The sequence below is a fragment of the Danio rerio genome, chromosome 14 (genome assembly GCF_049306965.1).
Source record: "Danio rerio strain Tuebingen ecotype United States chromosome 14, GRCz12tu, whole genome shotgun sequence".
In the NCBI taxonomy this organism is placed as follows: Eukaryota; Metazoa; Chordata; class Actinopteri; order Cypriniformes; family Danionidae; genus Danio; species Danio rerio.
In genome coordinates, this window is record NC_133189.1 from 21,528,844 (window position 1) to 21,600,932 (window position 72,089).

The 72,089-nt window shown below is 34.3% G+C and overlaps 1 long non-coding RNA gene across 3 annotated transcripts; it reads left to right on the forward strand.

The window, feature by feature from the left end:
* Positions 1–19,973: 19,973 nt before the first annotated feature.
* LOC141377633 (uncharacterized) lies at positions 19,974–49,566 on the forward strand. 3 transcript variants are annotated; one of them, XR_012390072.1, is made up of 14 exons: positions 19,974–19,987; positions 24,329–24,385; positions 24,527–24,578; positions 25,377–25,431; positions 25,944–25,998; positions 27,405–27,459; positions 28,889–28,943; positions 30,088–30,138; positions 30,650–30,704; positions 31,371–31,424; positions 32,628–32,682; positions 33,434–33,491; positions 48,854–48,915; positions 49,024–49,566. It is a non-coding gene; the product is annotated as an uncharacterized lncRNA (long non-coding RNA). The 3 variants fall into 3 exon arrangements; XR_012390074.1 differs by lacking the exons at positions 19,974–19,987; positions 24,329–24,385; positions 24,527–24,578; positions 25,377–25,431 and adding an exon at positions 28,023–28,075 and having other exon boundaries at positions 25,942–25,998; XR_012390073.1 differs by lacking the exons at positions 19,974–19,987; positions 24,329–24,385; positions 24,527–24,578; ... (3 more) ...; positions 31,371–31,424; positions 49,024–49,566 and having other exon boundaries at positions 27,406–27,459; positions 48,854–48,942.
* The last annotated feature ends 22,523 nt before the right edge of the window (positions 49,567–72,089 follow it).

The following is a 72,089-nucleotide window of genomic DNA, read 5'->3' on the forward strand; positions in this document are numbered from 1 at the left end:
TAATCACACAAACTAAAAAAGGGGAAAAATAGTTCACAAACATCATGTAGAGCTTTCAGTCTGTTCTTCTGTATAGAAGCATGATAGAAACAAGTAGCACCACTGAAGGGGTCTCAATTACAGTACATTACAAATCTGTTGGAAAGACAAGTGGAGACACAGACCTAGGCCTTGTTTATATCCAGTCACTCCATGCTTTTTTCCTGATCAGATAGTTGATCTCATTTGTGAAATGTTCCATTTACACTTGATCATATAAAATGCATTTATTTTAAATTATGTTATGTTCTTATTTATTTTTTTAAATATTTTTTTATACAGAACCATGAGCTATATATCTCATTAATTTATCTGATTAATTAATCTTATTCCTACATATCTTCATTGATTCATTTATTCATTCATTCATTTTCTTCTTGGCTTAGGTTCTTTATTAATCTGGGGTCACCACAGCGGAATGAACCGCCAACTTATCCAGATAATGTTTTAAACAGCGGATGCCCTTCCAACCACAACCCATTACTGAGAAGCATCCATACACATGCATTCACACACATGCACTCTACGGTCAATTTTAGCTTACCAAATTCACCTATACTGCATGTCTTTAGACTTGTGTGAGTGACCATAGCATCTGGAGGAGACCGATAGAATACGCAGACTCCACACAGAAAGGCCAAATAACCCAGCCAAAGCTCTATCCAGCGACCTTCTTGCTGTGAGGCAAATGTGTTACCCTCTGCACCCTCGCGTCGACAACTACATATCCTATTAATTATTTTCTTTATATGTATTATACATAAGGCTTTGTACTTTGTTGCAGTCCCAAACATCAACACAAGCACACACACACACACACACACACACACACACTCACACACGACAGGCTCCATTATATCTATTACTTTCATATTAACTCTAAAGGGTATACATAAATTATTAATTTAATGACTGGTCAAAATTAGAATTAAATGAAAAAAAAAAAAAAAAAAAAAAGATAAAAACATCCCTAATGGTCTATGGTGTTGCTTTGAGTGCATTGGCACTGGTTAAATCTGATTTGTAGTCCACAACACAATCTCACACCTTTAATGTTTTACAATTTTGAAAGAGTAGAAGTCAGAATTATTAGCCCCCCTGAATTATTAGCCCCTCTCCCCCATTTTCTGTTTAACGGAGATAACTATTACACTAAACATAATAGTTTAATAATTTGTTTCTAATACCTAATTTATTTTATCTTTGCAATGCTGACAGTAAATAATATTTTACTAAATATTTATCAGAAGAGTATGCAAAACCACTCTTTGACGTTAGATGATGCTACATAACTTTAAGCTTCTGACACCCGCTTGCAACACAGAAGAAGACAGAGGTTTGACACCTCTGCTTGTTGTAAAAGATACTGGTGATTTGAACATGGATGGATAGTTCAAGTTTGCGTGACACGCTGCGAGTTACAAGCCCAACAGTGTAAACCCGACATGATTTCGGCTACTCACTACTCAACCTCCCGGGCGACTGGCCCAGCCCAGTCCAATAAAAGCCCTGGCTTGCACTGGCCCGACAGTGGAAATGTGGCTATTGTTCACCAGAGCAGTAAGCAGCTACATGTTTATATCGCCTCTGGGCATCTTCTTTAATGTGTGCTCGCATTGTCAGTTTTGCGCTTGAGCGCCTCCAAATGCTGTTCACTGTAGTTTTAGCAGCTCCATGCATGTAAACAGAAGTGGCAATCTGATAGGTGGAGAAGGTTTTGGCTTGGCATGTCAAAAACAAAAAAATAATAATAAAAAAAATCAAAAAACAGGAGCATGAAGCATTTCTTTAAAAATGATGATTTTATGCCCGCCTTTTTGCGTATTGGTGTGCACTAACACATTGCCGCTCTTTATTTAGTCACTAAGCAATAAACGTCGATGGAAAATGCCAGCAAAAAGCATTCCCATGTGAGCAGGTCTTTAAAGTGACATGTAAAGGCTTAACTGGGATAATTAAGTTAACTAGGAAGGTTAGGGTAAGTAGGCAAGTTATTATAAAAGGATTGCTTGTTCTGTAGTTTTTTTTTTTTTTTCAAAAAAAAACAAAATAGTAATAAATAAATGAATAAATAAATATATATATATATATATATATATATATATATATATATATATATATATATATATATATATATATATATATAATTTTTTTTCTTTTTTTTATTCATTTATAGATTAAAGCTACAAAGCAAATAAGACTTTCGCCAATTGTATGTATATATATATATATATATATATATATATATATATATATATATATATATATATATATATATATATATATATATATATATATATATATATATATAATTATTATTATTATTATTTATTTATTTATTTATTTATTTTATTATTTTTTTTTAAGCAAACTATGTGGCAAAATATGACAAAAATATGTTTGAAGGGAAAAAATAATAAAATAACCCAAGAGCTTTTCGAGTCTGGACATGGTAAAATCCAGATTTGCCACTCATCTCCTTTTAAAAATGACCCTTGAAAAAAAATATAGGCATATCGGCCTGTCCAATTTTGCCTAAAATGTGTCCCAGACCACCTCCTGAAGTAGTTTCAGTGATAGGATTTATATCCGTCTGGAATGGGTTTTAGGGGGTATTTACACTTTTTTTTTTTTTTTTTTTCATGAACAGATCCAAAAATTGCATGAAGTAACCAGGTATAAACAGCCCCATAGAAACCAGGGAATAAAATAGATATACATACAAGTGATAATCTGGTGAATAAAGAGGGGATGAGGTAAAACAAATTAATTAACAAAAGGAAGAAAAATCTGGGTCACAGAGCACAAAGGGAAGAAAAACACAACAAAATCACACAGAACACAGAGACAATGACAATCCTGTCTAATCAAATAATTACTTCTTTATTTAGAATGGTTGTGTTTTTTAGTAACGTGTTGCATTGTGAAAAAATAAAAAAAAAATAAAATAAATAAATATTTGCCCAGAATAATTCCTAAAAAAAGTGGTCCTGTGTAAAATCTGTAAAACCTTTTTTTTTTTTTTTTTTTTTTCCACAGTCTACCCATTTCTCTGTATCTACCTCTATGAACTGTTGAATAAAATAACATGAGTGAGATATTGCAGCCACTTCAGGTGCCTGACTGAATGTAATATGCTGTGCTTGTGGGTTTGCCTGTTTCAATAGCACAACTAAGCCACACAAATACTCTAGAGACAGAGTTTCCGCATGGAGTTCAACAAGATGAATGGCTCTTTTCAAACAAAACAACTTACACTTTTCAGCCCCCTGCTTTGCCGTAAACATCTATGATATGACTATTCATCCACCCCCTTTTCTTCCCAAATGCCACAGAATTTGAGTTTAATTCATTCTATAGAAAGAAGACATCCCTGATTTTAAAATGGCACTTTCAAGTGGATTTCCTCTTTCAAGGCCTGAGTCTTTTATAGAGGGACGATCTTTCTCACAGCAGTGTGGGAAACAGAGATGGTCCATTGATTCCAGAAACTCATTACACACTGCATGGCCCAGGTCTTTTGAATAAGAGGCCACCTCGACTCTAATAAACTTGCCTTCCCTTTAAAACACCATGGCTTTTCATAATAATGAAGTCTTTGGCCCAAATGAAACACCCCTAGTCGTACTCTGTAACTGTCCTTCAACGCCCGAAGGCTAGAGACCAATATTCCTCCAGTAATGCCTTATTTGAAACTGTGATGAAGTGTGCATATAGTATCTCAACATTCCTGCCAGAGGTTAATGGAAGTTGCGGTTTTTGTAATGAGCTCATGAGGTATCAGCTCAATTTAACCATAAAAAGGGTGAAAGGCTAACACGCTTTTTAGGTAGTTTAATGTAGCACTAGGTTTCTGCAGTGTAAAGAACAAGTAGACAGGGTCTCTGAATTAGTTCTTTTGGCAACAATTCAAAAACTTCCAAAGTCAATAACTCCACAAGTCAAGGGTAAAAACAAGTCAATATTAACCAAGTTGCAAATGGAGGCCAGCAGTCATAATATATCAAGTGAAGTTTCAAGAGTGTTGATGGTTACATGGTGAGGCTATTGCTTTCAATTCGTATTTCACCACAGACGTGAGCTGAAAGAAGACATTTTTTTTCAAGGAATAAGCACCTTGCACTTTTGCACCCATTTTGAGATTGAGTTATAGAATGTGTGGTGTACTGAATGTTTTTGTTTACAGTCATTTAAAGGGGCACATGAAGAAAAATAGTCTGCTTTCCAATGAATATGCTAAGAAATATGCTGATTATCATCCTAAAGTGTCCCTATTGTGCTATTTATATGTTATTAATTTGATGTTCAAGGACTTTTACAATAGGTTCTCATCAATCTAAGAGCAAATCCTTTGAATTTATTTTCTAAATATTCATTGTAGACTTAACTATTTTGGCCTCTTTTGAAAAATATTTCTTAGAAACCTTAATTTTGAAGATGGACTTAGTGTTGAAGTGTTATTTAATGCAGAGAAGTTTATTTTGTGTCAACACATTTTGAAAAAAAAAATAGTTTTAATAACTAATTTATAATTATTAATACATGTTATCTTTGACATATTGTCTTTTACGGGTGTACTATAGCAGTAAAGTTTGTGAAACAAGGGTTGTATTTATTTACATATCACACTTTCAACAGGAATATGAACCACAGGCAGGATGAGGAGTGCCAACAACACAATACTGAACAAAGAACTAAACAAACTCAGGCGTATAAATAATTTGATAACATAATTGAACTAACAAACAGGGGAGAGACACAGGTGGAATTAACAAATGGCAAGACAACTGAAGAAAGTAATCACATGACAATAGCAGAAAGTACATGGAGCACAACATATGACACAACAAACACATAAAACAACACAATGAAGACACCAGGGGTCCATTCTTCATACCTCGCGTAAATGATCTAAGAAGATTTGGCAGATCCTGGATCTTTTAATCTTGATAACTACTACTACTACTAATAATAATAATAATAATAACATGCAATTTTGTTATCGCATTATTATGGAGAACAGACAGGCAATGTTTTTCTCAGGATCAGCCTGTCATAAGCGGAAGAGTAGGACATTAAATGACAGCAAAATTGGTGTCCATCAGCATTTTTTATGTGGTGGTGTTCTGTGTGTGAGTTTGTGTGTGTGTGTGTGTGTGTGTGTGGTGGGGGATCATCTCAGAATCACTCAGAGTCCATGTCAAATGAATTTCCAATAGACCATGAGACATCACTTTCAGAACCTACTTCTCCATCAGACTCAGCATCATCAAGGCTCTGAAGCAAGGCTAAAAATGTTCGTAAATCAATTTATTTATTTTTTCCTTACATGTCTGAAGTAAAGTTGTGCTTTTGCCATCAGAAAGTTTCTAGGCAACAGAGGCATGCATATTCAAAGGCATGGGAAAAGCACACGCTAAAATGCATGCTGTCAGTTTGTCCGCTATGGACATTCAAGGCAGACATACTCAGATTTAATTTCAATTCAATAACAATGTTTGAACTAAATAAACAGACACCTGGAAAAAGTCAGAGTAATTTATCAATATATAGGGTTTTTTATATAGGGTATATTTGAACAAAGTTATTCAATTACAATAATGTAAAACACTTAAATAGCCATCTCTGTATTGTTCTGGAATTATGCAATACAACAAATCAATAAGCAAATCATTCAAAAGAACAATAGACACATTTTCATACTGTATTTGTATAAAGCTATAAAAATGTTAATGAAGTTCTGGTAGTCCCTTATTCAAAGCATTTTAAATGTGTTTGAAATATAAATTATTACATTTACAGCCATGAAAAGCACAGTCATATCACCCAATAGTGTATGTCCACTGAAGCTAAGGAGGGCTGAGTTTGGTTAGTACTTGGGTTGCTCTTGGCAGTGCTCATTCTGCCATCTGTGTGGGTCCATTGCTCCTCCATAGTGAAGGGGACACTATACGGTAAGTGAGCACCATCTTTAGGATGAGATGTTAAAGATTCAGACTATTTGTGGTTATTAAACATGCCCATAAAGAGTAGGTGTGTATCTGATCAAGTGTCCCCTGGTCAAATTCCCTCTCTTGTTATGATCACCAGTAAATTTGTCACTTATCAAACTACAAATCTCATCATGCACTTTGTACACACACCTGTTCCGGTGTTCTGTTGATTACACACACACAGTTAAATAGAAGCTGATCAAGGACTATTTATACAGCACAGGCACACACATCAGTGCCAAGTCTTGTTAACTGTTTTGTGATGTTATAACATGTTTTCCATTGTATAGCCTAGCCGTGTTTTGACCCTTTGCCTTATGTTACTTTGATTCATTGCTGCCTGTACCGACCATTTGCCTGTTCTATGACCATGACTTTAGATTGCATGTAGATGTTTGACCCTGTTGACCATTGCCTATCTGACAATTATTGTAGTAAGCTGTAGTGAATCCGTATTTAGCCCGTATCCATCATATCTTTCTAATCATCTCTGAATCTACTGAATTGACTCTGTCACTGTCTCTTCTCTTTGTTTGCAGCTGGTATGGCAACTGTTGCCTCATCCAGGTGGATGCTGCACACTGGTTTTATTGTGGAGAGGCTCCACTCATGATTGTGAAGTACTTTGGATGTACAGTGCAATCGGAAAGTATTCATAGCGCTTCACTCTTTTATGTTACAGCCTTATTCCAAAATGGATTTAATTTATTTATTTCCTCAAACATTCCACACAATAGCCCATTAGGACAATGCAAAGAAATTTCATATTATTTTTTTTTTTTTTTTTACATTTTTGCAAATTTATTAAAAATAATTAAAAAAAAAAAAGCTGAAAGATCACATATACATCAGTATTCACAGCCTCAATACTTTGTTGATGCACCTTTGACACCAATTACAGCCTTAAGTCTTTTTGAATATGATGCCACCAGCTTGGCACACCTGTCTTTGGGAATTTTTGCCCATTCCTCTTTGCAGTACCTCTCAAGCTCTATCAGGTTGAATGGGAAGCGACAGTGCACAGCCATTTTCAGATCTCTCCAGAGATGTTTAATAGGAGTTAGGTCCGAGCTCTGACTGGGCCGCTTAAGGACAATCACTTATATTTCATTGATATTTTGTCAGTGTGCTTTGGGTCATTGTCCTGCTGGAAGATAAACCGTTGCCCCAGTCTGAGGTCAAAAGCACTCTGAAGCACTCTGATACTGCCATCACCATGCTTTACTGAAGGGATGGTATTAGCCTGGAGATGAGTGGTGCCTGGTTTTCTTCAAAATAATGCCTGACATTCACTCCAAAGAGTTCAGTTTTAGTCTCATCAGACAAGAGAATTTTTTTTTTTTTTCATATGGCCTGAGAGTCCTTCAGATGCCTTTTGGCAAATTCCAAGCAGGGAGTGGCTTACATATGGCCACTCTACCATGCAGGCCTGACTGGTGGATTTCTGCACAGATGGTTGTCTTTCTGTAAGGTTCTTTTTTCCACAGAAGAACACTGAAGCTGAGACAGAGTGGCCATCGTGTTATAAATCACTTCCCTGACTAAGGCTCTTTTCCCCCGATCACCTAGCTTAGATTGCCAGCCAGCTCTAGCAAGAGTCCTGGTGGTTCCAAACATCTTTCACTTACGGATAATGGAGGCCTCTGTGCTCAGTGGTACGTTCAGAGCAGCATTTTTTTTTTCTGTAACCTTCCCCAGTCTTGTGCCTCGAGACAATCCTGTCAAAGGTCTACAGACATGCTTGGTTTGTGGTTTAACATGCACTGTCAACCCTGGAACCTTATATAGACAGGTGTATGCCTTTTCAAATAATGTCCAATCAACTGAATTTGCCACAGGTGAACTCCAATTAAGCTGCTGAAACATCTCAAGAATGATCAGTGGAACCAGAATGTACCCGAGTCAATTTGCTTCATGTCAAAGGCTGTAAATACTTGTACATGTACATGTGAGTTTTAAGGTTTCTATTTTTTTTTTTTTTTTTTAATTGGCAACAATAAAAAAATATATATATATCTTTTTCACTTTTCCAGTATGGGGTATTGTGTGTGGAATTTTGAAGACATAATTAAATCGATTTTGGAAAAAGGCTGTAACATAAAAAAACAAGTAAAACGCTATGAATACTTTCAGGATGCACTGTTTGGCAATGCACAATAAACATGCTCTATAAAGTGCATCCCTTTAACAGTCTTACCTGAAATAAAGTTCCAAAACCTGAAAATTGTGACTTGAAAATTGTAAATAAATAAAACTGCATGAAGTCCACGCTGTCATGCCAACAAAGGTCACAAACATCAATGCATGTTGTTCAGTAGCATAGGGCAGTGAGATTAAAAGTTGTGAATCAAATTAGATTTTTTTCTTTCTACTTAATTTTTGGCAACATTCCCCAAAGGTTGAAAAAAAAAAAAAAATCCAAACCATGCATTAAATAATGTATTTATTCTGAGGAGTGTAAAAGTTGATGTTTACTAAAAACACACTGCATAAAAAAAAAATAAATAAATAAAAAAAAAACTATATATATATATATATATATATATATATATATATATATATATATATATATATATATATATATATCAGATTTTAGTAAAAGGTTCACATTATTATGCTTTTTGCAGAGTAGATTGTACTTGCAGGTTATAGGTGTACTTGCAGAGTTATGCATAGTGAAAAGTTTTGGCAGTTATTAACCTGACAGATGACTAATACTCTAATGGAATGTAGTTACAAAAAACCTTAGTCAACAGAATGTCAGAAAAGGCTCATCAAAGTACAGTGTTATGAAATATGTGATAACCACTTTTGTTCTGGGGTTCAAAAAGTGCTGAAGTAAAATCTGAAAACTTTGCTCAACGTTAATAAGTGTTCATCTTTACACCATCTATAATCTCAGACCTGCGTTAAGATAAGCATTTCCATTTTTAAAGATCATCATTAACTGCCTCATTAATTCAAGTAGAACACGCTAAGGTATAAGAACTTCCAAAGCTCATTAAAATCAGTGCCAGAGCAAACATCAAACCCCCATCAAAGCATTATTAGGGCACAACCACAAAGGTTTACAGTCACTTCTTTGAAAGTCTATTCTTTTTTTTTAAGCAATACTGCATGGATTTAGAATGTAGTTTCTTAGTATTAGATCAAATGGGGATTGTTCATCATAAGAGTCCCTTGTTCTGACACGAGTGGGTAGACAGGGGTGAACTTTCTATATAGGGATGAAGAAAAAAACAGATCTATAATCAGTCCTGAAATAACTGCATCTTAAACATGAGCTTCAAAAGGACAAACTCAACATCCACGATCAAGTTGTGGGCATATCAAAATCAATCCCCCTCAGCAGTGCCAACTGCTCGCAGATGACTGAACAAGATAATGTAAAATATGGAGAGAGTTTGTAGGCCCCAGGTGATACATGTTCCAATAATAATGGGTTTGTTTTTCCGAAAAAAAAAAAAAAAAAACACAGAATGGAATTAAAACTTGTGATATGTCCAAACAACAGCCTTTCAACGAAGCAGATGTTTTAGTAATGTCTTGAGTTTTTAAATATTTTGTTGCTGATTATGCTTGAAATGCTACATTTATCCCACAAGCGAAAATTAAAATTGTCATTATTTATTCACCCTCGACATGCTCCAAACTTTTTTTTTTTCAATCTGTACAACACAAGAGAAAATGTATTGAAAAATATGGCAAACTTTTAACTACTGATTTGCGTAGTATCTTTTTATGTTTTTTTTTTTTTTTTCTAATGATGTGAATGGTTACAGGTTTCCAGCATTCTCAAATAAGGGCTGCTATATACCTTTCTGAAGAGTATTTTTTTATTATTATTATTATTATTTGTAAATCCACCAGAGGCCACTGTGTGTGCTTATTGAGATCTCAAGTATCTCTCTCGAGTGCCACTTGCGCCTGCTCTTCTAGTGCAAATCCGCCAGAGGCCACTGTCAGCTGACTGACTGACTGACCGATCGGCTGAACCACCCTCCTCAATCCCTAAACCCAACCAATAGTGTTTTTAAAAGCACAGATTGACCCATTCGCTCACTTTTCTAAACCCAATCGACAGTTTTAAAAAGCAATCCAGAAAAAGAAAATTCCTGATTTTTACCACATTTTCAGATTTTATCACGTTCTAACCCTGTTATTTACTTTAATAATTTTATTTTTTGGCTTCTATTTTTGTCTTACCAGCTTTCTGGAGCCATTCTTCACCATGCTCGATTCTCATCTTCATGGTCAATTCCTCTCTGAGTCTCAAATTCGCCAAAGTACATGGTGTCACTGGTCAAACTAGTAACAGCAGAAAAGCTGTCCACACAGAGGTAAGCAGTCAACTGGAAAGCGCGAAAAGGAGCCGCATCATAATATTCATTTTAAAGACGAAATGCAACCATACGTTCTTCTGGCTGCATAATTCACAATCTACATAAATATATATAGGGCTACATTTTCAGAATGAGCCTATGTTGCAAATGGAGCAAGTCAAATGTAAGTAAATGATGACATAATTTTCATTTTTGGGTGAGTTTTTACTTTAATCAAGCATTGCATAATATAGCTATATTGTTACATTGTTTGTATTAAATGTGTCTAGTCAATACAGTTGTGTATTTTGGAGAAAACTTTTTGTTTATGAAAGTTATATAATAACTTAATTATATAATATATATATATATATATATATATATATATATATATATATATATATATATATATATATATATATATATATATATATATTTATATATATATATATATATATATATATATATATATATATATATATATATATATATATATATATATATATATATATATATATAAAGAACGTTGTGAAGATTCCAGGCTGGATGCCAAAATATGCAATATTTAAACCTTGAAGCTACATTTTTGAAAAACTGTCCACATTGGAACACATTGCATTGCAGTATACACATTACAGACTTTAACAAAATAAAAACATGAAAAACAAACAACTGACAAATACGTTCAAATTAACTCCTTTTGTAACTAAAAGTATGCCACAAGTGCTGTCATCATTTACTCAGCCTCATGTCAGTCAAACGTATTCATTTATTTATTTACTTTCTCAGCAGTCTTCCAGAAAATGAACACCATCTGCTTCTCACCTACCATCTCCTTGAAATTTAAGCTTTTCTTTTCTTCTTTTTCACTACCATTGTGAACCTGAAAGCTGTCTAGGACTTCAGTTATTGCTTTATTTTGACAGGAGAAAGAGTTTCAAAGTTACAGAAGAAATTTCACAATTTTCAAGCAACACACAGATGTGTTCTGTTATAAAATGAATCATTTTTTTTTCTTTTTCTATAAAATGTGTGAGTAAATGATTCAGTCATTCATTTCTAAATGCCTGTGTGAATTGTAGCCTCAATTACCTGTTTTTAGTTGACAGGAGTGGCACCTGGTGTTGTCTTCTGCTGCTGCAGCCCATCCACCTCAAGGTTTGACATGTTGTGTTCAGAGATGCATATCTTCTGCATATCTCTGATGTAACAAGTGGTTACTGTTGCCTTTCTATCAACTGAAACCAGTCTGGCCATTCTCCTCTGAACTCTGGCATCAACAAAGCATCTGAGCCCACAGAATTGCCGCTCACTGGATATTATTTATTTTTCAGACCATTCTCTGTAAACCGTAGAGATGGTTGTGCATAAAAATCCCAATAGATCAGCAGTTTCTGAATCACTCAGACCAGCAGTCTGGCACCAACAACAATGCCATGTTCGAAGTCACTTAAATCACCTCTCTTCTTCCCCATTCTGATGTTCTGTTTGAACTGCAGCAGATCATCTTAACCATGTCTACATGCTTAAATACATTGAGTTGTTGCCATAAGATTGGCTGATTAGAAATTTGTGTTAACTAGCAGTTGAACAGGTGTACCTAACAAAGTGTGGCCAATTTCATTCAACAGAGTCTAACCACGGTCACACTGCACTTTTCTCCCCATAGACTTCAATTCACATGCACGCGAATGCGTCAGACCTGAAACACAAGCTTGTGCAACAATTTTCTGCAGTTCCCTGCATTGGAAAGTTTAAGCTTGGTGAAATCTGACCTGCAAAATCACGTGAGACTAATCGAAGATCAAAACATGAGCATGCTGGACAGTAAAATATGATCAAATCGCTCGCTTTATTTTTAGTCTAATCATCTTGTTTAGCTTCGCCCCTTTTCGCAGTACAACATAATTTCGCACACACAAACTCTAGTGTGACCGCAACGTTAGAAGTTTAAGTCAGCAGCTCCTTTTAATACATTTGATTGGTTTAATATTTATAGAAAATACTGTGCACTCAGCATACTGTATACATAGAGAGTGACCAATAGCCCTGATAAATAAATAAATGAAAATTATATAAAGCAAAATAAAAATACCAAAATAAACAAAAAGACAAAATATGTTTTCCCTAAACACAAACAAAAAATCACCATCTCATGTTTGCTCGTCTATAAAATCACAGAAAATATCAAGCTGTTTGTCAATATCGCACACCAGCTGACCTTCAAAGGCCACATTGCATTGCACAACAGTGTCAATATTTCCCACCAGGTTTCAGTTTTTCCACTTTAGTGCTAAAAGCTATGTATCAATGTGTCAAACAGAACAACAATGCAAAATCCTGACAAGAACTATGTTCTGACCCTTGATACATTTTCAAGTTTGACTCGTGGCCATCAGCTCCGCGCTGCTTTATGCTCTCTGCTAGTTATGTGATGGATGAGGAAGTCTTTGGTGCTTTTCATTAAATGGGTTTGACTGGCCCTGTCATTATCACTGAAGCACAGAAAGCAGAGCCCTTCCCGAGGGAACGTACACTGCTTCACTGACTCTGCTTTAAAATTAATAAGACAATCCACACTAGAAAGCTTCTCAGTCTTGCCATGAGGGCTGACCATTACTGTCACGGCCTAAAACAGGTGTCCTGACTAATAAAAGAGCTCTTGCTAGTGGATACCCTTCTGGTCCATGTAAACCCAAGCAGTATATGTAAATCTAACCACAGCGTCTCTATCTTAAAGGCACACACTGAAAGTCACCCTAATAATATTTGAATCAGAGCATACTGGATACTTCATTAAAGAACCAAAGGCAAAGTACAAGTTCAAGCCCCCCAAGATTTCACAGTTATTAACGCCACAATCTTGTTTTATTATATTCATTATAAATCCCTGCCAATCCCCTTTTTATTTTTATCCTTTTCTATTATTTCAGCAGGTTAATGCTTGCTGAGTTTCTTCATTTGTATTTGTATGTATTTATGTATGTATTATTCATTAATTTTCATTTTGGTTTAATCCCTTTATTTATCTGGGGTCGCCATAGCGGAATGAACCACCAACTTATCCAGCAATTTTTTTTTTATGCAGCGGATGTCCCTCCAGCTGCAACCCATCTCTGGGAAACATCCATACACACTCATTCACACTCATAATATGGACAATTTAGCTTACCCAATTCACCTGTACCGCATGTCTTTGGACTGTGGGGGAAACCGCAGCACCTGGAGGAAACCCATGCAAACGCAGGGAGAACATGCAAACTCCACACAGAAACGCCAATTGACCTAGCAGAGGCTCAAACCAGCAACCTTCTTGCTGTGAGGCGGCAGCATTGCCTACTTTGCCACTGCGTCACCTGTATTATTATTATTATTATTATTATTATTATTATTATTTGTAGTAGTAGTAGTAGTAGTAGTAATATTGTTATTTTACAATAGTTGCAAGAAAAGAGGCAGTGGCGCAGTAGGTAGTGCTGTCGCCTCACAGCAAGAAGATCGCTGGGTTCGGCTCAGTTGGCGTTTCTGTGTGGAGTTTGCAGTTCTCCCTGCCTTCGCGTGGGTTTCCTCCGGGTGCTCCGGTTTCCCCCACAGTCCAAAGACATGTGATACAGGTGAATTGGGTAGGCTAAATTATCCGTAGTGTATGAGTGTGTGTGTGTGGATGTTTTCCAGAGAAGGGCATCCGCTGCGTAAAAACTTGGTTCATTCCGCTGTGGCGAGTTATTAACACAAAGGTGTCATTTTACTATATGTTTAGAGAGTAAACCTTCGCCTTTTCCTGAAAAAATTTTTTCACAGAATGGTAATGCTTGTTTAGTTTGGTCATAGTCATTTGTAGTTTATTTGAAATTGTAAAAGTCATTTTTACATGCATTTGCTGGCAATTTCTCCAAGAAAGCTGAAAATTACATTTTTTTGTGAAAAAAAAAAAAAAAAAAAGTTTATTAAACAGTGTTATTGCAAACATTGTCACATAGGTTCTGACAATACAAATACATATGATTTTAAAAAATATCAGATTTTGTTCTTTGGCTGTTTATCAATATGCGTCCTTCAGTGATCTTGCGTCCTTGTGTTCTTATATAACATCATCATCATCATCATCATCATCATCATCATCATCTGCCAAAGTTCAGTTCCAAAACTCAAGAACGCAAATCTGTTGTCTGCGTTCTTGCAATTGAGAAACAGCCTTTTATTGTATGGGAAAAATGTTTTACTTGCTTAACACACCTGATTCAGATCATCAGCTCGTTAACTAAGAGATCCATGAACAGATTCTTTTATGTCAAATAAAGCTGCAGTCACACTAGTATTTGTGCATGTGCAATTCTGTTGTATGGCGCTGTGAAAAGGGATGGGATTAAAAAAGATTATTAGATATAAAAAATGCAGGGGATTGGTCCTTGTTTTATACCGCAGTCACACTAGAGTTTGTGTGTGCAAAATTATGTTGTACGAAGCTGCGAAAAGGTTCGGGATTAAACAAGATTGGTCTCGATTGATCTCACGCCACCATGTGATGCGATTTCGCAGGTCAGAGTTCGCCAAGCTTGAACTTTCCAATGCACCGAACTGTGAAACTTGCTGCACAACCTTGTGTTTCTGGCCTGATGCATTTGCGTGCATATGAATGGAAGTCTTTGGGGAGAAATGTGGAGTCTGACCACTGTTCTGAAACGGGGATAAAAATTGTTACATTGTTGCTTTTTGTTCTTGGTGCGGTTTACTTAAAGTTTCTAAACGGATCAAAATAGCTAAAAAAAGTCACATTAGTCAGAGTTTTACGGTTTATTTGGTGGTTTGGTGGTGTTTGACAGGGTGCACATGATGTGTCTGAAGAATGAGGAGGGATGCGGTTGGGAAGTGAAGGGTGAGCGACGAATTTGAAGAGCGTGATTACCAGATTTTCACTCGTTTGCGGACATCCGGGGGTCTCTGTGCATTTGCGGGAGACTCCTTGAACTTTCAGGAGACTTGAGGTGTCTGGAATGACCTCCCGTCTGACTCATAATTCTCTCTTCATATAGCCATATGATTATTCCATATCCATAAAACACTGTGATATAGCCGGGCTCAGATCGTATCGCTTTCTCACTACAATTGATCAGCTTCAGTGTTAATTTCAATCAAGCCGAGATAACCTCATTTAGGCAATCTCGAACTGATTGTTTTTGGCGCGCATCCGAGCGCGATTGCTGAATTCACATATGCCACACTAACCGCACTAACTGGGCAAAACGAGACTGGTTCCAAAACAAAAGTCTAGGTGTAATAGCACCCTCAAAGTCCTATCCAGATCGGTCATGTTTTGATCTTTGATTGGTCTCCCGCAAACATGTGATGCGATTTTGCAGGTCAGAGTTCACAAAGCTTAAACCTTCCAATGCAGCGAACTTTGAAACTTTACGCACAAGCTTGCGTTTCACAGGTCTGATGCGTCCGCGTGCAATGGAAGTCTATAGGGAGAAAAGTGGAATGTGGGTGGCAGGGGAAATTTGAAGACTGGAACCTCTGCCTTTAAATATGATTTGTCATTATTTCTTAATTAGTCAAAGCACTAACTTTAACTAATGGGTTATTGTGTAATTAAAAATCAATATAAATACAGTTGAGGTCAGAATTATAAGCCCTCCTAAATTATTAGCCCACCGTTTTTTTTTTTTTTTTTTTCTCCTTATTTCTGCTTAAAGGACCATGAAACCCCCTCGTTTCAGCAGGGTGTTTTCACACCTCTACTTTGGAAAAAGTCAGAAAAGTGGGCGTGTCCAGCTCTGTTTAGGGGGGAGTGTCGGAGGAAGAAAAGTGGGATGGTGTGGCAGTGTCTATTTGGGCACGCGCAAGTTTCAGAGTCAAAATACACACAAACACACAGGAGAAAGTGATGGTGTTTAACCTACATGGACATGTGTAGTCGAATTATTTGCCAAATTATTAAATGGTGGACTTTAACTGCAGTTTGGCTCTTTCATTCAGGGAATTCATTCATGCCCCTCGCGACAAACGAGATATTTGATTGGAGGAACTGCTCTAAGCGTGTATTTTTCATGCAATGCTTGATACGGCACAGCGAATGAAAGAAAAAAAAAAAAACCTCCGCATTTCCTGGAAACTTAGATGCACTCGGCAGGTAGTGTCAGAAAGCCGCGTGTGTTATTCCGGTCACAAAATGCGGTAAAAACCCTATACGATGTTAAAGTTTGGTTGTGGTGCTAACATGTTTACACTCGGTGCTATAGTTTGTTCGATACGAACAAACTGAATAAACAAAGAGCACTGGTCGCTCACTTACCAAATCTGTAGAGACAGGACAATCGACAGCAACTAGAGCCGCGTCTTTATGAAGAGAAGACTACAAGCGAATCCGGATCTCAGCGTTTGCAGATGAGAACAGCTTTCAGGTAAACAATAACCCTCCTTAGACACGTAAGTTATTGTTGTCGAGCGTCGCGTACACTGTAATCCACACGTGAGTCTGAGCTCTCACAGAGAGAAAATGAAAACGAAACTTAACTGTAGCAAACTATAAAAGCAACACTTCATGCTTGTTTTGCCAGTACAACGTGGTGTGTCTTTGGTCTAAGCACTGTGACACTAATGAATATTAATGAAGTTGAACAATAGAGCGCGCTGATTGGTTTGAACCAAGCCTTACTCATGCATTAATGCAACACACTGTAAGACGCAATAAGACACACTCTGGCACAGACGCCCAGTCTGCACACTGGAATACAATGCTATTATGTCATGACCGTGACGCAGCTTCAAAAATTAGTTTCAAACCGGAAGTACGAATTTGCTTGAAATAACGCAAAAACAACCAATTTACACTTTTTAGTGAAATATAGGTGTCCTAATAGTGTTTTTAGCAGTGTGGGACACATATACGACTGTCAACAGCTCAAAAAATGTGTTTTGGTGTTTCGTGACCCTTTAATGGTGAGAAGAAGATTGTTCTTTTATTCATATGTTAAAACAACAGTATTAATAACTCATTTCTAATAACTGCTTTCTGTTATCTTTGCCATGATGACAGTAAATCATTTTACTAGATATTTTTCAAGACACTAGTATTCAGCTTAAGGGGTATTTTAAAGGCTATGTTAATTAGATTAACAATGCAGGTTAGGGTAATTAAGCGAATAGTTGTTTAACTATGGTATGTTCTGTAGACTTTCAAAAAAAAACAAAAAAAAAAAAAAACCTTAAAATGACTTTTTAAAATTTAAAAACTGTTTTTATTCTAACCAAAATAAAAAAACCAGGACTTTCTCTAGAAGAAAAAAAATATATATATATATATATATTATCAGACATGGTGTGAAAATGTCATTGCTCTGCTAAACAATTTGGGAAATATAAAAAAAAAGAAAAAGAATTGCAAAAGGGGCTAATAATTCTGACTTTAACTGTGTGTGTATATGTGTGTGTGTGTGTGTGTGTGTGTGTGTGTGTGTGTGTTGGCATATGTGGTTTATGGAACCAATTTTCAGGTTTACCCACCAGCATTATGAGACCATTTAGTTTATGAGACCATTTTTGGTGGTCTCATAAACTAAAAATTTAAGTGGATATTAAAAATGGTTTAAATGATGATTATTCATTACAATGACCTAAATGATAATTATAAGACTTGTTTCAAAAGTTTACATTGTTATTTGGTTATTATTACACTTGGTGTGCTTTTTATGACCTTTACAAATATGGTCTTGTAAACCATGATGTGTATGTGTGATCTTTGAACAGCGCCTCTGTAGGCGGAACTTGGTACTGCATTTCTATACACACTCGCGCCAAATCTTACACAATTTCGCGCCATACATTCAATCGCGGGAAAACGTCCCTCATGAAGACTGTGGACGTGACAGTCGCGCTTCAAGCAGTGAAACATCAAACAAATAAGTCATTTGTTTTTAATACTTTGTACATTATTTATTATTATATGTACTGTATTATTCCACTTGTTATTCAAAATAGCAAGTTTATTTATATATTTATATCCGGCGCGTACTGTTTTAGACAATAATAATTAGTGACTGGGAACAGAAGATGAGAACAAATAAACGTTAGAACGCTCGGCCTGTATCTGGCTCGGAAGCGCCGGTGTCGATTTCACCCAGAACCGGGCAGAGCTCACTCCTCCGCGGTAAACAATTCGCCGTCTGATTCCATGAGATGTAACGTTATGATTGATGCACTATGTAACTGTGATTTTTTTTCTACACATACTTTTATGTGAGAAGCAATGACCATTCGAATATGGTATAAATAACATGGTAACAAGGTATATTAAACATAAATATGACGTAGAAACAATTTACTAAACTTGAATTATTAAGCATGATTGAACAAAATGTTTGAATTTAGTAATTTAAATGTGTGGTTTTATTTTTTCTAATGTTTTTTTGTGATAAACTTGTGTTCAGTTAAACTGTACATTTGAATAAATGAACTTTTATTATGAAAAGAGGTTAACTTACCCAAGTTAAATAACTTTATTTGATCAAATTGTCAAAATAGTGCACTACTAACTTATATTTTGTTAAATGGTTTGAAATGTGATAACTGTATTATGAAATTTGATAACTATATTACTATTTTCTGTTTTGGTCTTCTTTAGAGAATTTTACACTACGTCACATATATTAATACTGCTTTGCATATGTGGTATTGTATTGATATTATAAACTGTGAAGTTTAACCTTATATAATATTTTAACAGTGAATGAATGGTGGTAAGAGTCAAAGCAGAGGATTAAATCCTTTGAAAGATGCTGCTCATCATGTGAGGTTGGGGAAGGATAAAGACATGCTTACGTGGAGGTACATCAGTGATGTAAGAACGGTCTTTAAACCACAGCGGTTCGAACTGTAGTTTTGCCGAGCGACTAAAAAATGATCAGCATGATGGTAAAAAACTGTACATTTCTAGTCAAACCATTCTTCTGCAATCTCATACCAAAAACGGAAATAAGGGCAGTATTAATAGCTATAAATGTGGGAGAGCGTTGATATTATGTGATTGTATTGTATTGCTATATGGAACAATTAAGTGTTGATGTTAAATCAAAAGTAATTCACATATACTTGAAAATGAAATGATTTAATGACAATAAATCTCTATGGTTACAACTGAATTAATAACAAAATACTGTATAAAATGATCAAATATGAAATGATAAAACATATGGTATAAATTGTACCCGGCTAAAATGTAAAATTAAAGTTACCAGAGGTAGAAGGAGAGACACAGAGGGAGGGAGAGAGAGACAAAGAGAGCAGGCCCAAAAGCCTAATAGCAGTAGAGTCAGAGAAGATAGACTCCAGAGGAGGAGAGGAGCAGAGCAGGAGAGAACCAGGCCAGGAAAAGAGAGGCAGGAAAAAGAGACAGAGCCAGAGTTTACCACCTATTTTGTATCTTTCTTGACCATGTGACCACCAATGCTGAGACATTCAAACTGACCAATCAACATGTGACCACACCATAAAACCCCCAAAGTCCACACAACAGGCCCTGATCTTATCAGTATCTGCCTTTGTAGTCAGTATGGACCTTCTTGGGTGAAAAAGCATGTTTTGTATTATAAACAAATGCATCTGATAATTTAGCCTCTTACAGTGACATCAAAGGTACCAAAGTTTTGTACATGTTTTTTCTTACTGCAGGTAGTCCCCAGTTATTGTTTCATTATAAGCATAGTGTATAAAATGTTAAGATGCAAAAAGGAGTTTAATTTAACACAAAAAAATTAAGTCATGAACGATGATTTGATGACAAGACATTATAAATGTTAACAAATAACATTTAAATAATAATAATAATAAAAAGAAATGTCCTAATTGAAAACCACACTTTAAAATGTTAATGTTTAATTTAAGAGTCTAAAAAATGCTAATATTAATGATTTCCATATTAGTGAAAAGTTAAAACTATTAAAGATTGTACACTATCCAGGGCCTGATTAACCAATGGTTAATAACACACATTGATGGAATAAGCCATTTACACAAATTTTGTCAGACAAGTGATGTCTGACCGACAGAGACAACATAACTAAATAGCGCCAGTGGTGTAGCTTGTAATGCACAGCAACATGTTTTGACGCGATTGATCATCAACTCGAGTTCTAATATACCGTCTGCTGAACTTATTCTTATTTTTTTTCTCCCCATTGGATATCAGATGGGAAATACATTTATTTTTAGGAAACATTTAAAAAAAAATTAAAATAATGCAAATGTTAAATAAAGTCACAAGTGCCTCGTGTGTTTTGATGATGTTTATCTTATTTCTCTAAATAGGTATTTTAAATATATAATAAAGTTATTTTCAAATGTTAGCAACATCTTAATAGAATTCATTTGTATTTATTTATTTGTGACGTTAGTCACTAGGGGTGTAACGGATCACTGTTGATCCGTGATCGATACGGATCACAACCCACGGTTCGGAATGCGCGTGACCCGTAGATTAATAACTTTTTTTGAACTTGTAGGTTAATCCAACATTTATAACAATCGCAGAGAGATCGCCTCCCGTGTCATTCAAATTGCATGAATGAAAGCATTTTGGCTTCCCTGTAAAATATAATGATGACGTTGTGGGACCTACATAAATGCTTTTGGCTATTAAGGTGTTTTTTTGTCACTGTTTGTTTAGCCTGCATTAATGCATTCATTATGGTAAGAATAAAATCACTGTTTAATGAAACAAGATGCTGGTGAAAGCAACTACATTGTGTAACCAACAGATGGCGACAAACAAACATCAAAACTATGTAATTGAATAGGTTTTCAAATATAATACACCTACAGTATAATGAAACATGAAGTTTTATGTGTGAATTGTTGAATCATTAATTGAAGATAAATATATGTTGTGCAAGATTTCTATATATTTTGCATTATCAGCAACAGTAGCAAAGATCATATTTCATATTGAATACTTTTAGCTGGTTATTTCCTGATTTTTATTTTTTATTAAAATTACAGGTTCTATTTTCTGTTTGTTAAAAGCAATGTTTTATGCAGTAACATTTTTGTATAAATGGAAAGCAAATTGTCTCCTCCCTTTTTTGCTGATCCAAAAAATGGTCCGATCCATAACTCAAAAAACGTAGAGTGATCCGAACTGCAGATTTTGGATCCGTTACACCACTATTAGTCGCCCTTTCCCAAACCCTGGTTAGCCTGTCGATTATCATTTGCCACAACTAGCGCTACTTCACCCATATTCTCCTACCTCATGGCTCTGTTGAAGAGCATTTAATAGGTTGCACATGTCTTAATAAAGGTTGCCTCCCTCTCTTTAAAAACATTTTTTTTAGAAACTAGGCATTTCCTCTTAGCAAATAGTCAATATCATATATTAGGGGTGTAACGATACACTCAGCTCACGATACGATGTGTATCACGATATAGTGTTCACGATTCGATATGTATCACGATATTTGGAATAAAAATTGAAAATTTAACTGAAATGCAAATTTTACCAAGTAAACTATTTTTTATGTATTTCTTTTGTTTCAACTTGTTAAACTGAACCTTCTTTTAGAAAATATATTAAACAGGCCTGTCTCTGGAAAATAAAACAATTTAAAAACTTCTTAAAAAATATTATTGAAATGACAGAGACAAAATTAAGGAACAATTTAAGTAAAGGTGCAAAAAAATAAGCTTTCTATTCAATTTAATTTAACAGTGAGAGCTTAAGGCTTTGCTTGGTCACTTGCGTTTTTTGTGTGTGCAAAAAAAAATCTACATTTCCAGGTAATCAGCAGTTCTATAAGATAATCCTGAACTTATGTGTATCTGTCTGAGAGGCTATCAAGTGTATCATGTTGACGTGCATTTTTGTGTACCTCTGTACTCAAATTTAGCTTTAAAGGGTTAGCTCGTCGTAATCATAACTCTAAAATCGATATGATTGTTTAAATAATGTGTACGTTTTCGGTTTCATTTACACTGCTAAGTGCTGTTCAAACTTCCCACGCTGCTCCTGAAAGATCACTCTGTTCCACAAACTGAATGTTGTTTACTACTTTATTAGTCACAACCTGCAGGTTCTGTTCACTGAAGCAGACGCGCGCGTATGGCAAGCCGTTTTAGCATTTAAACCTTTGTTCTGACTATCCATAAATATATGTAATTCATATTTAATTAAATTCATTTAGAGATATCTCTAATTATATTTTGACTAGTCGAATTATAATTATGACTAGTCAAAATATAATTAGAGATATCTCTAAATATATTTATGGATAGTCAGATCAAAGGTTTAAATGTTAAAACGGCTTGCCATACGCACGCGTCTATCATAGTCCGCCCTTTGTAGTAACAGCTCACGGTCAGCTCATGTCATGTGTGATTTTGCGGCCGCCAATACATCATATGAAGACAGAATGATATTTTAGGGTGAATTGTACCTTATAAATACAGTATGTGACTCTTTCAACACCATTAGGAGGTATCCCTGTCGCTGTGCAAAGTATGTAAATCACTGTGAAGACTTTAAAACTTAGGATGTGTGACCCAGTATGCGTGTCAAAAAGCGGACGAGTCTAAAGCAATTACTGTACAACCGAAATGTTGCCAGACGTCTGATTTTGAGAGGATGGGCCATCCTCTATTTCAACTCCACTCATCTTGGTTTGCTAACATTACTGCTGCTGCAATCTGAACTCACGTGCGACAGCAGGTGGAACGTAGCTCACGTGCAAACAGCTCAACTAATAAGAGAAAACGGACGTCATATCGTAATCATATCGTCATAACGCCACGATGCATATCGAGACATTTTTGCATCGCAATAAATCGTACAACGATAAATCGTTACACCCCTATCATATATTATTATTATCATTGTATTTAAATTGTCAGAAAATGTCACCATGTATAAAAAGCATGCAGATTTTTTCCTTTCCTTCTTTACTTTTTTTAACTAAACAGCATGCTTTAATTGGTGAAGTGCTTGTAAGTTTTGAAATAACCTGCACTGAATTGAGCGGACTGTAGTGTAGTATTTGCCGTAGATCAAAATGAGTGAACAAGTGGATTTGGCAATCACAAGAGAAAAAGAGGAGAGGGTGCATCTTTATTGAGGCATGTTTCATGTATTCACTCCTTCAAACAGACCCATGATGAGGAGAATGAGAGTATAGAAGACGTTATGGTAATGTTATGTGCAAGCTAGCATTAACCAGGTGGAGGATGCTAATGGCAGTGCAGAATGGATTCATCGTGTGTCTGAGGGCGTACTCGCACTGTACAGTTGCCATGAACCAGGCTGAAGCATGCTTTTCCCCCCTTCCGTCTCCCCCTACGGCCTGCACTCACATTGCATTCGTGCCTGGGCAGTCTTATGTCAACGAACGTGCTGTTCAGTAAGCGCTCTCGCAAAGCACAGTGGAGAATAGTAATAAATACCTTTTAAAATATATATTTTAGTACTGCTTCAGTTAACTTGAACAAGTGTACTTATACCATCAATTTTCATTTTCATAAGAAAATTTTCATTTTCTTAAAAAATAAGTTAAATCTTTGTAGACTATATATATATATAATTTATTTAAAAAATGTGGGCAATATATTATAGATTTGTTTTGAAAAAAATGTATTCTATTCTTATTTTTTTTAATACAGACCTCTTGAGTTCTTAATCCGGGCCTGACACTATCAAATAGTAAAGTATTAGATAATTGTTTTGGGCCAGTTTCCTGTACAGTGTACTTTTTGTGCACTATTAAACCAACATAATGAATTTTTTCAATGATTTAGTTTCTTCTGTATCAGTTTTCACTGTTTGTCCAGAAGAGTTTGTGATGCATACTCTGTGGAGTCAGTGTTCATGTGTTGACAGAACTGTTTTTATTTGGCAGAGTTACAGTTTTAATCTTGTATAAAAAAAGTACCTTGTGTTTAATTTTAAAACATTGTTCTGCACGATATCACAACATACAATTGTAATTTTAGAGTGTGTCATGTGGAGGAGTTGACCTTCTCTCCTGTAACAAACATGAAAAAGCAAAGGTAGGGTATATTGGATTTTATTTTAAAAATTGGCATATTTTGAACCGTATGTAGTATTAAATATAATGTTTAATAATGTCTGTTTAGCACACAATTGAGTTGTTTTAGCTTTATTTTCTGTCTTTTGATTATGTTTTTCAGTCTCTTCATGAGCCATTATCTTTGAATTCTGAACAGAGTGAGCTTCAAAGAGGTTTGTCTATATAATTGTCTTTTAAATGTTGATCTGAAGAGATATTTTCTTATTGTTCCTGTATCTGTGCAGTTATTTTTATATAATAATACATTTAATATGGGTGTAGCGATACATTATTATATTGAGAATCGCAATATAACAATTCAAAGTTTTTTCTTTAGATTAGCCTCTATTCACACGGTGAGTATTATGTGTAAGATTAAACGTTTACACAGTTGCAGTATAAACTACTGTTGTTAAATGATGAAAATAATGCAAGTTGAAATCTGATGATGACAAATGCCTGGTTATACCAGTGAAAATGATCTATTTGCATGTGGACCATAAGAGAGTGCAAGCATACATCTAACACTCATCTTCAGAATTTTGAATTTGTATTCTGATGTCATCTCTGTCCTGTGCATAAAAGACCAATTTAAAGTTTAACATGCCAGATCTATGCAAAATTGAGCATTTTAACCATTACTAGGCCTACATATTATAATAATATTGTTTTTTACCACATTTGAGAAATAACAAATATTACTAATATTTAAAGCTTTTTTTTATAGCTTACAATATTGAGATATCAAGAGAAACAATGTCAAGTTTGCTGACCTATCAATAGGCTATTGTTTTAATATCTGTGTGTTTGCTCATGGTTTATGAGGACCAAGTATGTCTACTGAATGTGACTTAGCAGTAGGCTATTGTTTTGTTAAATCTGTTTATTCATGGTTTATGAGGACATGGTTTGTTATGCGAGACTTAAAGCTTTTAATGTTTTCTTCATCTTTCTTTGCTTCTCTCTTTCAGCGCCTCCATGAGCCTGTGGCTTTAACCAACACAAACAGAGCTGTCTTCTACAGAGGTTTGTTAATTATTTTGTCATGCTAATTTGACACTCCTTAAAGGGATAGTTCATCCAAAAAGTGCAATTGTCTCATTATTTGATCCCCCTTTACTTGTCTCAAACCATTATTGGGATATTTCTTCTGTTAAAGACAAAAGAAGATACTTAGAAAAAATATGGAAACCTGTAACCATAGACTTCCATATTATTTGTGTTTTCTGTTGTGGAAGTCAATGATTGCAGGTTTTCTTCTTCCATCAAAATATCTTGTTTTTGTTGTTTAACAGAAGTAATAAACCCTTAAAGGTTTGGAACACTTGAGGGTAAATTAATAGTGAGTAAATATAAATTTTTGTGTGAATCATCCCTTTAAGTGCTAAAATGACAGTTTCATATTTCTACTACATTCAACGTAGCAGTCCTGTGTGTTTAGTCATGGTTTATGAGGACATGATTGGTTATGGAAGACTTGAAGCTTTCAGTAAGTGAATGTCATGTTTTCTTCATCTTTCTTTGCTTCTCTCTTTCAGTACCTCCATGACCCAGTCACTTTGTCAAACACAAACAAAGCTGTCTTCTACAGAGGTTAGTTAATTCTTTTGTAATGCTATTTTGACACTCCTTAAAGGGATAGTTCACCCAAACAGTACAATTGTGTCATCATTTGCTCACCCTTTACTTGTTTTAAATCTTTATGGGTTTATTTTTTCTGTTGAACACAAAAGAAGATACTTTGAAAAAAGATGGAAACTTGTAACCATTGACTTCCATATTATTTGTGTTTTCTATTATGGAAGTCATTAGCCCCTTTCACACAGTGATACCGGTAAATATCTGGAAAATTTCCGGAAAGACTTTACCGGTATATTCAAAAAAGCGCTGTTCACACAGGCGAGGACGTTACGGAAATTTTCCGGAAAAGAGCATTCACACATCCATTCCAAAATACCGGTAAATTCTGACAACATTCACCACAAATGAGCTTTAAACGGCTGCGCTTGTATTTGTAAACATTTGACTAAATTACAAACTCTGTGGATGATCAATATTGTGAACAACTTTCGCAGGATCACTTTCGCATGTCGAGATGTTCATAATATGTGCATGTGCAAAGCTTGAAGGTAAACAAACAACGGCTTATCATAAGCATCTCATCGATGATTATTTACACAGTTATCATTAAGAAGAACATATAAACGTGATCTGACTAACTTCTAGCAGCTAAATGTGTCTGGAAAAATATTCAAAGGCTTTTATCCTCACAAACCGCGCGGACGTAAATGCGTCTGACTGTTGTGATTGGCTAAAGCAGACGTCTCACGTCAGCACGTTCTAGACGTGCACGCGCTTATTACGGGAATCTTCCTTTTGCATTCACACAGCGCAGCATTCCGGCACATTGCCGGTAATGTTACAACTTCTCTTTCCGGAAAATAGCCAGAACGAATTTACCGGTATTTTCAAAAAGGACCTGTTCACACATACAACCTTTCCGGAAAATTGCCGGCAATTTTCCGGAAAGGTCTGTATGTGTGAAAGGGGCTATTGATTGCAGGTTTTCTTCTTCCATCATAATATCTTGTTTTTGTTGTTTATCAGAAGAAATAAGCACATAAAAGTTTGGAACACTTGAGGGTAAATTCATAGTGAGTAAATGTTCATTTTTGAGTGAACCATCCCTTTAAATGCTAAAATTACAGTTTCCTTTTTCAGCTAAATGCAATGTAGCGGTCCTGTGTGTTTAGTCATGGTTTATGAAGACACAGTATGTCTATTTAATGTGACTTAGCAGTAGGATGTTGTTTTATGGAAACTGCGTGTTTCTTCATGGTTTATGAGGACACAGTATGTGTAGTTTTACATGGTGCTAGCAGTAGACTATTATAACGTGTGTTTCTTCATGGTTTATGAGGGCATGGTTTGTTGTGCAAAACTTAAAACAGTAAGTAAACGAATGGTAAATTTTCTTTATCTTTGCTTCTCTCTTTCAGTACCTTCATGAGTCCGTCACTTTGACAAACACAAACAGAGTTGTCTTCTACAGAGGTTTGTTAATTCTTTTGTAATGCTATTTTGACACTCCCTAAATGGATAGTTCACCCAAACGGTACAAATGTGTCATTATTTGCTTACATTTTACTTGTTTCAAACCATTTTGGGTTATTTCTTCTGTTAAAGACAAAAGAAAGTACTTTAAAAAAAAGATGTAAACCTGTAACCATAGACTTCCATAGTAGAAAACACAAATAATATGAAAGTCAATATTCATTGGTTTTTAAAGTATCTTTTGTGTTTAATAGAAGAAATAAACCCATAAAGGTTTGGAACACTTGAGGGTAAATTAATAGAGTAAATGTTAATTTTTGGATGAACTATCCCTTTAAGTGCTAAAATAACAGTTTCCTATCACTGCTAAATGCAGTTTAGCAGTCCTGCGTGTTTAGTCATGGTTTATAAGGACCAAGTATGTCTATTAGATGTGACTTAGCAGTAGACTATTGTTTTATTAAATCTGTGTATTTCTTCAGGGTTTATGAGGACATGATTGGTTATGCGAGCCTTAAAGCTTTCAGTAGTTTTCTTCATCTTTCTTTGCTTCTCGCTTTTAGTACCTATATGAGCCTGTCACTTTGACAAACACAAAGACTTGTCTTCTACAGAGGTTTTTGTAATTGTTTTGTCAAGCTATTTTGGTACTTTAAACCAATCATGTCCTCATAAACCATGAAGAAGCACACATTATAAAACAACAGTCTTCTGTTAACATTGTAAAACTACACATACTGTGTCCTCATAAACCATGAAGAAACACAGATTTAATAAAAAAAAACATTGTACTGCTAAGTCACATCCAATAGTCATACTTGGTCCTCATAAACCATGACTAAACACACAGGACTGCTACACTGCATTTAGCAGAAATAGGAAACTGTAATTTTAGCACTTAAAGGGATGATTCACCCAAAAATTAACATTTACTCACCATTAATTTACCCTCAAGTGTTCCAAACCTTTATGGGTTTCTTTTTTTCTGTTTGACAAAACAAATAAGATACTTTGAAAAAAGATGGATACCTCTAACCATTGACTTTCATATTATTTTTGATTTCTATTATGGAAGTCATTGATTGCAGGTTTTCTTCTTCTGTCAAAATATCTAGTTTGTTTGTAGGTTTGGAACACTTGAGGGTAAATTAATAGTGAGTAAATGTTCATTTTTGGGTGATCAATCTCTCTGAGTGTTAAAATGACAGTTTCCTATTTTTACTAAATGCAATTTAGCAGTCCTGTGTGTTTAGTCAGGGTTTATGAGGACCAAGTATGTCTATTGGATGTGAGTTAGCAACAGGCTATTGTTTTATTAAATCTGTGTGTTTCTTCATGGTTTATAAGGACATGATTGGTTTGCGAGACATAAAGCTTTCATTAAGCCAATGACATGTCTTCTTAATCTTTCTGTGCTTCTTTCTTTCAGTATCTCAATGAGCTCGTCACTTTGACAAACACAAACAGAGCTGTCTTCTACAGAGGTTTGTTAATTTTTTGTCAAGCTATTTTGACAGTCGTTAAAGGGATAGTTTACCCGAAAATGACAATTGTTTCATCATTTGCTCATCCTTTACTTGTTTTAAACCTTATGGGTTTAATTCTTCTGTTAAAGACAAAAGAAAATACTTTTTAAAAAAAAGATGGAAACCTGTAACCATAGATTTCCATAATAGAAAATACCAATAATATGAAAGTCAATGGTTACAGGTTTTCATCAGTTTTCAAAGTATCTTTCGTGTTTAACAGAAGAAATAAACCCATAAAAGTTTGGAACACTTGAGGGTAAATTAATAGTAAGTAAATGTTAATTTTTGGGTGAACCATCACTTTAAGACTTTAAAATGACAGTTTCCTATTTTTACTAAATGCAGGTTAGCAGTCCTGTGTGTTTAGTCATGGTTTATGAGAACTAAGTATGTCTATTGGATGTGACTTAGCAGTAGGTTGTTGTTTTATTAAATCTGTGTGTTTCTTCATGGTATATGAGGACACAGTATGTGTAGGTTTACAGTGGTTTACATAGTGCTAGCAGTAGACTATTATAACATGTTTCTTCATGGTTTATGAGGGCAGAGTAAAGGGATAGTTCACCCAAAAGTACAATTGTGTCATCATTTGCTCACCCTTTAGTTGTTTTAAATCTTTATGGGTTTATTTTTCTGTTAAACACAAAAGAAGATACTTTGAAAAAAGGTGGAAACCTGTAACCATTGACTTCCATATTTGTTTGTGTTTTCTTTTATGGAAGTCAATGATTGCAGGTTTTCTTCTTCCAATCAAAATACCTTGTTTTGTTGTTTATCAGAAGAAATAAACCCATAAAAAGTTGGAATGCTTTGGGGTATATTAATAGTAAGTACATTTTCATTTTTGGATGAACCATCCTTTTAAGTGCTAAAATAACAGTTTCCTATTTCTGCTAAATGCAGTGTAGCAGTCCTGTGTGTTTATTCATGGTTTATGAGGACCAAGTATGTCTATTGGATGTGACTTAGCAGTAGACTATTGTTTTATTAAATCTGTGTGTTTCTTCATGGTTTATGAGGGCATAGTTTGTAATGCAAAAAATTAAAACAGTTAGTAAACCAATGTAAAATTTTCTTTATCTTTGCTTCTCTCTTTTAGTACCCCAATGAGCTAAATGCTTCGACAAACACAGAGTTGTCTTCTAAAGAGGTTTGTTAATTCTTTTGTCAAGCTATTTTGACACTCCTTAAAGGGATAGTGCACCCAAAAATGACAATTGTGTCATAATTTGCTCACCCTTTACTTGTTCCAAACGTTTATAGGTTTAATTATTTTGTTAAAGACAAAATGAAATACTTAAAAAAAGATGGAAACCTGTAACCATTGACTTTCATATTATTTGTGTTTTCTATTGTGGAAGTCAATGATTGCAGATTTTCTTCTTCCATCAAAATATCTTGTTTTTGTTGTTTATCAGAAGAAATAAACACATAAAAGTTTGGAACACTCAAGGGTAAATTCATAGTAAGTAAATGTTAATTTTTGGGTGAACAACCCCTTTAAGTGCTAAAAGGACAGTTTCTTATTTCTACTAAATGCAGTGTAGCAGTCTTGTGTGTTTTGTCATGGTTTATGAGGACATGATTAGTTTTGCGAGACTTAAAGCTTTCATTAAGCCAATGACATGTCTTCTTAAACTTTCTGTGCTTTTTTCTTTCAGTATCCCAATGAGCTCGTCACTTTGACAAACACAAACAGAGCTGTCTTCTACAGAGGTTTGTTAATTCTTTTGTCAAGCTTTTTTGACACTCGTTAAAGGGATAGTACACCCAAAAATGGTAATTGTGTCATAATTTGCTCATCCTTTACTTGTTTTAAACCTTATGGGTTTCATTCTTCTGTTAAAGACAAAAGAAAATACTTAAAAAAAAAAGATGTAAACCTGTAACCATTGACTTCCATAATAGAAAAAACAAATAATATGAAAGTCAATGGTTACAGGTTTTCATCGGTTTTCAAAGTATCTTTTGTGTTTAACAGAAGAAATAAACCCATAAAGGTTTGGAACACTTGAGGGTAAATTAATAGTGAGTAAATGTTCATTTTTGGATGAATCATCCCTTTAAATGCTAAAATTACAGTTTCCTATTTTAGCTAAATACAATGTAGCAGTCCTGTGTGTTTAGTCATGGTTTACGAGGACCAAGTATGTCTATTGGATGAGACTTAGCAGTAGACTATTGTTTTATTAAATCTGTGTGTTTCTTTATGGTTTATGAGGACACAGTATGTGTAGGTTTACAATGTTAGCAGTAGACTGTTGTTTTATAACGTGTGTGTTTCTTCATGGTTTATGAGGACATGATTGGTTTTGCAAGACTTAAAGCTTTCAGTAAGCGAATGTCATGTTTTCTTCATCTTTCTTTACTTCTCTCCTTCAGCACCTCCATAAGCCAGTCACTTGTCAAACACAAACAGAGTTGTCTTCTACAGAGGTTTGTTAATTCTTTTGTAATGCTATTTTGACACTCCTTAAAGGCATAGTTCACCCAAACAGTACAATTTTGTCATAATTTGCTCACCCTTTACTTGTTCCAAACCTTTATAGGTTTAATTATTCTGTTACAGACAAAATAAAGCGCTTAAAAAATGGAAACCTGTAACCATTGACTTTCATATTCTTGTTTTTTTCTATTGTGGAAGTCAATGATTGCAGTTCTTTTTTCTTCCATCAAAATATCTTGTTTTTGTTATCAGAAGTAATAAACCCTTAAAGGTTTGGAACACTTGAGGGTAAATTCATAGTAAGTAAATGTTCATTTTTGAGTGAACCATCACTTTAAGTGCTAAAATGACAGTTTCCTATTTTTACTAAATGCAGTTTAGCAGTCCTGTGTGTTTAGTCATGGTTTATGAGGACCAAGTATGACTATTGGATGTGACTTAGCAGTAGGTTGTTGTTTTATTAAATCTTTGTGTTTCTTCATAGTATATGAGGACACAGTATGTGTAGGTTTACAATGGTTTACATAGTGCTAGCAGTAGACTATTATAACATGTTTCTTCATGGTTTATGAGGGCAGAGTAAAGGAGTACACCCAAAAACGACAATTGTGTCATCATTTGCTCACCCTTTACTTGTTTTAAATCTTTATGGGTTTATTTTTCTGTTAAACACAAAAGAAGATGGAAACCTGTAACCATTGACTTTCATATTTTTTGTGTTTTCTATTATGAAAGTCAATGATTGCAGGTTTTCTTCTTCCATCAAAATATCTTGTTTTTGTTGTTTATCAGAAGAAATAAACCCTTAAAGGGTTGGAATGCTTTGGGGTATATTAATAGCAAGTACATTTTCATTTTTGGATGAACCATCCTTTTAAGTGCTAAAGTAACAGTTTCCTATTTCTGCTAAATGCAGGTTAGCAGTCCTGTGTGTTTATTCATGGTTTATGAGGACCAAGTATGTCTATTGGATGTGACTTAGCAGTAGACTATTGTTTTATTAAATCTGTGTGTTTCTTCATGGTTCATGAGGACACAGTATGTGTAGGTTTACAATGTTACCAGTAGACTGTTATTTTATAACGTGTGTGTTTCTTCATGGTTTATGAGGACATGATTGGTTTTGCAAGACTTAAAGCTTTCAGTAAGTGAATTTCATGTTTTCTTCATCTTTCTTTACTTCTCTCTTTCAGCACCTCTATAAGTCAGTCACTTTGACAAACACAAACAGAGCTGTCTTCTACAGAGGTTTGTTAATTCTTTTGTAATGCTATTTTGACACTCCTTAAAAGGATAGTTCACCCAAAAATGACAATTTTGTCATCATTTGCTCATCCTTCACTTCCTTCAATCTGTGTTTCTTCATGGTTTATGAGGACACAGTATGTGTAGGTTTACATGGTGCTAGCAGTAGACTATTATAACATGTGTTTCTTCATGGTTTATGAGGGCATGGTTTGTTATGCTTGACTTTAAAAGTAAGTAAACGAATGTTGAATTTTCTTTATCTTTGCTTTTCTGTTTCAGTACCTCCATGAGCCAGTCGCTTTGACCAACACAGAGTTGTTTTTTACAGAGGTTTGTTAATTCTTTTGTCAAGAATTAACAAACCTCTGTAGAAAACAACTCTGTGACTGGCTCATACCCAAAAATGACAAATGTGTCATCATTTGCACACCCTTTATGGGTTTATTTTTTCTGTTAAACACAAAAGAAGATGGAAGATGAAAACCTGTACTCATTGACTTCCATATTTTTGGTGTTTTTATTTTGGAAGTCAATGATTGCAGGTTTTCTTCTTCCATCAAAATACCTTGTTTTTCGTTTAACAGAAAAAATAAACTTGTAAAGTAGAAAAGTCCAATAGTAGGAAAAATAATAACATGGAAGTCAATGAGTGCACGTTTTAATTTATTAAGAAAATAAACTAATAATAATTAAAATAATAAAATAATTTAAATAAGTGAATAATAATGTCTCTCTCACTTTCTCCCTTCAGGAAATAACAGGTGAATCTTGACAGAAATCCAGGAAGCCAGACAGTGATGGTGGTGATGGTAAGAATTTCTGTCAATAACAATGCAGGAAGAAACTAAGTAACTAAAATTACTTTAAAAATAATGTGCATTTTAGGCCTTTTTTATTTTAAGCAAATTTTAAGCATGATCTAAAGGGTTGAGTTTATTTTCTTAATGAGTTATAGGTGTATTTTGAGAATAAACCAATCAGAGTCTCATCTCCCATTCCCTTTAATAGCCTTGCATCGTGCCATAAGCGCATTTGCTATTTACATGACGTAAAGTAAGTTTAAGTGGAAAAACTGAGCATTTCACAAGCAAACAGTTAACAGTTATTTTTAACAGAAAACTGTTAAACAGAGCATCTACCGCGCGAGAATGAGAGATAAATGATCTACTTTCACTTTCGCTCTTGGTGGATAGGAAAATCATTACGCACAGACATCAGTTAGCCTAATAATAATAATTAGTTGCGTTTGTTAAGCGCAAGTATTTGTTTCAAAACTATTTCTAAATGCAGTTCTAATTTTCAGCAAATGAATAAATGAACAATAATAACTAAGTGTTGTCATAAACCTGAGTTATATCCTAAAAAACATGTTGCCCGCATATGGTCTAAAACCTGCAGGTGGGCAAATCTAAGCTTTTTTTTTAATAAAACAAATATAAATATGGATATAATAATTAATACTGCTAATAATAACATACAAAAGCAAATTGTTATGAATAAAAACTATTGCGTCGTAGAGAGATAAACAGTGTTTGTTATTTTAAAGTGATAAGACTAAGATGGTCAATAAATAAGCTTTTTATTTACCTATTAATTCACAGTTTTAATTTACATTTTGTTGATTATATTTTACTCTTATTTTTACCTATTAAAAATCTTATTTTTTTCTTATTATTACTCTTATTTTACTTTTATTATATTTATATTTTACTATTATGTTATTTTGTCTCAATTACTGTACATTAATAGCAAATTAATATTTAAGTAGGCCTAATTATTTATTTAAAAACATTACCAGCGAAATACTGAGAAACGGTCTGGCGCTATTTTTATATACAGGCCTATCATAATTTTAAAGAAAGCTGCAAGGTGTGCTACATTATTTTAAATAATTTTTTCTGTCTGTTACTTGAAGTTCAGTGCGTGTGCCTGTGCGCTGAGAGACAAGGCAATATTGACAAAATATTGAATTTTGTTTTTTATATTGCATTGCATTAATTTGCAGAGATGTTTTATAGTTTATACAGGCCTAAAATAAACGCTTTGGTACAGAGTTATTATTTTAAAACAAACCTGTGTTTGTAATGATAGATGTAGGTGTCACAAAATACTTTTTAAATCAGTGTTTTTATTAATATGATTATTATTTATTGTGAACAACACTTAATAAATACTGAAATGTCCTTAATACACACCTTATTTTTTTATCAATTACAGTGCTTCCCGCTAGGGCTGCTCTATTATGGGAAAAATCATAATCACGATTTTTTTGGTCATTATTTTAATCACAATTATTCAAAATGATTATCAGTTCAAGTCAAAATTATTAGGGCTCCTGTGAAATTATTATTATTATTTTTTATAAATATTTCCCAAATGATGTTTAACAGATTCAGGAATTTTTCACAGTATTTCCTATAATATTTTTTCCTTTGGAGGAAGTCTTATTTGTTTTATTTCAGCTAAAATAAAAGCAGGTTTAAATATTTTGAAATCTATTTTATGGTCAATATTAATAGCTCCCTTAAGCAAAATAGTTTTTGATGGTCAGCAGAAGAAATTACTGGTATACAATGACTTGCCCAATTATCCTAATTAAGCCTTTGAATCGTACTTTAATCTGAATGCTTGTATTTTGAAAAATATCTAGTAAAATATGTGCTGTCATCATAACAAAGATGAATGAAATCAGTTATAAAAAATTAGTTATTAAAACTATTATGTTTAGAAATGGGTTAAAAAAAAATCTTCTTTCCATTAATCAGAAATTGGGGGGGAAAGTAGGGCTAATAATTTAGATTTCAACTGTATTCATTTATTTTCCTCCCTGCAAAGGAAAGGGAAATATGTACAATAGAATAAAAATATGAAACAAACTGTGCTTTAAGCATCTTCACTGTAAAAAAAAAAAAACTTTGATTATAGCTACTAAAGTCCTTCAGACAAGAACAGTGAGGGATTGTCTTCTTTTGTTGTTTGATTAATGGTAAAAACAGTCGGCAGCAGGAATATCACGCACTTTCACTTTAAGAGCAGTACGGTTCTGATTTATGGTTTCTCTTTCACATGTCTTTTGATTCTCAACTAGTTTGTTTATTACTTAAATGAGAGTTAATATGAATAATCACTGAACATCGCGTTTTGATACCTATTTGACCATTAAAATGCTCACATTAAGATAACTTTAGATGTGTGTGCTTTGCTCTGAGCACACAGTGTGCGAATATGTGTGTGCCGCATACACAAACCATGCGGTCTCATTCATGCTTTTAAAACATGAATGATTCGAATGTACATCAATGAATGATGCACATGCCGTGCTGCAAAATTACAATGCATGCTTTTAGTAATATTCACGTGAAACTGAGCTTTGCAGAGCAACAAATGTGTACAACTGAAAAGAGGACGATATATGATGCAACAATCGTTTTATCTCGATTAATGATTTTCATATTCGTTTGAAGCCATAATCAAAATCGAATTTTCGATTAATTGCATAGCCCTACTTCCCGTATGTTTATAATATACTTGCGAAGGTAGCAGGCCCGGCGCCAGGATATCATAACTGAGGAGGCATTTTAATCCCATGACTAATTTTGGTCCCTCTTGTTCCTTTCATTTAGGCTATTTATTCACATTAATTATTACTTTGCATTACTGCCTAAGTTACTGACTCAAGGCAGTAATATACTTTTTTATAGTAATAATGATATGCAGTTTTGCTATTATTGATTTTATACCATTTATCAACGCAGACAGATCATGGTTCATTGCCAAACGAGTGCTTTATATCAAATTTTATTATCCTTATATGGGCCTATAATAGGCCTATAAAGGTTTAAAGTTTTAGGTAAAGACGTCAAACTATGCCCATACATGCAAGCTAATCCACGGTTAGACTATTCTATAACCGGTAAATAAATATAGTAAAATCAGCATTACTGAATCACGCTTCACAAAACCTTAACCAACCAAAATCAGTGTTAGGAAAAAGTTAAATGTTACAATCAAATGTCATTAAAAAAAATTTATTAAGTTACATTTTAAGGCATTAGTACGGAGACTCGGAAGGGACGTGATGGTGAAGAAAAAAATTGGGTGGAAGAAAAAAAAACTGAGTGGGAGAAAAAAAAAGGATGGTAGAAAAAAAAACAGTGATAGGAATATATATATATATATATATATATTTTTAAGTTTTTGTTCCCTCACAAAGATGTTTTGCGTTATCCACACTTCCTGTTCACTTCATACCTGTCAGCCCTCCTGTATTTTACCATTCTATCCCTCTATCATACTATTGTTAAGTATTTTCCCATATTTCTCATATATTTTTATTTTTGAAAGCATTCTGAAACAAATATAAAAATGTCTGCATTTACTTTCTTTCCATTAAAAGCTGTGGGTTGATCATCGCCCTTCATATGCAACCTCTGAATCAGGGAATGATAAACTGATCCCAGATCAACTTCTGTACATGCCATTTAAAGAGGAGCTAAAGTGCAGGATTCAGATCTGTGTTTAAACAGACAAATATACTTAACAATATGTAAACATGTTCGTCCTGTGTGTTTTATTTTAAACACAACTCATTTTCTCTTAAATGAGCACAAACAGTTACTTAAGTAATGGAATACTTTCATTATAGATCTGTGCATTCTTAAATTGACACCTCTGATATGAAATAAAAGAAAATGAGAGATTCATTTGCTGCTCATCACTTGTTTGATAACAGAGGTGTCGCTTTAAATGGTGTGTATAGAAGCTGATCTGGGATCAGTTTATCATACCTAGCACATCCGTATACATGCATTCGCTAATTCACAGGTTGCATATGAAGAGCGATGATCGACCCACAGCTTTAATGGAAAGAAAGAGAAATATGGGAGAATCACAGCAAAAACGGAAGGGTTGGGAGAATCCTGGTAAAACAGGAGGGTTGACATGTATGAAGTGAACAGGAAGTGTTTGTGGAAAAACAGTTTTGCGAGAACGCAAAACATCTGCGAGGGAACGCAAAAACTTCCAAAAGAGGATTTTCCACAAAATATAGTCAAGGTAAAATGTTCAAAAACTAGGTCTGAGTCACTCCTTTTCTTCCGCCGTCTCATTAACACACCTTTATTAAATTACAATAATTAACAAATTGCACAAACAAACAGTAATATTTAAGAGTAAACTAATGAGCTATTTAAAAGTACACTTTAAAGAAAACCACATTTATAAGAGAGACTGTGCCTTAAAGCATATACTGCTCTGTCACACTGCTTTTATTTATTATTTTAGGTTTGTTTATGAATGAATTATTTAAGTTAAATATTTCATGTATGTGGTTTAATATTTAATTGGTCATTAAATCAAATGAAGAAGCTAGCTACTTTATTTTTTGACACTTCAACCGATCAATAAACAAAGAAATGAACAACCACAGATTATTTTATTCTCTCTGTAAAGTATTTAGATACTTAGACTATACTAAATAATTAGACTATTCTATATAGTTTTTAACATTGTTTGGGCTCAGTTGGGATTATTTGTTAATGAACTGCCACTCATCTTTCCATTAAACATTTTGATATTAAAATTATGTTTTAACTTTATGTCTCCAAGATTGCATTGTAATTTTCTAAGTTAAACTAAACTAGTTAAACTAGACAATTAAAATATGCTGTAAAAAAGTTTAGGTTGATAACTATTTTATTTTGGCTGGAAATGATTTACTGCTGGTTTTATCTGACCAGAGAACAACACAATGTTGGAATTGACGTAGTAGCATTGTGTAAAGTGCGATATGAGACAGCATATTTAATCCTTGCACTATTTTAAGTGAATGCATATGTATTCCACCGACTCCAAAATTAGGAGTTAAGAGTCTCATCCAAAAAACCCAGAACCGAACATCCCTAATCGACGCCCCATTGATGTTTCTTTGAACATCAGGTGCCATTATTAACTGTTTATCAAGTTAAATTTCAAACTGAACCTATAACTGTTTTTGATTAATTCAAAGTATAGCCCAGACTATTTTTTTCCTTTTCAAAAGCAGAAGCAGTATAGCCTAAACAGGACAGTTTTACAAATGTACAGATAAGCATTTTTATAACTGAACATCACAAAAGGCCTACAAGAATTTTCAGTCCATTTTTATATACAGGCCTATTATAATTTTAAAGAAAACTGCTAGGTGGGCTATATTATTTTAAATCTAGCCTATATTATTTTTATTAATTTCCTCTGTATCTGTCACTTGCGATTCAATGCACATGTGCTGAGCGAGACGAGAAATAAGGCAATATTGACCATTTTTTATAGGCCACTATAGTATATAATAGTTTGTTTTTACATATAGTATTGCATTAATTTGCATTGACGTTTTGTAGTTTGTAGAGGCCTAAAATGAATGCCTCGATTTGGAGTTATTTAAAACATAATCCTGCGTTTTTAACATTCTTTAAACCAATGTTTTTTATTATTATTATTTAATGTGAATAACTTTTAATTAAAAATTGTAATGTATTTATTACACCACCTTATTGGGAAAAAAAAACGATCAATTACAGTGCTTCCCGCAGGTTTGAAATATAGGACTTGCAGCATTGAAACACCATTTACCCACATCACATAGTTAACTATGCGACAGACAAAACTTAATTGCATTTTTAATAATAATTGTATTTATTATGACACTTTTTCTTTTAATGGGTTAAAGTAAAAAAAAAAAAAAAAGAATGTTACAAAAGAAAGAAATGCTTTATGCTATTTAGGAGCAATGTGCAGCCACTGACAGGTAAAATTCGCTTTTCTCTCACAAGTTAAAAAAGCAAATTAGGCTTGCCACGATAGACGGTGTTGACGGTGATACCGGTTTTAAGACGCAACACCGGTGACATCACGTTTTTACCGTGACACCGTCCTCACATTTGTTTTTTCTAAGTATTCGTTTTATTTATTTATTTTTTTATTAAATATTTATTTTAATTAAATGGAAAATAGAATTCGTAATAATTTACTTAAGGCCAGAGCATGCTTTATAATTAAAATCTGAACATAGTAATGCGTCATATTTCATTTATCACGTGAGAATAAATATGCAAGGCATACTCTCATTTTAAAAATCACGCGACCATCATCTCACAGTGTTTAATAATAAATATCTTATTTTTATTAAAACAAGAATGATGTAGCAATGCCGCGCCATCGACAAGCCAACTGCAGAGAAACAAAGCAATCATCACGGCAACTGAAGTGAGCACTTTTTCCGAAGTTCAGCTCTTCTTTTTTGCACTTTATGCATTTCATGTAAAAAAATAAAAGATGAATATGCCTACAAGAATGTAACCTGTGTGCGCGCGTCTTTTATCACTGAGGCCGCTGTCTTTAAAAACCGAAAGTTGCTTCATCTGTCTGGAAATATTTCGGCTTTTAATAAATGAAAAGTTAATTTAGGTGAGCCAATATTAAAAATTGCTATAAAGTAACTGTGAAGTGCGGCAACACATCGAATCTGAGGTCTGATCTCATCTCTCTCTCGCTATCATTCAGACATCGAAACGCCACACAGGTCAAGTCGCAAAACTGAGGCTGGTACCAGCTGACAGGTAGAACAGCTGAAGCCTTTGCGAAATCTTTCAAAATACAGCGCTGAAATTAACAGGCACAAATATCTTTGAGCCAGAAAGTCACGCCTTATCTGTCAAAACGCAATTCGAGCCAATAGGAGTTGTGTAGCCTATTAATTATATTAATTCTAATAAAATGAAAACCAAATTAAACTATTCATTGCATTTTTCGATTGATAAAAATATACGTAAACGAAAAAAAATCAAACGGTGGCTAGTTTGTATTAATGTGTCTTAAAATTAATAAAAATATGCTCAGCCTATTTAAGCTTCACGGTTATATGCTGCGAAGCATGTTACTGAACTACAATATCTCCGAGGGAGACTATATAACTCGATAGACAACATTACCTTGAGGGATTTTAAAAACAAAAGGTGTTTTAAAAAAGGAACAACACGCCAATCGGCAACAAATAAAACATCTTGCCAGGGTATGCTGTGTGTAATCCGCCACTGACAGTGACATAAGACACCTGCGCCTGTCAACTGTGCTTGTAAGAGAGCTCAAAGCTTGTATTGATATAACCAAAAAAGCAAGATCATATAGTTATAAATATTCCATAACAATACTTATCGAAATATTTATACATTTACATGTTGATTATTTTTTTAGCCTGTTAAATAAAATTACTTTTATTTAGCCTGTCTTTAGATTTTTTACACAATGTTTAATTTCTTAACATTTCTTTCTTTTTTATTTAAAGTTTATATATAAAATGAGTGCTAGCTTGTTTAGTTGTGATCATTATGCAAGGATCATATTTCATATTCGGTTTATTCTTCACTAGCCTATAAATTCGTTAATAAGGCTATTTTATAAACGGATTGTTCATAAGGACTAAGCTATTAATATATAATGCAATAGGCTAAATAATACATTAAGAAATAGAGTGGAGGAACTAGGAACTATGACGTCACTTTGTAGGCTAATCGGCTGCTAGCATAAAACTGGTTCCCTCGTGGAAATCCCTATAGGATTTTCCCATAGGGTTTTCGAAGATTGCGAATAATACGCTCTGTGTTCAAACACTGTTCATTACACTTACACGTTTTGTTCAGCCGGATAATTGTCACACGAAAATATAACATTGAGCACTTTTGGATCTTAAATGCAAACGCAAGACTTAAAAAGCTAACATAAGGCTATAAACGGACTACAGCGCCCTCGGGGCGCTCGTCAGTGACGTCAGCCCCACCCTACTACAGACGACTTATCAAGCTTATTTTTAGAAATAACGTCCATGACAAAGAGTTAATCTCTCAGTATATTATATTGTAATCCACGCTATATATTATAAACTAATAAATACGCAAACACACATAGACCTTTGTGCCTTTTGGATCGTTTTTACGTGGGAAATACATGTTTTGCTTTGCGGTTGTTCTAAAAGTTAAAAAAATGTGTATAAATGTGCCTATATAGTATTATTATGAGACATATTTAAATAAGTGTATCGCTCGCGTGCACACAGCCCGCTTACCTTAACAGACGACGGCGTGAGGAGGAACAAGTCTATCAAATGCCTGCAGGTTTCATCATCATGGACACAGAATAAGATTCAATATTCCTTTTGTGTCACGAAGTACAGCGAAAAACAGCCCAATACAGTCACATCTGCTATACGTTTTATGGAGGAGTGTAAATATTGCAGTTATGACAGAGTTAAATGTGTTGATGAAGAAAAAAAGACGAGAAATCACTTGATCACGTTAAAATGACAGTTAACATGCATGTATTTTTACACATTTATTCACACGTTTGCATTACTGAGAGCAGGAAAGAAACTGAGCAGTATCTTCATATTATCGTTTAATTAAAATGAATGATCAACAAATGAATCTGTCTCGACAGCCTTTACATGTGAAGGAATTATCTACACACAATCTGAATTCTCAATTAGAATAATACAACAAACTATAAAATACTATTCTGAAAATACTTAAATCACAGACTAATCCAAACGCCCAAGCGAGCTGCGCTCCAGACCAGATCAGCTCGATGACGTATAATGCCCCCGACGCAGCCTGTAGTCTCATTTAGCAACTTGATAGCAACCGTCTTTTTAAAGAAGCATAATCGATTTAAAAGTTGAAGAGTGTGCTGTAACTGATGTGTTTTATGTCGTAGAACAAAACGTGAAAGTATATTGAGTTGGTGTTAGCCACGGACCTTATTTGAGCGATTTTACTGAAACCCCATTCAAAAAACCCATTGACTTTGGGACGAGGGAACCGGAAGTGCTAAAATGCTAACTCGCTTCCGGGTTTTTGCATACAAATTGACGTCATAGTTCCTCCACTCTATTGAAGTCAGGTAGGACAACAAAAGACAACCAAACATGTTCCCCCTGTTAGCAAATGTAACCAAAAAGTATCTTTACGTGCAACAAGCTGCTCATCTGAGGGTGTGTTCAGCACGATGGGGAACATAGTAAGCCCCACAAGATTCCATCTTAAGCCAGAGATGGTCAACATATTGGCCAGGATTCCTCGCAAAGAACAAGTAAACCTCACTGTTAATAAATGCCAATTTACAATGTTTTATTTTTTGTTTTTTTTTAAAGACTGTGTCAACCTGTCATTTTTGTAATGTAATTTTGGAAAGCTTTTCTTTTATATTTGTTTCTTGTTCATTCGTTTAATCTTATTTAAACTTTGTGCAATTTAATTACTTATCTTGCTATTTTATTTTCTTATTCGTTTTAAAAACATTCTAACATTCATCACATTCGTCCATTCAAACAATTTACGCCGAATTGGCAATTCCCGCAAAACTGAAAGTGAAAGTATTATATGCATTTATAAGCTATTTAAAAGCAGAAAGAAAAGAGGAAACCCCGACCCCCACTATGATACCGGTATTACCGGTGTTGTCACATGTCGATTAACCGGTGGGGAAATTTCCTCATCGTCACAACCTTAATTTGAATGATTTTAGATGTGTATATAAAATAGCCTATGTAAAATATTAACATCATCAAATTAATAAAATAATGACAAATTTGAAATAAATGACAGAAAAGTTAATGAAAACAGACATTCTCTAAAAAATGTAAAAATCGCAATATTAAAATGAGTAGATTTTTTTTAAATAAAATGCGTTGATTAACTATTACTATTGGTGTATATATTTTACAGCCAGTCTAGATCTCATTACGTCCTCTCCCGAGTATATAGCCAAAGTTTTTCTTAGTCGTTTACATTAAAGAATCTATTATTTACTTTTTCTCTCTGTATCGCGGCTGAGTGTGCGCTGTCAGCTGAATATAGGCTTAAATTAAATCTAAAAAGCAACTAGCCTGCGAGCTAATATTTGTTTTTGTTTTTTTTCGCATAACAGCCAATTTCAACCGCGAGGAGATACCAACAGCTTGATATGCAACATTTTCTAAAATGTTATTTAGCTTGGAATAAAAACAATTCACAAAAAATGATTTAGTGTGTGTGTTTTTTTAAGATTGGATTAGCCTATTTCACAGTGTGTAAACATTAGAAATAATAATTAGGCTAAAATACAGTAGATTACCCCTTCATTCAGATATATGTCGTTGTTTGGGAAACTCTCCCCTGGTCTAGAAGTTTCTCTTGCTTCTTATCTGCTCCACAAGCGCAGCACGCTTCTTCCTCTGGCTCTGCACCAGGGCTGGGTTTCCCAAACAACAACGTAACTCGCGGCAGAAATATCATAGTACAATGTGTCGTTTGGGAAAAGAACGATGTAGTGACGAGTGTGTCCCAAAACCTGTAGTTTCTCTGTCACAGATCTATTGTTTGACCCACATTAGTTATAACGTAAAATGCCCATAATGATGCTCTAAACGAGGTGGTAACAATTTCTTTAGAGAGAGAGAAAAAAAAAAAACATTATTTTATTTGCAAAGTATATTGTTTTACACAATCACACATTTAAAAAAAAAATCTATCATAGTTTTGGTGAAAACATGCACTTATATTCCATATTAATTGAAATATATATAACGGCACATATAAGACCTATATTTGTTTCCTTTACAAATATTATTAAGAATTTCATTTCTAATTTCATATATAAATCATTAATGGTTGTAGGCCTAATTTACAGTAGGCTATTTATTTAGAAATAGAAAAAACTTTTTAATATAATATTAATTATTATTATTATTATTAAAGTAGGATATTGCAAACAATATGCAAAATAAATGCAAACAATATTCCATGACTCCCAATATCAATTGCTACGAGCCTAATATAGAAATTTTAATTAACACGTAGTTCAGTCCATAAGTTGCTGTGAATAGAAACAGCCTATATAAGCCTACATTACCAGAAGTTGGCCTATAGGTAAAAGGTATATAACCGGGGATTTTGTGTCAACCTTGCTTGTGAAATATACTCAAGATATACCCCTGCCCTCATCTCAAACAAAATGTTTGGCTATTAATGAAGCAGCCTGTCTGAGGTGTTAATGGGGCATTGCGCTTTAACCGAAAACAACAACAACAACCCAAAAGCACTAAATTGGTTACAGGGGTTGCTTCAGAAAATTGCCTAATAATAATAGAAGTAGTAGTAATAATAATAATAATAATAATAACTACTGGCATGTTTATAACTAAAGTTGTTTTTACTTCGGTTGCACCACATGCTCTTAAGGCAAACCGTAGTTAGTAAGGTCATAAGCTCTCCGTAAAGCCATACATAGTTGCATTAAATCACCTAATATCAAATAAAAAGTGTTTCAATCGTTAAACTGATTTAGAATTCTGCAACTAATGCATCTACATATAACTGTTCTTTGAAAATTTGCTGTGAATGCACACAAATTACACAAAGTTATCAAAACATAAAACTTGATTTTTTAAATATTCTACACGTTAAAGAAAAAATAGCAGGGAGAAAAAACCCAGTCATAAAGAAATGTATGTTAACACAAAACATTTCTTGAAACAAAATTAAACTCTTCATTCACAAACCGAAAGAAATGCGAGATTTAGGAAGAAAATAAGGCTGTGAATAGAGGGAGATCATCGCAAGCTCCTCGATGTAAACTAATCTCACCGTCATCTCTTTTCTACCATTATACATGGGGGGAGGCTGCGGTAAATTTTTAGTTGGAACACAGCGTTAGGTTTAAACTGAGTGAAATGCTGCAACACAGAAATATTTAGTAGTGCGTACATTGTAAATTAGTGTCCCTTTAAGTCACAACTAGGCTTCATTTTAACTTACACACTGCTGGTGCAACTGGCCCCATGTAATCAAAAAAGGCTGCATATTAATAAGTGGGTCGCGGGTTATAATCTAAAAGCTATTGCCAGTCAAACACAGCACAGCCATTACAGCAAAATGGAGAGATTTAAATGTACATATTGCACATATGGATTTATCCACTCACTGCATGTCGTCTACCCTGATAAACATGCTAATTGTCTTATTATTATTAATATTATATTGTATGCACTTATGAAATTAAAGTTTATAGAGCCTGGTTTATACTTCTGCGTTATGATCGGCGTAACCCACGGCACATGCAACCCGCGTAGCTGTTTATTTTACTTCTGCGCAATGTCTCTGTTGGTCTGCATTAACACTTTCAAAACGCTAGTTGGCAGTGAGGTGTTAATGTTCCTCTGTGTTGAGTTTCTTCGCTGTTGTTTTGTTTTTTCTAAACGCTTCCTGAACATGCAAGTGACTCAAACTCGCTCATTTTGAGGCTGGAACCGGCGGACGTGGAACAACTTTAACTATGAGATAAACACAAAACAAAACTTTCTATCCAGAGCTCCTTCATGGGACTCCACACGTGTAAACAATCGCTCTATTGGGCTCGCACCACTCGCACGGCTCTTGGTCCCGCCCCCAGACTTGTCAGCGCTGCCAAGCCGACCAATCACGACCATCAAACAAATCACGACCTTGCGCTCTGTGTCGTTGCGACTTGTAGTTACATTTTTTGAGAGGTGCACATCATCGACGCCGACGGCCAATAAACAATGCTTAAACATTAAAATGTGCTTTTAGAAACTTAAAATATTTATGTTTCTAATATTTAATTATACATTTGCTGTGTTTAATATAGGGGATAGAATAGCATACAGTATATAAAAAAAATTTTTTTTTGTCCTTTATACCGAAATAGGCCGGCTATAAGAGGAGGCGCTCTATTAAACAAGCAGAAACAGCACAGACTGTTCACTCTGCATGCATGTGAAAGAAATGAACAGAGAAAAATAAACAGACGATAAATAATAGGCGACTCACCTTACGTGCCGATATGCCCATTTATTTAATTCATAACTGCCACTAATAGCTATGCAAAAGGGAACCTATTTTGAGTGTTTGGCATGTAGTGACAGATTTTCAAATATTTGTAACCTGGCCTATAATAAATAATAATAATTATTGATAAAGCAAGTTATACTGCAATCAGGTGATGTGTTTCATTGACTCGATAACCTTAATATTTTGTAGTGTGTGCTGTGACGCGATTTTCATTTCTTGCAATGTGCGCACGTTTAAGATTTGAGGTAATAACATCGCCATGATAGTCAAAGAAATGTAAACATTCTTTTTACCCCAACACAATTTAATAGGGCGCTATAAAGGCTAAACAACTTCATTCTTATATTTGTTTAATTTTTGCAGCCTGGGGCTATACTTCTCACCATCTATTGTATCTTTTCTAAAGCATACAGTATAGTGTAAAAGCATGTTTATTACTAAGAAAAAAGAAAATGTATTTTTTAATTGATCACATCACATAATCTACTGTAGGCTACATTACACATACAGTAAGGGCTGCTCTATTATGGGAAAAATCATAATCACGATTATTTTTGTCATAATTGCAAACAAGATTATTCAAAACGATTTTTCAGCTGAAGTCAAAATTATTAGCGCTCCTGTGAATTTTTTATTTATATTTTTTTAATAAATATTTCCAAAAGGATGTTTAACAAATTCAGGATTTTTTTTACAGTATTTTCTATAATATTTTTTTTCTTCTGGAGGAAGTCTTATTTGTTTTATTTTGGCTAGAATAAAAGCAGGTTTAAATATTTTGAAACCTATTTTAAGGTCAATATTAATGACTTGCCCAATTATCCTAATTAAGCCTTTGAATTGTACTTTAATCTGAATGCTTGTACTTTGAAAAATATATAGTAAAGTATGTGCTGTCATCATAACAAAGATGAATGAAATCAGTTATAAAAAATTAGTTATTAAAACTATTATGTTTAGAAATGGGTTGAAAAAAAATCTTCTTTCCATTAAACAGAAATTGGTGGAAAATGGTTGCTAATAATTCAGGAGGGCTAATAATTCGGATTTCAACTGTATATATGCAGTTATTTTCCTCCCTGTAAATGAGCAAAGGGAAATATGTACAATAGAATAAAAATATGAAACAAACTGTGCTTTAAGCTTCTTATAAATGATCACTGAACACAGCATTTTGACACCTATTTGACCATTAAAACGCTCACAGTAAGATAACTTTAGATGTGTGTACTCTGCTCGTCTAGCCTAAGTGCACACACACAGCAGCATGTACAAATCAGATTATGAAAAATGATGAAGAGCATGCTTTTCCTTTTATCCTTTATTTTTAGTTTTTTTTTTTTTTGTTTTTATTTACACATTTTTTTAAGTGGTGAGGACAATATTCACTGGTTCCCCCCTCCTGTATAATAATTAAATGTTACATTTTTAAGAACTTCACAAATAGCCTAAATAACACTTTTCAGTATCAGTGATAATATAAATAGTAACTAATAATAATAATGATAATAATAAAAAGAAGAACAAAAAATATTAGCCTATTGATAACAATATAAATGAGATGTTGAGGAAAAAACAGCGTAGGCTACTAACTCTCCACTGTTTTTGGTAAATTATTTGACAGAAAAGCTAACATGCTGACACATTGTCTGGATTAAGCAGACCTAGTTGGAGTCGCAATGTTTCCAGCAGCACTCAATACACGTTCAGACTTTCTATCGCAGTGCTTGTAGCGCAAATGCACAAATGCTTTTTCCTATGCTACATTTCTCGTCAATGTCTTCCATTTATCACTTTCTCTTTTGTATCTGGCCATTTTTAAATAGGGCTCTGCGATATCTGGCTGACAAAAAAATCAAAAAATAAATTTTAATTTTTATAATTTTATATATTTTTATTTTATTTTTTGTGCTCATAATATTGACCTTTGCAGTTTTTACCTTTTTATTATTCAGCTAAACTAAAAAACGGAAGACTTTCTCCAGTGGAAAAATATAATAGGGAATATTATGAAATTATTGATTGCCTTTTTTTAAAATTAAGAAAAGTCTTTACATGGAAAGGTCATATCACTTTCAATAGTCCACAATGATTCAAAGCAGCTACTGAAAGTTATACTCGCATATGTTGCTGTTAAATCATGTAGTTGTGTGATGTATAACCATGGTGTAAGTGCACACCTAAGGATTAACCTTTTTTCCAAGAAAGAGACTTTTAAACGATATTGATGAACAGTTGATATGATCTATTAAAAGTCAGTGATGCTAACAGTTAATCATCTTGTTTGCTTTCAGGCTCTAGCACTGGCAGAACAACCTACATGAGAAGACCATGGACAAAAGCAGACGTGAAGGCTGTAATGAGTTCAAAAGACTGATTATTATTATACACATTTTCATTTTTTTTCCTTGTCACAGAGTGACAATATTTAACCATTTTCAAACCCACTTCTGTTCCATGCCAGTGCTTCACAGTCCATCATCACTCTAGGGTAGTCTCTACATTGCTCTACAGTTTGCCTCTGCTTCTCAACCCATGTCTGCCACTACTCCACAGTCTGGTACTGCTCCACAGTCCAGGTCCACGTCTGCTTCATGAGCCTGGGCAATACCCATCACACAAAAATACATAACCCACAAATGCAGTCCCTCAGACTAAACATTTACAACAGTGTTGAGTAGCAAAAAGACATGTTTTTTGTTTTTTATTTACATGTTTGAAAATGGTCAAATATTGTCACTGTGACAAAAAAGTGAAAATGTGTATGATATTAATTAGTCACATTATAACACATTATATTACTGTCACATTACGAAATTTAGTTTTTAATCTGTTTTGTGTTCATATCATTCTGTATGTATCATTCAATTTGTGGAATCAAACTTTTATGTCTAGTTTTATCTTTTTTTCTTTTTATCTATCTTTTTATCTATTTTTATCCATCTATTTTTTGTTCTTGTCAGAGCGATAATAGTTGATGCATTTCATAATAAAATGTATATACATGTTTAGTTCCCCTGCTGTTTTCCTGGACTTCAAAAGTAAAATAAAAAAAGTTTATTTTTTTATTTCTGTCATTGAGTGGCAATGTTTTGTATTTGACAGTATTCTAGTGCACTACCATGTTGTGTTCTAGTATAAATATTTAAATTTGAAAAAGAATAATCTGTTGAACGACTTAATTAAATTTTAAAATACCATTAGTTTGTTTATAAGCTGTAATCATTCATTCATTCATTTTCTTTTCGGCTTAACCCCTTTATTTATCAGGGGTTTCCACAGTGAAATGAACCACCAACTTATCCAGAATATGTTTTACGTTGCGGTTGTTCTTCCAGCTGCAACCCATCACTGGAAAACATCCATACACACTCATACACACACACTACGGACAATTTAGTGTATTCAATCCCCTGTACCGCTTGTCTTTGGACTGTGGGGGAAACCGGAGCACCCGGAGGAAACCCACTCCAACACAGAGAACATGCAAACTCCACACAGAGGGGAACATTTGTGTTCTGGCCAAGTAAAAGAATAAAATAATGAATATGTTATCGTACAGTTGTGCTTCTGGTTGTTCATGGTTGAAGGTTCTTTGCCAATTATGTTCTTTTTTTATCTGAAGTTGCCTTTCAAAATATCTACTGTCCTATAAAATAAGAGCAAAGGCCCTTAAACAATTAACTCTTCATACTTTAATGTTAAAATGCTGTCTTTTTCAGGTTATTGTTCAACAGTACATTAAACAGATTGTTTAACTGATACAACACAATAAGCCTACAGAATTGTTAAATCAAAAGTGTATTATAAGCAAAATAGTATTTTGTCATTTAAGAAGTGACAGGCAGAACCTTAGCAACTGAGATGGGTTTAGCAGGTGTCTAGCTGAGGAAAGCCAGAGTCTGTTCTGTTGTCACCCTTACTGCAATAGCAGAATAGTGTGATATGTAAAATGTGTTAATCAGTCCTTTTAAACCATGAAGGGGCTAGGTTTGTGTGTAACATGTAAACAGACCTTGTAAACCATGATTTTGTCTGTCCCCATAAGCCTGTGAAATGTCACATAGTTAATTTGAGTGTGTTGTGAAACTAAAATTGCTGTTTTTAAGCGTTGTTTGCCTTTTGTAGCTCAAATAAAAATTTTTGGCACAAGTTTTATGTTCGTAGGATGTTGGCAAAGGTATGTCCCCGTAAACCACCAAAAAGTCACATTGACCTCATAAATCATGTATGCCTGTATGTGTGTGTGTGTGTGTGTGTGTGTGTGTGTGTGTGTGTAAATATATATATATATATATATATATATATATATATATATATATATATATATATATATATATATATATATATATATATATATATATATATATATATATATATATATAAAAATCACTATATGTTACAGCTATATATTAAAGATTACAATATTACTTTTGGGGCATCACGGTGGTTTAATGGGTAGCACGATCGCCTCACAGCAAGAAAGTTGCTGGTTCGAGCCCTGGCTGGGTCAGATGGTTTTATTGTGTGGAGTTTGCATGCTGTCCCCGTGTTCGCGAGGGTTTTTTCCGGGTGTTCCAATTTCCCCCACATGTCCAAAGACATGCACTACACTGTAGGTGAATTAGATAAGCTAAATTGGTGTGAAATATGTATATATCTGTGTGACTGTGAGAGTGTATAGGTGTTTCCCAGTGTTGGGTTTCAGCAAGTTGTCGGTTCATTCCCTTGTGGCAACCCCTGATTAATAAAGGAACTAAGTCAAAAGGAAAATTAATTAATTAATATTAGTATAACATGATTATAAATGCATAGATCACTGTTAGTTAAGTTAATGCATCAATGATTGCGACCAAATTAGATTTTCAATAACTAAAGAAGTAATTTATTATGCTCATTTCTTTTAAACACAGCTGCAATTAACACAAATGGTCTAATTTAGAATAAATAGGTCTTACCTCAAGTGTAATAAGGGAGAACACACATATGCAATATAATAACTAATTTACAGTATTGCGAACATTTGTTTTGCAGAATGAGAGCTATAATAGGACTGAGCCGATGATGAAACCAAAATCAATTTGACTTCCTGCGATAATATCATTTCAGTTCTTTCCAGTTTTAATTCAAACTTGATCCCAATCTTAATATAACAGATAATGAAGGAAGTAATTCAATATGTCCCCCGTGCTCCTCATCGGTAAAGTAATTAACCCCTGGCAACCTAACGAGAAATACTCTGCTCGAGGGTGCAGATCGTTTAACCGTGTTAAATGAATTATACCCAATGCAAATCAGTTTTAATTACAGAAGACGTGATATGTGTTACACTACAGTACATCATTCAATCTAAAAAAAAAAAAAAAAAAAAAAAAACGCAAAAGAGATAACCCTATAAGCCTAGAATGAGGTCAAAATCACATATCCTAAAGCCAGTAATGCCATCAGTCCCTCCTGGAAGAAAAGGAATACAGATCTGAGGCTTTAGAGAGGAAAAAAAATGAGGTCAGCATTTGAAACATTTAAAAGAGCACATGGAGGAAAAGAAAATGAGGAGAAAAATAGTTCAAAGTGCTGCTTTTAGCCACAGAGGAAGCTGAAGGAATGTTGCCGACCAAATGAGAATAAATGAAAAGAGCACAACAGCTCAAAACGCTGAGGGTATAATTTGGAGGCGCAGTGTTTGTGTGTATGTGTGTGCGCGCACACTTGTATATTTGTGTGGCACCAAATGTCTGTAGAGTACAAGTATTTTGGGAACTTTAATATTCACTTAATATGAGCTGAGCTGACAGCAATTTCAGCATCAAAGCGACTGGGAGTTATTGTTATTCAGTAAGAGTTGTCAAAGAAGGGAAACCTGTATGACAACAGCCACCGGTCATATGAATTGTTTTATTATTATTATATGTTATTCATTTTGTTTAGTTAGCAAATCTACATTAGTCCCTTTCAAACATTCAGAACTCTCTGGAAAATTACCAGCAATTTTCCGGAAAGGTCTGTGTGAACAGGCCCTTTTTGGAAACACCCGTAAAGTCATTCAAGGAATTTTCCGGAAAGAGAAGTTGTTAAATTAACTTTAATTTGCTGGATTGCTGTTTTGTGTGAATGCAGAAGGAAAATTGGCGCATGAAAGAGCACATCCACGTGTTACAAACACCTGATGTTCACTAGGGAATAGGGTTTGACATTTATGTGCAATTAAAGTTTTTTTTTTTTTTTTTTTTTTTTTTTTTTAAATAGTGAATAAGAGCAAAAGACAACCAAAGTAAAAAAACAAAAATATGTGACTGTATTTACAATACCCAAATGTGCACAAAAACAACGAATTATTCAAAAATAATGTAAGGCAAAAATATTCATTCATTTTCTTTTCGGCTTAGTCCCTTTATTATTTTAACACATCTCTTGACTCTGGGTTATTCCCCACTTCATTTAAGCAGGCTAGGGTAACCCCACTGCTAAAGAAACCCAACCTGAACCATACGCTACTTGAAAACTACAGACCGGTATCCCTCCTTCCATTCATGGCAACGATTCTGGAGAAAGTAGTGTTCAATCAAGTCCTGGGCTTTCTTACTCAAAACAACCTCATGGACAACAAGCAATCCAGCTTTAAGAAAGGCCACTCAACTGAGACTGCCCTGTTCTCGATCGTGGAGGATCTTAGACTGGCTAAAGCAGACTCAAAATCATCAGTCCTCATCTTGCTGGATTTGTCAGCTGCTTTTGACACTGTAAACCACCAGATCCTGCTATCTACGCTTGAGTCACTGGGCGTTGCGGGCACTGTTATACAATGGTTCCGATCTTACCTCTCTGACAGGTCATTCAGGGTGTCTTGGAGGGGAAAGGTGTCCAACCTAAAGCATCTAAACACTGGGGTACCTCAAGGCTCTGTTCTTGGGCCACTTCTCTTCTCCATCTACACGACATCTCTAGGACCAGTCATCCAGAAACATGGATTTTCCTACCACTGCTATGCTGATGATACCAAGCTATACCTCTCTTTTCATCCTGATGATCCCTCGGTTCCAGCTCGCATCTCAGCCTGCCTGTCGGACATTTCACACTGGATAAAAGATCATCATCTTCAGCTGAACCTCGCAAAAACGGAAATGCTTGTAGTTTCTGCCAACCCGACTCTACACCATAACTTTTCAATCCAGATGGATGGGGCAACCATTACTGCATCCAAAATGGTGAAAAGTCTTGGAGTAACGATTGATGACCAACTAAACTTCTCTGACCACATATCTAGAACTGCTCGATCGTGCAGATTCGCACTCTATAACATCAGAAAGATCCGACCCTTCTTATCTGAACATGCAGCTCAACTCCTTGTTCAAGCTCTTGTTCTGTCTTGACTGGATTACTGCAACTCTCTACTAATGGGGCTTCCAGCTAACTCTATCAAGCCTCTTCAGCTGCTCCAGAATGCAGCAGCACGAGTGGTCTTTAATGAACCTAAAAGAGCACATGTCACTCCACTGCTCATCCGTTTGCACTGGCTGCCAGTTGCTACTCGCATCAAATTCAAAGCTCTGATGTTTGCCTACAAAGCGACTTCTGGCCTTGCTCCTTATCTGCTCTCACTTCTGCAGATCTATGTGCCCTCCAGAAACTTGCGTTCTGTGAATTCCATCCCAAAGAGGGAAGAAATCACTTTCCCGAACACTCACGCTCAATCTGCCCCTTTGGTGGAATGAACTCCCTAACTCCATCAGAACGGCAGAATCACTCGCTTTTTTCAAGAAACGACTAAAAACTCAACTATTTAGTCTCCACTTCCTAATCTGCAATTGCCTCTCTGGATATACCACTAACTGTACTCAAAAAAAAAAAAAAAAAAAAGAAAAGAAAATAAAATTACTAATGCTTTCCTTCTTAGACTTTACAGACCTGAAACTTGCCTGTAGCACTTATTCATTGTTGCTCTTATAGTTGTGTAAATTGCTTCCTTGTCCTCATTTGTAAGTCGCTTTGGATAAAAGTGTCGGCTAAATGACTAAATGTAAATGTAAATGTATTAATCCAGGGTCGCCACAGCAGAATGAACCACCAACTTATTCAGCATGTTTTTACGCAGAGGATGCCCTTATGCCACAACCCATCTCTGGGAAACATCCACACACACACACACACACACACACTCATACACTACAGACAATTTAGCCTACCGAATTCACATGAACCAACTGTCTTTGGACTGTGAGGGAAACTGGAGCACCCGGAGAAAACCCATGCGAATGCAGAGAGAACATGCTAACTCCACACAGAAACACCAACTGACCCAAGGCAAAAATATACTTTTTACAATATATACAACTGAGACAATATATATATATACAATGAGACAAAAAACAAAGATGGGAAAAAACAGAAAAGCTGGCAGAAGGGACGTAGGCGGCGCTCAAGAAACAAAAGAACAAAACCCAAACTAAATCTAACTTCCCAGAAGCATCTAACTAATTAACTATGTGAACACTAAATAATTATCACGTCTTCCGGGTCCTTTCTACTCTATCTATCTATCTATCTATCTATCTATCTATCTATCTATCTATCTATCTATCTATCTATCTATCTATCTATCTATCTATCTATCTATCTATCTATCTCGCCCCTAACCTAATGTACTATCCAGAAGAGTAGTCCTAAGTGTTGCAGAATGTATGTCACGTGACCTTCTTTCCTGTCCGCTTCGTCCAAGCCTCGCAAGCAACGTAAACTGAAAAATTGGAATGAGATAACGGACGGATAACGCGCACACAGAAACGGGCAACAACAAAAGAAAAGGGCTAGTGAGTGGTCTGGTGCGCGCTTTTATGACGGGTGGTCTTTACTTATTGGATGTGACGTAAGAATGACGTAACCAGGAAGCAAATGACTGACTGCGGAATTGACCAATGAACGGAACCTGAGAACAATGAAAGCAGATACAAGAGAGAGAGAGAGAGAGAGAGAGAGAGAGAGAGAGAGAGAGAGAGAGAGAGAGAGAGAGACAAACAGAGCACAAATAACACAAATACATAACACAAGTTTAGAACGTTTTGATATGAGATGTCTACTCTGACCAATGAGGTCATTCAGACGCATTCACATACACAATGTTTATCGAAATAAAAGCCTTTGAATATTTTTTCCATTTCACATTTGGCTGCTAGGTGTTAGTTAGATAATGTTTCTATGTTCCTTCCTAATGCCAACTGTGAAAAAATATCAATAAAATGCTTTTGATAAACTGCTGATTATTTACCTTCAAGCTCTGCTTCAGTTGCTTGACATGTCTGCACGTGTAGAAGGGCTGCAGTGAACACCAGCACATACACACACATATTATGTACATCTTGATATGCAAAAGTGTTCATCCATGTTTTAATCAAAATTGTTCACAATACTTTTTAATCCACAGAATTTGTAATGTAATCAATTGTGTAAACATTTATCTACGGTTCAAGCTTTTGCCTTTGGATGTCTCTAGGACAAAACCAACTAAGGCTCATTCTGAAAACGTAGTCTCGTGGACATTTCTTGAGACCACACAATACATCCCGGGAGGTGCATATTTTGGCAGTTTTTGTTTTCGCGAATCCGCAAGAGGCCACTGTTTGCGCTTTTTTGCGTCTCAAACTTCTCTTGTAAGCGCCGTTCGCATCCTCGTTTTTCTTGCATGAACCCGTCAGAGGCCGCTGTCGGAATGACCTTTTGCCTATCTGTCCAAATGACAGAATGATTGACCATGTGACTGGCCAATCGGCTGACTCACTCTCCTCCTTCCCTAAACCCAACCAACAATGATTCACAAAAGCCTTCCTGAAAAGAAATCCCTAGCCTGATTTTACAATGTTTTTGGATTTAGACACTATTCTCACCCTGTTATGAACTCATTCGCTTTATTTATTTATTTATTTTTTAAATTTTGTTTTTGTTTGGCACATGCAAATCATGTGGGGGGGTGGAAATGATAATAATAACCTTTATTTAACCAGGAAAGTCAATTGAGAACCAGTGCTCATTTACAATGAAAACCTGGCCAAGAGGCAACATGAAAAGCAGATGCAGTACAAAGCAGTAGGGACACAATACAATATCAATTTCACAAATGCAAATAATAACATATAAAACCAGAAAAAAAAATAAAAAAAATAAAAAACCTAAAAACTAGCACAGTGATCTTGAATTATTGATTGGATTTATTTTTTAAAAGATGATAGCGGAATTAAAGTGCTGAGCTTTAGGGTCTGCTGCAGATGATTCCAAAGATTAGCAGCAGAAAACTGAAAAGAGTAACGACCAAATGAAGTACGAACTTTGGGTATGCAAAGGTTAATGAAATTACTAGAGCACAGATTTCGACATGTTTCCTGAATGTTAAGAAGTGACTGTAAAAATAGTGGAGTTCTTCTAATAAGAGTTTTGTAAATGAACAGAAATCAATGAATTTGTCGACGTGATTGAAGAGAAGGCCAATTCAGTAAAGAATACAGTTGACAGTGATGAGTATTCAATGGTACACCAGTAACAAAATGAATTGCTGCATGATAAATAACATCCAGTTTGTAAAGAAGAGTGGTCTGTAAATTAAATCCCCGTAATTCAAAATTGGTAATACTGTTAATTCGACCAAATGCTGCTTTGAAGAGTGAGTAAAGAACAGGAATTAGAACACAACCAGGAACTATGTTTCTATCTACAGCTCTAGAGGTGTAGTTGCAAGAGTAAAAGTTTGCGACACAGTTTATAAATGTTTTCATAACGATTACTTTGGGAAATGCCAAATCAATAATCTATCTTTGTAATGATGGAACTAGACCTTAGTTAATGATATTTTTTTAATAATGGTTTTCGGAAACACACCCCAGATCAGTTTACACACTGTTGTATATGTGTATGTATTCTTCAGATATCTTGTATCAATGATGTCATAAAGCTACAACTATATGCAAGATAATAATCACTGGTACTATATTGGTAGTCTACTAAAACTGTTCTCAAGGTTATTTTGGAGAAAATTATGTAATATGTTAATCCTAAAATGAGTTAAATTAACTGTCCACAATTGTGGACACCGTGCATTAAAGTTATATTATATTAATATTCATTAGTGTTAGATAATAAATAAAATATAACATCATAGTAAGTCCCACTGTTAATTAATGTGTGACACTATTTTGTAATCTTTGTTATTGTTAGAAAATAAAATACTACAGCTAATACATAGATCTTGGTAACACTTTACAAAAATATTTGGTTAATGTAAGCTAAAATATTTAGTAACACAATTACATTACAGATAATATATTTCAGTATTATTTACATTAGTTACTAGTAAATGGAGAAAAAAAAGTTGTTCATTGTTAGTCTGTTTACTCACAGTGCAATAACTAATGGTCACAAACATTAAATTATGTACTACAATTAATAAATGCTGTATAGTATTGCTCAGTCTTAGGTTATGCTAGTAAATACAGCAACTAACATCAACTAATGAACCATATTGTAAAGTGTGACCAGGAAAAAAAATAAATAAAAAAAAAATATATATAAAAATATAAAAAAAAAAAAAAAAAAAAATATATATATATATATATATATATATATATATATATATATATATATATATATTTTTTTTTTTTGGCATATATACTGTGTAAATAATAAAGTAACAAAGATAAACTAACTGTACAGTTTATGTGCTTGAACTGACTGCAGACTGTGATCTTGAACAGCTGCAGGCCTTTAAAACAGCATTATTTATTATAATAGAGTCTTTCAGTTTTTGTTGCTCGTTCATACAGTAGAGCTTTCTGCATAAAAAAAAGAAAAAGAAAAAAGAAAAAGAAAAAAGATGCTGTCGATAAGTACTCTTGTTAAACCACCTGATCCGTAAGACACCTTTTAAGGGTGACATTTCATCAGCCTGCAAGCTGGAGAGCAGGTAGTCGGTCAAGAATGCAGGTCAATGCGTTGTGTTTCTTCCGGCCAAACAAATGCCCCTGTCACAAGCTTCCCTCAGTGACAGAAAATAAGAGAGTGGAGATGGAGGAGACAACAGAGGCTTTAGATATCTCACTGCACAATACCCGATGGCACACTTTTACAACTCTACCCTCCCAAAAAAAAAAAAAAAAAAAAAAAAAAAAAAAAACTCTGAGAACGGCTGGCTTTGTAAAACATACTGAATAATTGTAAAAGACTTTATTTGATCATAAATATTATTCTCAGAGACCGAGAAGTCTAATGCAGTAGGATCCTACTGTATATATTGTACTTACATTTCGAGGCTATTAGGCTGAATGCTGTGTTTGAGAATGTATATGGAGATTGAATCTGTAAGATGAAGATGGTTACATTAAAAAAAGGTCATACTGATGAGTCATTTCTATCCAAGAAACTGCTTGCTCTATTTTTTTTTCAGCTCAACAATGTACTTTTAAATTATTATTTTTTTTTTTACATTTACAGTAAATAGACAGAAGCAATACTTTAAATGCTTTCATGAAGATACTTCTTGCAGATCATGTCCATTTTGTTTTAAATTAAAATGTATGAAGGTATAATTTGCATGAGATACCGAAGCATATTTTTTTGAACTATGAATGTTTGTGACATTATTTAAAAGCAGTGAATTTCCTTCCTACATTATCAAATGAAGTAAAATACTTTGAGGATGATTTATATTTATAGGTTTTCTAATGCTAATTAATGTATTTACAAAGTAAGACTGCTCAATATTTTTTTTGTGATTTTTATCAGTGAATTATATTGCAATATTTTACCAAATAACTTAAATAGCTTTATTTTGTAGATGTAAATACATTTGTTTTGAATGAGAAGTTCATCTATGCAAACTATAATGAACTGATTACCAACATACACTGAAAAACATTTGTTAATTAACATTTTCCATATTTTGTGATTCCCTTTATTTTTATTTTTTATTTTTATGTATGGCTTTGAAATGCCTTACAGGATGTTGATCTCTGTTCTGTCAACTTTTGATGTTGAAAATTCAAGTCTACAGTTTAACAGTGAATTCTGTTGACATTTTAGTAGTGTGAAATAATGTAATGTGTAATAATAATAAATAGATATAAGTCTTTTAGTACCATATTATACAACAGTTCTGTCTGGTTCTCGAATCAGATTGGCATGACGGCCATGCAACATTCTGCAATATCAGAACTTGTACAGCCTCTTCTCTTTTCTGTATTACTCTGCCCACATAGAGTGACAGCAGGTCACTAAACTCACTACAGTTTGACAAATATTGCAGCTGTTCAACAACTTAATGCACTTTTGAGGCTTTTTAAGTCAAGAATGTAGTTGATTAGATTGTAACTATTTAGTTTATTTATAATGATATGGCCTATTTTAAACATTTATAGATTCATAATTTTAGAGATACAGCATGTTGGCATTAATGAGCCTGTCAATGAGCAGAGCAAAAACATTCGACATTGTTTATCCACAAATGGTGACAGAGACCACATAATAAGCCCTTAGAGGACAAAAGCCCAGCATAATTTTAAACTACAGCTGATCAAATCATTATTAAACTAGTAAGTGACATTCTAAGTATTTTTACTACAACATTGTATGTTGTAGTGCTGTATTTATACCAAAGTAATTGTAGTGTATTTAGTGTGAGATGGGACTCATAGCAGGAATGTGTGTACTTTTGTGTTGGCCACTTTTTGTATAACCCTGATTTACTTTTTGGTTGGCCATCTGTTTGTTTCTAATGTGTCTCCTTTTTTTTTTTTTTTTTTTTTTTTTTTTTGCAGACTAGTTTAGTAAAAAGGATTAATACATGCATATGTTAATTGTTTTTCCTTATCGCAAACACAACAATAATCTAGTATTGTTTACGCTGCTTTGGCTTTTTTTGGGGGGGGGGGTTAATTAATGTGATCTCCCTATTGCAACGGAGTAATACTGGGAAATCTATGTAGGCCGATGGCATTTCATGCTCTTCAGCCTTATAATCTTAAAATGTGAGGAAACTCACCTGTTTTGCCATCACTTTAGATATTATGCTAGAGAAGTATTCAAATATTAGCTCTTAAGTAATGTTTGTGATGGTTTCTGCTGTTCTGACACCAGCTGCAGATGTGAAGGAATGGTGGAAGTAGTTCCTCTTACAAAACGGTTTTTAGACTCTCATGTAGATAAAGAATGAGCCTCCTCCATTCAGCCTCTTTACTTTCTTTTTATTTGACTTTTACTCTTTATTTACTTCTTTACTTTCTAGGAGTAAAGAATGGAAACAAGGAAGCTCACTTCACTGAAGACAATAAGCCTACATATTTAATTTTGTTTGTTAAGAGCAAAGATTTGTTTCAAAACTATTTCTAAATTCACTTTCAAAAGTGAAAATATTTATTCATATTCATATTCAAAAATATAAATATGCATATAATAAATGATACTGCTAATAATTATAACAATATACAAATGCAAATTGTCTACTGAAAAATGCCCCCCAGGTTGAGGCATGGAGGTATTATATATATATATATATATATATATATATATATATATATATATATATATATATATATATATATATATATATATAACATTTTAGTTATTTTACTTTTCTTTACATTTAAAAACTAATTAAAGTAAAACGTAAGAGTGTATTTCTGTACATGCTGTGTGTATTAAGCAATGTGTAAGCGTTTGGACCAGCAGAGTCGCACAACTAACATGCTCTGCGGTGGACTTTAGACAAGCTTTTAGTTGATCAAAAGCATGGTTTATTTTAGTTCCTCAAAATAGCAATGCACCAAACAATCCACATTAGCACATTTATGAGTGCACAAAGTGGCGAAAATTGATTTGCTAATTAAAACATGCCACAAACCATAAAAAATGAATGTTGTGTTAGTCTGAAAATAGTAAAAGCTGGGCCATACATGTCTTGCACCTTATTGTGCCGGGTGTATGTCAGGTGTACAGTATGCTTAATAATAAGCAGGCAATGTGGAATAGAAACGGTTTCTGTTTCCAACTTGAATTAAGCACAATCAATATTGTGTTAATGGGGTCAGCAGTTGTTACTTCATAAAAGTGTGTTTTGGAAACATATGTGTTATTCAGATGTTCATTTTCACCTTCTTTTTTACTGAGCTCATCACATAATTTGATGCAGTGTTAATCTCAGCGTTAAAACCATACAGTATGCTTCCTGTGACTTTTAAGTTTAAGTCTTGCGCCTTATTACACTGGGTATAACTCCTAAAACTCTAAGATTTTTGTTTGTTTGTTTGTTTGTTTTTGTTTTTTTCAATGCCTGATCATTTTAAATTACTTTTAATTTAACAATAGACGAAAAAAAAAAAAAGCACCAATTATGTCTATTAAACCATGAGTTTTTCACATTATACTGACTATTATCTTTTCCTGTTAAGTGTGTGTGAAATAGAAATTAAATGTGAAATACTACATAGTTGCACATGTCATTTTTCATGGCTGCTGTTGCATGCACATTCGACAAGGCACAAATCTGATTCTCGCTTCAGTCATCGATTTAGCGCTGCTCTATTCATCTTCAAACTCCTTTTCCCCTCTCTGTATTCCTTTTTTCCATTTGACCTCTTAAAACTGGATGCTACGGCATCAGTACAGGATTTAGACTTATCAAACACCGATGACATGCTTTGTGGCTTCGCTGGCACAGGCATAATTCTTTAGCTGCACCATTTAGATGACTGCTGACATTGAGAAAATATGATGTACTGCTGACAGTGCAGCAAAACAGAGCTCTGTGCAAAAATTAACCTTAAAGCTCATTCAGGAAAGAAAGAAAACATGCATATTTTACAAGTTATTCATGAGAGGTGAAATGAGATGAAATCTGAATGGCGTGCATTTATGGTTGGTTGCAATCAGATTTTATTTGTATTATTATTACAGGTATATGTTTTGATAAAAGCTTCATGATAACTAAACATAGTTGATGATAATTTACACATTTTTTCTGCACTTCAGAACTGCAAGTGATTTCTGCAGTTAGTATATTGAGCATTTTTTAATAACCTCCATAAATTAGGTTACTTAAAGTGGGCCACTGAGAATTATTACATATTTAATTGTCATGAAATTTAATTTATATGAGGAAAGAGGTCACATTTACATCCAAGCAGTAATTAATATACATAAAACGACTGCTCAAGCTCAAACTGCAGAATGTAAACTGCTCAATAATCTGCAGGCTATGTGGAATAGAAATTGTTGCTGTTACCAGCTTGAATTAAGCACAACCAATATTTTGGTAATGGGGTCAGCTGTTCACTCTAGTATTTTATATTACTTCATAAAAGTGCATTTTGAAAACATATGTGTTTTTCAGACGTTCATATTTAACTTCTTTTTTACTAAGTTCATCGCACAGTTTGGTGCAGGGTTATTCTCAGCATTCAAACCATACAGTGCTTCCTTTGACTTTGAGTTTAAGTCTATGCAACAAAATATTTTATTTTTCTTTCACGTACAAACTAAATTAGGATATAATCGATCTGTCATTAGCAAACTCATCGATTGTTTTCAAATGAAGGGGATTATATTAAAGTATTTGGCATCAATTATGAATTGTAACTGTAAATTATACATTTGATTTTAGGCATGGAACGTTAACCGTTATCAATGTATACCTCGGTTTAGAAAAGTCAAGGTTTTAAAACTGCTATTTATTTATTTTATTTTATTTATTTATTTATTTTTTTTGCTAAACTGTTCCTATGGTATATGCAAGGTTTTATAAATGTTTTTTTATTTTTTTTTATTTATTTATTTTTTTATATATCTCCAGCAGAAACTATATCCAAAAATGCTGTTTAAACTTGTAGAGAAATCAGTGTTTTTAAAACAAATGACAGCAGAAGTTGATGATTCATTTGAATTGTTTAGCCTGACATGTTTAGCTACTTTTCCAAAATATTTAAATTGTTTCTTAACATAAAATAAATTGTGTTCAAAAGTTTTTGTTTTTTACCCAGACATTTATAAACCACCCATTTTTAGAGCAGTAATCACAATACCGTCAAACTGTGAAATTTTTATCCAATGTTATCATACTGTCAGAATCTTATACCGAATCTTATATTTGATATATATCATTCAAGTTAAGGTAGATGAATACAAAAGGTTTGAGATGTACCTGCAATTCTGGAATGAGATGTATATGTTTTAGTTTTCTCTTAGGTTGCTTTATAATGATGCCACATTCCTATTTAAGTTTAGAAAATATTTTTAAGGAAGAATGATACTGAAGAAGAAGATGATGATAATGATAGTTTTGTACTAATTTAACAACATGTACGTCTTATATTCAAGAACTTCCTAACTAGCTTCAGCTAATTATAAATAATGAAACAGTCTTATAAATGATTGCCTTTTGAGTCATTAATGGTTCTTCAGCAGAATGTGGGTCACATTCATTTGATTGCACTTATCGGCTCAGTTTAGGCTGAAGAACACTCATTAGGAGAAAGAGTTGAGGACAGCGATAGTTCAGATTCATGGTTAAGTCTAAAGAGCAGCTTTTTCTTTACAATAAACTTAGCTTCATAACATGCTGAGCATTTCACATATTTTACTTTATTTATTTATTTATTTATTTATAGTTTTTGAGTAACCTTAAATTTACTCCAGATTTCGTCATATATTAACATACCCCCAAGAAAGCGAATAAAGCATCAAGGGATTGACAGATGTGCATTGAGGATGCCTTATACCCACAAGTCTTTTGGGTATTTCAGTTGTTTTGCACATAAAATAGGTATACATACATAAAACAAACAATTCATTAACTAAGAAATGTGAAACTATAAAAATACTGAAAAGGGCATAATTATTATTCCTAGACTTGATGTCTAACTAAGACTAACATAACGTCATACAATTCTATTTTTACTGTATATAGAATTAATTTACAAAAATTTACAGTCTTCGGCTACTTTATTAGGTACACCTTATATTACTGCCATAATTCTTTTATGGCATACATTCAACAAGGTACTGAAACTAGAGAACCCTCAGAGATTTTTTTTTTTTTATTATTCCCCCCACCCCCCCCCCCCCCCCCCATATTGACATGATAGCATCATGCAGTTGCTCAAGATTTTAAATACTTAACGCGTTAAAAAAATAATAATAATAAATTAACGCAGTTGCAGGTCTTTGTTTACTTCCTGTTGTGGTGAATGTGTGTTCAACATGCAATAAATGTGGATAAGACCAAGGAAGCACTTTTTGAAGGTAATTTTCAGTATAAAACTATTAGTCGCATCACTAGGCTCTCCAAAGTTTCATGCAATTTCAGGTGTTTAATTTTTAACTTTCGACTTCTGTTGTAAGTTGATACCGCATGGGGAACAGAAAGAAAATCCTCCGCATTTCGTGACTCGGTGTTCCTTTAAGGTAAGGTTCCTTTTAAGGCTACACGGTAGAATTTTAATAAGAGTATTATCTTAATTATATTAAAATCGGAGTATTGGTGTCTTATGTAAATGTACTCAGAAAGTCTCTGGTAAAGTCAAGAGCTGTCAAAGACAGGGCATCACTCTGCCTTTCAGCATGAGCCCTCCAAGTTTAGCGTGTTTCCTCATTAAATGCAACGAAAGCGTATGCTTCGCGTTGTTGTGTCAGAATCCTTGTGAAATACAGTAATACTTTAGGACGCTTAGTTTAAGCAAATTTGATGAACGTGATCATGCGTGTTGAATCTGAGGGGAGTCGCTCCAGTATGGAAAGCCGTTGGGGCCAAAACGTCTGCAGCGCATTGTGTGTGTGTCTGTGTGTGTGTCTGTGTCAGGGGTGGAGTGAGCGACGTATCTGAGTAGGGGCGAAAGGGGTGTGCAATGTATTTAACGACCGGTTTGAATGAAATTATCATTCATTTGTGGGCATTTGGGAGTCACTGTGCACTTGTTAAGCATTAACAACAGCTTTTGATGTTAAATATAATACTAAAAAAAATTGTTTTGTTGTAGTAAAATATTTATAAAATATCTAATCAATTTCCTTAACTTTTGTTTTCCAACCTGTTTGTTAAAGTTAGTTCTCATGAGCTATATTATTGCCACTTATTATGCCACTCAACTTAATTTACAAAGCTTAAAAAACGTCTAACTCCACGGCAAAGGAGAGAACGCTGAGCGCTTATCTTTGTACCCACACTCTGACCTTTTCTTCAGCCTGTGGCAACTGACAGATCTCTCATATCAAATGTTTCACTAAAGGTTGCCATTGTATTTTTTTGGGTTGTCATTCATCAGCCATCAGAATGCAAATGTTTTGTCTTCTGTTTTCTCATCTCCAGCAACTAAAAAAAACTGCAACAACGACATGAGGTGTTTTTCTTTTTTAATGAGAAATACACACTACCAGACCATGTTTAAATATTTTAATCAGAGTTTAATCAATCAATTAATCAATCAATCAATAATGATGATAAAATTAGCAAAATAATAAACACATTTTATACATGTTAGTTAGTGTGCCATGTTTGGGTATAAAAGAAATCCCAAAAGTTACAAATGTCAAAGTTTTCTCCAATAAGGGAGACATTTAAGTTTTGGAAAAAAAAAAAAAAAGAAATAAAATCTTTTTAAGAACCACAATATATGGCTTAACTGACTACAGGCATTTTATTTATTTATTTTTTTTCAGGGTTTTGCCAATAATGTCAGTAAATCGACTCAAATCCCATATAGATTTCAAATATTTAGGAAGTGGGGTTAAGCAAAAACACAATAATGTTGCCCCTGTGATATGCATTGCAGCGTCTGTGCATTTAAATGTGAGAATACTCTTGACCTATTCAACTCAAATTGATTATACAGTAAAATATTTGATCTGGTTCGCCTCACAGCAAGAAGGTTGCTGGTTCGAGCCCTGGCAGGACCAGTTGGTGTTTCTGTGAAGAGTATGCATGTTCTCCCCGTGTTCGCATGGGTTTCCTCTGGGTGCTCCGGTTTCCCCCACAAGTCCAAAAATATGTGGTACAGGAGATTTGGCTATGCTAAAATTGACTAACGTGTATGAGTGTGTGCGGATGTTTCTTAGGAATGGGTTGCAGGGCATCCGCTGCGTAAAACATATGCTAAAAAGGTTGGCAGTTCAATCCGCTGTGGCGACCCCAGATTAAAAAAAGGGACTAATCTGAAAATAAAATGAATGAATAAATATTTGATATGCCGATGGTTAAATGTGCAAAACACCTATTTCAGTGTATTACTGTGTAATAATACACATTTTGGCTGGTTCGAACCTCGGCTCAGTTGACGTTTCTGTGTGGAGTTTGCATGTTCTCCCTGCTTTCGCGTGGGTTTCCTCCGGGTGCTCCGGTTTCCCCCACAGTCCAAAGACATGCGGTACAGGTAAATTGGGTGGGCTAAATTGTCCGTAGTGTATAAGTGTGTGTGTGAATGTGTGTGTGGATGTTTCCCAGAGATGGGTTGCGGCTGGAAGGGCATCCGCTGGGTAAAAACTTGCTGGATAAGTTGGCGGTTCATTCCGCTGTGGCGACCCCGGATTAATAAAGGGAATAAGCCGACAAGAAAATGAATAAATGAATGAATACACATTTTGTTGTTTAAACATATTAATAATGATAATTTAAGCTGATGTAAGATGGCTGATGGGCTACACCAGCCTGATCTCAGGAGAAAACGTAAGTATTTTACGTTTTGCCAGTTTAGTGGCTAATTCGTACAAATTTGTACAAGTTCAGTCGTACAAAATGGTACGATTTTAAAAAAGGAGGCGTGGCACCTGACACTACCCCTAACCCCAACCGTCATTGGGGGATAAGCAAATCGTACTAAATTGTACGAATTAGATCGTACAAATTCATACAAATTAGCCACTAAATGAAAAAGTTACGAATTGCCGTGAGATTGTGTTGGCTACACTGCACTGGAGAGTAAAGCTGTTTGATTTACAACATACACCCTCATCAACTACTCGCAAAACACAAGAAAATAAGTGTCTCTTCAACTGGGAGAGGAATCAAGTAAACTTTCTAGCTTCATTAACACGTGTCGTCAAAAGTCTGCTCTATGCAAAACAAATGTTATATTGTTGAAAACACTGATAATATACAGCCTACCTTTCATTTTGCCTGATATTGGCATCAAATTTCAAACATATACTCTGGAGATGTGTGGGTTTTGACATAATATCTTTCTGTATTGCTCCAGGACTCATTTCATATATTTGTTTATGCAATAATAAAACGTTTAGTGTGGTAAAATTATTATTATTATTATTATTATTATTATTATTATTATTATTATTATTATTATTATTATTTAACATTATTTAAGCATCTATAACATTTTTTTTTTTTTTTCATTTTGAGCACTATAAACTCTAAAAGGATAAGAAGCCCAGAGTGTCTTCTTTCCAAAGATACATGAACTGTGAATGTAGACCAAATTATTCAGCAACTGTTAATGTTTTAGTTTGGGATGTTCATTTTTGAGAAAGTGCCTCTGACGGTGTGGGAAAGAAGGACACTAATATAGTCTCAGAAAACTTTTTACAGAAATCTCATTTTGCTCGATATCTTTATCAAATTCGAAATATAAACTCCTGTAATAGTTGGCTTTTAAGTCACATATACATTTAACATGTAACCTTTTACCACAGTAAATCTCAAAGTGTCTTCTTTTCAATGCTACATAGTTTGTGTTTGTACTGGAGTCAGGAACTGTTACTTTATAAATTTAGGTAGGTGTAAATCCCCAAAATTGAGTGCCTAATTGGGCATTTCAGGAAAGATCTTGAAACAAATCATGAACCAGTTGTGGTAGACTACTGAAAAAAAAAAAATAAATAAATAAAATAAAAAAATAAAAATAAATAATATAAATAATAATAATAATAAAAAATAAAATAAGATAATATTATTGGGACAACTTAATAAAAATTTATACTATTCCAATTTAAACTAGATTTCTAATTAGATAAAAGAGACTTAGAGAAAAAGTCCTTCAGTTGACATATAATGCAGCTGAGGTCGAGGTGAAAAGAAGTGATCAATAAAATCTCATAATGTGAGGAATTCAATGCTGGGTTTAAAATGAATTCCTGTCATGGGATGAAAAGTAGATCTGACCTTACACATACAGGGCAGAAGTCATGGGAAGTATCTGGGCTGCTCTGCTGTCATTAAAGGCAGCAGTGCTCTGATTGCCACCGGCCAGCAGTGTAATAGCAGGGTTATTGTTGCCACCATTGGCACATCCTGCTGTATCATCAACCCTTCATTTGTCATGCCGTCAAATTTCCCTTTGCTTCACAGAGGGTCAAAAAAAAAACCTTTGAAAGCTCCATGAAAGTGCCATTCAAACTCTTTAACATTTGCTGGTAATGAGCAAAATAAAAAAAATAAAAAAAACAAGCAATAAATGAAAGAGGCTTCATGAAATATAAGGCATGTTGTGGATATTTATGAGGACCTGTGAAGGCCATGTGAGTATGTATAGGAATAATTTATATGTGATGTGGATTCTAATTTGTAGATTGAAAGTTATCAAAATAATGTTTCGTTTTTGTTTGATTGTTTTTTTTTTTTTCTTCTTCTCTGGAGAGATTAATCAGACAAGACAAGTCCAGTCAACTTCTGCAAAGAATAGTCTGCAGACATGGGGTTTAATTATGCTTGCATTAAGCCATTCATTACCCACACATCAAACTAACAGCCTGCTCTGTCAACACAGTAAAAACACTCCATTTGTCCATGATGAAACTACTAGAAAATTTAAAAGCAAAGTTCGGTGACAAGTGATTGGTAAACTGACATTATGATATTGATAGCAGTTGCTGAATTCTGTCCTTTATTTATTTATTTATTTTTATTTGTTGTATTTAAGGAGCTTTTTTATTTGATTATTAATAAGCCTTTTGTGTTATTTTTCACATTCGTAGGAAATGTTAGTGTTTATTTGCTAGTGTTTATAAAATGTTTACAAAAACTTCAGCGGACATTCGCGCCGCGTTAACCAATCAGAAGCTTGCTCTTGTGTGGGCGTGATTGTGACGTATCGCCTGTTGTCGGTGTCCCAGGGGAAATCCCCCAGCAGACACCGACTAGAAGTTCATCAAACTGGGCTGGGCTCAGTCAGAAGCACCGCTGAAAACCTCCATCAGCCAGGTTCAGTTTCTGGAAGAGTCTATGAGCTTAAAGAGCTGGATGCACCTCTGAAAGGATGTAGTGGACTCAGACACGGCTCTAAACGTATCGACGCTGTTTATCATCCTTCATAAAGCACATTGACACTGTTATTTTCTTCATAAAATCCATGTTAGCCCTTTAGCTATGAAGCTAGAGTCACGGGGCAGACAGAAGCCCTGCCCATCACGCAAATCCACGTCTGTTCTGAAGTGAATTTGACACGTGAATAAAGCGGGGTTTGACACGCGTATGAAGTGAGTAAACTCAAATGTTCATGCGGCTATTTACGCGCGAATATCGCGATTTATCTGCGCGATCCGCGTCTGGTGTGAACACAGCATTAAGCCCCATATGGTAATGCATACATATCCAAAACTCAGCAGGTGGACAAACCTAAACTTGTTTTTAATAAAACTAATAATAAAACACAATTTTGTAACATTTCAATCCTTTATTATTATTTTTATTATTTTTCATATGTAAAGATATTTGTGTAATGCTGTATATTGTATGTGACTTTAGACCAGCTTTTATTTGATCGTTGGTGCGTTTTATTTCAGTTTCTCAAAATAGCAATGCACCAACAATGTACCGTAACACTCTTCCTTTTTAGATGAGCATACCCAAAGTGGGTCAAGTGGATTTGCTATTTAAACAATGTTAATGTACCTGGTGTAGGGCCCTAAATTTCTATGATAAAAAAGCATGAAGGCATGCTCATGAAAAAGTGCCAAAATAGCATTTTATCAGCATAGGGGTATACTGCAAATAAAACAATGGCTGTAAACAAGCAGAATCACAGAAGAAAAACAGAAAACTACTAACTAAAATAAAACACAATAAATCTCTTAAGCAGTTTTACTTATTGCTAACCGTTTTTTTTGTTTTTTTTAACTTGTTTATACACTAAAGTGTGTTACTTTAAGACAAAAAAAATAGCTCTTTATTTTTATATTCATGAGATTCTAGAAAAAAAGGTGTTCATGTTGAAATTATATTGAATGTGTTTATGAATAACAACTGATCTGTTGGAATCGGTTGTTTTGAATCAGATTGTCAAATGTTCCCATTATTATTATTATTATTATTATTATTATTAATATTATTATTATTATGTTACATACATATTTGCCCACCAGCAGCTATAGTTGCAGCATATTCACATATGATATTTTAGAAAAAAGACTAGGCTACATGAGTGAAACCTTTTTAAAAAAAATGGCACAAATGTGTTAACAGGACTTATTTTACAAGCTACACTTGATAACTACATTGCACTGCTTGCACTACGTAAGCTACACTTAATGTGCTTAATGTCCCAAGATTGCTTGGGTGTTGCTAAGTGGTTGCTAGGTTATTTTAATTGTTTCTAGGTGAATGGCTGACTACTACAAATAGATTATTTCCCAGCATCTAGATGTGACTCTAAACCCATGTTCAGATATGATTTTTGTATATTTCCTGCAATTTCAATTGTCTTCTGGGGAAAAAAAAATCAAAACACAATTGAGGTAACATTATATCTGCAGCACCTATCAGCAAGGTGAGTAAAATTTTTAATACTTGGGGGTTTGTTCGGTTTGCAGAATTGCATGCATTATAGAAACGGAGAAGCTTGCCCTAAAAAGCAACACTAATAGAAAAGAAAAAAAAAATCATATTAGGAATGAAGTAGATATGAATACAAGAACAGTTTATTGGATGAACAAAGCCTAAAGTGGTGTTGAAAATTAAATAAATAAATAAATTCTCAGGTAATGGGTGTCTAAGTGAGCAGTTTAATTAGAAAGGGAAAAACAGAAATATTATAAAATAAAGTATGTAATGTATGACATGACTAAACCGACCGATAAGAAATCATTGTCAAAAAAACCTGCTGGAAGTCTAAAAAAAATCAATTGAGGTCTACAGGCAAGACACAAAACTTTGGATGAGGTTGTGATAACTATATTCTTAACTACATTATTGATTATTCTGCTTGCTTAACATGGACCTAATATAAAATAATTGAATACATATTTTAAATAAAGGTATACTCCAATCATCAGGAGTGTGTTGAGAGGAAAGGAAAAGTAAAGAAAGACAAACAATGAAGCTTCAAATATAAGAACAAAAAGTTTCATTCTTTATTGTTCTTTACTTTCCAGATTGACTTTTAATATCAAAGCAACAAGCACAACGTGTTTGTGTCCAAGTGTGGCCCTAAGCTTTATAGGATTATTTATTTATTATTATTATTTTTTTCTGAAAACTAGCCCTAAAACCTGATTAGAGACTACAGCTTTGCTTAAACAGTTGTGCATCCTCAACAAACCATCGTACTGCAGTGCCCTCGG